Source organism: Diceros bicornis, chromosome 2 (genome assembly GCF_020826845.1).
Source record: "Diceros bicornis minor isolate mBicDic1 chromosome 2, mDicBic1.mat.cur, whole genome shotgun sequence".
NCBI lineage: Eukaryota > Metazoa > Chordata > Mammalia > Perissodactyla > Rhinocerotidae > Diceros > Diceros bicornis.
In genome coordinates, this window is record NC_080741.1 from 168126 (window position 1) to 233368 (window position 65243).

Genomic DNA, 65243 nt, shown 5'->3' on the forward strand with positions numbered 1-65243 from the left:
TGCTTATTTGGGCTTTTTCTTGTTTGTTAAGGTGGGCCTGTATTGCTATGAGTTTCCCTCTCAGGACCGCTTTTGCTGCATCCCATATGAGTTGGTATGGTGTATTTTCATTTTTATTTGTCTCCAGATGTGCTTTGATTTCTCCTTTAATTTCATCAATGATCCATTGGTTGTTTAGTAGCATGTTGTTGAGTCTCCACAGCTTTGTCACTTTCCCGGTTTTTTCCTTGTAGTTGATTTCTAACTTCATGGCATTATGGTCTGAAAAGATGCTTGTTATGATTTTAATCTTCTTAAATTTATATAAGCATGCCTTGTTTCTCAACATATGGTCTATTCTTGAGAATGTTCCATGCGCGCTTGAGAAGAATGTGTAATCTGCTGTGTTTGGATGGAGTGCTCTGAATATATCTATTAAGTCCATCTCATCTAGTTTTTCATTTAGGTCCATTATTTCCTTATTTATTTTCTGTCTGGATGATCTGTCCATTGATGAGAGTGGGGTGTTAAGATCCCCTACTACTACTGTGTTGTTGTTAATATCTCCTTTTAGGTTTGTTAATGGTTGCGTTATGTACCTTGGTGCTCTTGTATTGGGTGCATATATATTTAAAAGTGATATGTGTTCTTGGCGGAGTGTCCCTTTTATCATTATATATTTCCCTTCTTTGTCTCTCATTACCTGTTTTATCTTGAAGTCAACTTAGTCAGATATAAGTATGGCAACACCTGCTTTCTTTTGTTTGCCATTAGCTTGGAGTATTGTTTTCCATCCTTTCACTCTGAGCCTGTGTTTGTCTTTAGAGCTGAGATGTGTTTCCTAGAGGCAGCATCTTGTTGGGTCTGGGTCTTGTTTTTTAATCCATCCCACCACTCTGTGTCTTTTGATTGGAGAATTCAGTCTATTTACATTTAGGGTAATTATTGATATATGGGGGCTTGTTGTTGTTTTATTTTATCACTCTTTTTCTGGTTCTTTTGCATTTCTTTTGTTTCTGGTCCCATGTGTTTTGGACTACCAATTTAGTTTGGTAGTTCTGTATGGGGGTTCTCTTAGTTTTCTCTTTCTTTATTGTGTGTAATTCTGTTCTGATTATTTGGTTAGTGGTTACCATGAGGTTTGTATAAAAAATCTCACGGATGTGATAGTCCATTTTTTTATGGCCTCTTATTCCCTTAGACTAAGTTGATTCGATCCCTTTCCTCTTCCCCTTCTAAGTTACTGTTGTCACATCTTATTCCTTCTTGTGTTGTGAGTTCGTGTTTAACGTGATGAGGTTATATTTGTGCTTGGTGCTTACCTTCCCTTGGTCTTTGGTTTTATAATTAAGTATTTGCTAATCTATTTTGATAGAGGACTGCAATTTTTCTGGTTTTGTTGACCTATTTTCCTCCTTGTTCAAAACTTTGAATCCCCTTTCTCTTTTTGTCCTCAGGGATGAGGGCCCTCTTGAGCACTTCTTGTAGTCAATGAACTCCCTTAGCTTTTGTTTATCTGGGATAGTTATTATTTCTCCATCATATCTGAAGGATATTTTTGCTGGATAGAGTATTCTTGGTTGAAAGTTTTTGTCCTTTAGAATTTTGAATATATCGTCCACTCTCTCCTAGCCTATAAAGTTTCTGTCGAGAAATTGGCTGAGAGCCTGATAGGAAATCCTTTATATCTTATTTTTTTTTGTCTAGCTGCCCTTCATATTTTTTCTTTGTCATTAACTTTTGCCAGCTTTACTACTATATGCCTTGGAGAGGGTCTTTTCATGTTGATATATTTAGGAGATCTATTTATTTCCTTCACTGGTATTTCCAGCTCCTTCCCCAGGTTTGGGAAGTACTCAGATATTATTTCTTTGAACAAGTTCTCTGCTCCTTTTTCCCCTCTCTTCTCCTGCTGGAATACCTATAATCCTTATGTTGGATTTCCTAATTGAGTTGGATATTTCTCGGAGAATTTCTTCATTTCTTTTTAGTCTTAGTTCTCTTTCCTTCTCCATCTGGAGCATTTCTGCATTGCTGTCATCACTATTGCTAATTTTTTCCTCCATATTGCCAGCTCTGATCCTTAAGGCTTCCAGCTTTGTCTTTATCTCCTCTATTGTGTTTTTCATCTCTAAGATTTCTGATTTTTTTTTTAACAATTTCAATCTCTTTTGTGAAGAAACTTCTGATTTCATTGAATTGTCTGTCTGTGTTTTCTTGTATTTCATTAAGCTTTTTTATGATGGCTATTTGAAATTCTCTGTCATTAAGGTTATACATTTCTCTGCTTTCCAGGTTGACTTCTGGGTGCTTGTCATTTTCCTTTTGGTCTGGAGATTTAATATATTTTTGCATGGTGCCTGTTGGTGTTGGCTTACTTTTCCTCATAGTGAAAATATATGGTCGAAGTTTCCTCTTGCTGCTGCTGGGTGGAGGTCAAGGGCTGTGTATTCTGGCCCGCCTCAATCCGCAGGCACTCTCGTCGGCCCCTGGCTGATATGAGGCATGGCTGCGTGGAGACTGCTGTGGGGAAAGTGTGGGACAGCTGGAGCTGGAGCGTGGGAACAGCTGAGACTAGAGCACAGCTAGGCTGAAGCAGCTGGGGCTCGGGTGTGGGTGTGTTGAAGCAGCTGCAGCTGAAGTGCCACTGGGCCAAAGAAGCAGGGGCTGGAGTGCCACTGGGCCAAAGAAGCTGGAACTGGAGTGCTCTGGGCCAAAGAAGGAAGAGCTGGAGTGCTGCTGGGCCAAAGAAGCTGGAACTGGAGTGCAGTGGGCAGAAGCCGCTGGCGCCAAGTCAGCTGGAGCCTCCTTCCACTTCCTCTGGGGATTCCAGCACCTCCGTCCTCAGGTGTACGGCTGCCTGGGTGCCTCAGATGGCCCCTGTGTTGTGTCAATAGTTTCTGTTGGAATATGAATGTCCTTTTTGTTGTGTCTTAGACAGAGAGAGTTCAATGGGAGAAGCTCACTCCACCATGATGCTCTGCCTCACTTCTTCTGGATACTGTTTTTTGCTTGCCTAATTGGTCTGGCCAAAACCTCCAGTACTATGTTCAATAAGAGTGGTGAGAGTAGGCACCCTTGTCTTGTTCCTGTTCTCAAAGGGATGGCTTTCCGTTTTTCCCCGTTGAGTATGATGTTGGCTGTGGGTTTGTCATATATGGCCTTTATTATGCTGAGTTAGTTTCCTTCTGTACCCATTTTATTGAGAGTTTTTATCATAAATGGATGTTGGATCTTGTGAAATGCTTTCTCTGCGTCTTGAGATGACCATGTGGTTTTTATTCCTCATTTTGCTAATGTGGTATTTCACATTGATTGGTTTGTGGATGTTGAACCATTCCTGTGTCCCTGATATAAATCCCACTTGTCATGGTGTATGATCCTTTTAATGTATTGCCATATTCAGTTTGCCAATATTTTGTTGAGGATTTTTGCACCTATGTTCATCTGTGATATTGGCCTGTAATTTTCCTTCTTTGTATTGTCCTTGTCTGGCTTTGGGATCAGGGTGATGTTGGTCTCATAAAATGTGTTAGGAAGTGTTATGTCTTCTTCAGTTTTTTGGAATAGTTGGAGAAGGATAGGTATTAAATCTTCTTTGAATGTTTGGTAGAATTCTCCAGAGAAGCCATCTAGTCCTGGACTTTTCTTTTTTGAGAGGTTTTTGATTACTGTTTCAATCTCTTTACTTGTGATTAATCTATTCAGATCCTCTATTTCTTCTTGATTCAGTTTTGGGAGGTTGTATGAGTCTAAGAATTTATCCATTTCTTCTAGATTGTCCAATTTGTTGGCATATAGTTTTCCACAGTATTCTCTTAAAATCCTTTGTATTTCTGGGGTATCTGTTGTAATTTCTCCTCTTTCATTTCCAATTTTATTTATTTGAGCCTTCTCTTTTTTTTCTTAGTGACTCTGGCTAAGGGTTTGTCAATTTTGTTTATCTTCTTGAAGAACCAGCTCTTAGTTTCATTGATCTTTTCTACTTTTTTTGGTTTCAATTTCATTTATTTCTGCTCTAATTTTTATTATTTCCCTCCTGCTGCTGACTTTGAGCTTTCTTTGTTTTTCTTTTTCCAGTTCTGTTAGGTGTAGTTTAAGATTGCTTATTTGAGATTTTTCTTGTTTATTAAGGTGGGCCTCTATCACTATGAATTTCACTCTTAGGATTGCTTTTGTTGCATACCACGAGTTTGGATGGTGTATTTTCATTTTCATTTGTCTCCAGATATTTTTTGATTCCTCCTTCAATTTCTTCAATGATCCATTGGTTGTTCGGTAGCATGTTGTTTAGCCTCTACATATTTGTGACTCTCCTACCTTTTTTATTGGAGATGATTTCTAGTTTCATAGCATTATGGTCGGAAAAGATGCTTGATATGATTTCAACCTTCTTAAATTTATTGAGGCTTGCCTTGTTTCCCAACATATGGTCTATCTTTGAGAATGTTCCATGTGCACTTGAGAAGAATATATATTCTGCTGTTTTGGGATGGAGTGTTCTATATATATCTATTAAGTCCATCTGGTCTAGTTTTTCATTTAATTCCACTATTTCCTTGTTGACTTTCTGTCTGGATGATCTATCCATTGATGTAAGTGGGGTGTTAAAGTCTCCTACTGTTATTGTGTTGCTATTAATATCTCATTTTAGGTCTGTTAATAGTTGCTTTACGTACTTTGGTGCTCCTGTGTTAGGTGCATATATATTTATAAATGCTATGTCCTCTTGGTGGAGTCCCTTTTATTATTATATACGACCCCTCTTTGTCTCACATTGCCATTTTTATCTTGAAGTCTACTCTTTCTGATAGAAGTGTGGCAACACCTGCTTTCTTCTGTTTGCCACTAGCTTAGAGTATTGTCTTCCATCCCTTCACTCCGAGCCTGTGTTTTTCTTTAGAGCTGAGATGTGTTTCCTGGAGGCAGAATATTGTTGGGTCTTGTTTTTTAATCCATCCAGCCACTCTGTGTCTTTTGATTGGAGAACTCGATCCATTTACATTTAGAGTGATTGTTGATATATGAGGGCTTAATGCTGTCATTTTATCACTTGTTTTCCAGTTCTGTATTTCCCTTGTTTCTCATCCCGTGTATTTCGGACTGCCAATTCAGTTTAGTGGCTCTCTGTGATGGTTTTCTCTTTATTTATCATTTGTGTCTCTGTTCTGATATTTTGTTTGGTGGTTACTGTGAGGTTTGTGTAAAATGTCTCGTAGATGAGATAGTCTATTTTCTGATAGCCTCTTATTTCCTTAGTCTAAGCAGTTTATATCCATTTCCTCTTTCTCGTCTAAGTTAATGTTGACATAACTTCTTTCATTTTGTGTTGTGAGTTTGTGGTTAAAATGAAGTGATTATAGTTATTTTTGATGTTTTCTTTCCCTTTATCTTTAGTGTTATAATTAAGTGTTTGCTAACCTGTTCTGATAGAGAGCTGCAATTTTCTGATTTTGTCTCCTTGTTTATCTCCTTGTTCAAGGCTTTATGAACCCTTTCTTTTTTTTTTTTTTTTTTCCTGGTGTGAGGACTATCTTGATCATTTCTTGTAGGGGGGCTCTTGTGGTGATGAACTCTCTCAGCTTTTGTTTATCTGGGAAAGTATTTATTTCTCACTCATATCTGAAGGATATTTTTGCTGGATAGAGTATTCTTGGTTGAAAGATTTTATCTTTCATAATTTTGAATATATCATTCCACTCTCTCCTAGCCTGTGAGGTTTCTGCTGAGAAATCCACTGAAAGCCTTACAGGCATCCACATGTAGGTTATTTTCTTCTGCCTTGCTGCCCTTAATATTTTTTCTTTGCCATTGACTTTTGCCAGTTTTACTAATATATGCCTTGGAGGTCTTTTTACATTGATGTAATTAGGAGTTCTATTAGCTTCTTTTACTTGTAATTCCAGTTCCTTCCCCAGTTTTGGGAAGTTCTCAGCTATTATTTCTTTGAACAAGCTCTCTGCTCCTTTCTCCCTCTGAAATACCTATAATCCTTATGTTGCATTTCCTAATTGAGTTGGATATCTCTCAGAGAATTTCTTCATTTCTTTTTAGTCTTAGTTCTCTCTCCTCCTCCATCTGAAGCATTTCTGTATTTCTGTCCCCTAAATTGCTAATTCTGTCCTCCATAATATCAGCTCTGTTATTTAGAGACTCCAGATTTTTTTTATCTCATTCATTGTGTTTTTCATCTCCAACATTTCTGATTGGTTTTTCTTTATAGTTTCAATCTCTTTAATGAAGAATTCCCTCTGTTCATTAATTTTATTCCTGATTTCATTGAACTGTCTTTCTGAGTTTTCTTGTAACTCATTGAGTTTTTTATGATTGCTATTTTGAATTCTCTGTCATTTAGATGGCAGATTTCTGTGCCTTCAGGACTGATTTCTGGGTGCTTGTCATTTTCCTTCTGGTCTGGAGTATTAATATACCTCTTCATACTATTTGATGGGGTGGAATTGTGCCATTGCACAGTGGCAGTATCTGGTCACAGATTCCATCTGCCACCACTGGGAGGGGCAGGGGCAGGAACTGTGTATTCTGAGCCCACTGAGATCCCTGGCAGCTGTGCCTGTCCTTTGGAAGCTGTGCTGACAGAGCCCATCTGCATTTGCCTGATGGCCGCCACTGCTTTACCAACATATGCACATGCACTCTGGAGGGGGTCCCTTGCTCTGGCTGACCAGCTGAGCTGGAGTGCCAGGCGGGGAGAGGGGCTTTTATTCATGCATACAATCCCAGGGGCGCTCCCACTCTGCCCTCACTGTCCACCCTCCTGGGCTGCTTGGCTTGGTGAATATGCCCCTGCGATTGCTTAGCCTCCTCAGTGTGGAGCTTTCCCGTGGGCTGTGAGGCAACTCAGAGAGCAAAGGTGTTCCCGCAGACAACTTCTCCCTCCCTCAGAGCTGCACACGGTCCCACACCCTAGGTCACTGCCATTGGGGGAGGGAGAGGAGATCCCCTTACCTCCTTCCACTGCCTCCTGGAGGGTCCAGCACCTCCACCTTCAGACATATGGCAGCGTGGGTCTCTCAGACGTCTATCGTTTTGCATGAATGTCCTCTGTTGGTTTATGAGTGTCATTTTTTATTGTGTCTTACAGGGGAGAGTCTAAGGGAAGAGTTGACTCCACCATGATGTTGATGTCACTCCTGTAATAAGGTTTTTAACTATAAATTCCATTTTAAAAAATAAATATAGGCATCTTCAGGTTATTTTTTCTTGAGTGAGTTTTGGCAATTTGTGTCTTTCAAGGAATTTGTCAGTTTCATCTAAGTTGTTAATACCATAGGCATAATGTTACTTATCATAGTCTCTTAATATCCTTTTAATATCTTTAATGATGTCAACTTTCTCATTCCCAATACTAGTAATTTGTGTTTTCTCTCTACTTTTCCTCATAAGTCTGGCTAGAAGTTTACCAATTTTATTGATCCTGTCAAAGAACAGCTCTTAGCTTCATTTATTTTCTCTATTGTTTTTCTCCTTTCTATTTTATTGATTTACACTTTGATCTTTATTATTTCCTGTCTTCTTCTTACTTTGTGTTTAATTTGCTCTTTTTCTACTTTGTTAAGTTGGAATCTGAGATCATTGATTTGACCTTTCTTCCTTTCTAGTATAGGTACTTACCTCTATAAATTTCCGCCTAAGTACTACTTTAGTGATATCCCACAAATCCTGATATATCACATTTTCATTTTCATTCATTTCTAAATAGTGTCTAATTTCCCTTTTGATTTCTTCTTTGATCCATGGCTTATCTAGAAGCATGTTATTCAGGTTCCAAATATTTGAGAATTTTCTAGAGATCTTTCTGTTATTGGTTTCTAACTTAATTCCATTGTGGGCAGAGAATATATTTTGTATGATGCGAATCCTTTTAAATTTATCGAGATTTGTTTCATGGCTCAGAATATAGTCTATCCTGGTGACTGTTCTGCATGTACTTAAAAAGAATGTGTATTCTGCTGTTATTGTGTGGAGTGCTCTATAAATGGCAAATAGGTCAAGTTGGTTGATAGTATTGTTCAAGACTATTATATTCTTGCTGATTTTCTGTTCTTCTTTTTTATGTGTGTGAGGAAGATCAGCCGAGCTAACATCCATGCCAATCCTCCTCTTTTTGCTGAGGAAAACTGGCCCTGGGCTAACATCTGTGCGCATCTTCCTCCACTTTATATGGGACGCCGCCACAGCATGGCTTGACAAGCAGTGCATTGGTGGGCGCCTGGGATCCGAACCTAGGCCACCAGCAGCGGAGTGTGTGCACTTAACCACTACGCCATGGGGCCAGCCCCCGTTCATTTGTTTTATCAGTCATTGAAAGAAGAGTACAAATATCTCCAACCATAATTGTGATTTTATCAATTTCTCCTTGTAGTTCTATCAGTTTTTGCTTTATGTATTTTGAAGCTCTGTTATTAGGGTCATAAATGTTTAGATTTGTTATTGATCACTTTATCCTTATGAAATTATATATTTTTTAAAGCTTCAGTGCATAGTTGTGTATCCTAGTTGTTAGTTTAGTTCTCTACGTGAGCCTCCACCACAGTATGACAGCTGACAAACAGGCAGTGTGGTTCCATGACTGGGAAACGAACCCCAGCCGCAGCGGTAGGAGTGCTGAATCTTAACCACTAGACAACCAGGGCTGGCTCTGAAATGTCATCCTTTATCCCTCGTAATATTCTTTACTCTGACATTTACTTTATCCAATATTAAAAATGCATGCCTGCTTTCTTGACTGGTTCTTGGCATGATACATATCTTTCGCCACCCTTTAATCTGTTTGTGTCTTTATGTTTAAAGTGTTTCTTACAGGCAGCAAATAATTGGGTCTTGCTTTTACGTCTGATCTGCCAGTTTCTGTCTTTTAATTTGAGTGTTTAGACCATTTACATGTGACGTGATTATTGGTATGGTTAGGTTCATGTCTGTAATCTGGAGATTCTCAAGGCAATGAGCTTGGGCAGTTGAAAGGCTTGTCTCTCTTGCTGCCTGTCTCTCAGTGGGCGCTGTCCTTTGATGCTTGATGTCAGTATTTTGAAGCCATTGATTCATTTTTTTGGCCAAGTTTTTTTGGTTGTTTCAGGCAGGAGGGTCAATTCAGTTCCTGTTACTCCATCTTTGGCAGGAGTGGAAGTCTGGAAACATCATTTTTTTTTTTTAGGAGATCAGCCCTGTGCTAACATCTGCCAATCCTCCTCTTTTTTTTTTGCTGAGGAAGACTGGCCCTGGGCTAACATCTGTGCCCATCTTCCTCTACTTTATATGGGACACTGCCACAGCATGGCTTGCCAAGCAGTGCATCGGTGCGCGCCTGGGATCCAAACTGGCGAACCCTGGGCCGCCGCAGCACAGCACGCACTTAACTGTTTGCGCTACCGGGCCGGCCCCTGGAAACATCTTTTAATGATTAGTTGAAGCACCTTTAACCTACAGGTCTTCCTTCCTTTACCTGTTTTATACATATTTTTGTTAAGGATAAAGATTGCCCTGAATTCAGAACAATTTAGGCAACATAGAATAGTGATGCTGAGTCTTATGAATATAATTGTGTGGTTTCTAGGACCAATACATTTTTCAAGAAACATTTGATAAAATCCACAGATAGAAATTTTACGTGACGTTTCAGATTTGGTGAGTATCATATCACAAAATATTTCAAGTATAATCCAAGGTCATCCTATTTCATCTTTCAAAATGTTTAATATTTTAAGTCTCCTGTTAACAAAAAAAATTAACTTTTAAACTTACTTACAAAAAATCTTAGATGTCAACTTAAAATGCGTAAGGAAGTACACAGTTTTTCAAAATCCTTTAAGGATGGTATGTGAGTTTTAAAAAAAAATTGAGGACAACCATTCTAAAGTAATTTTTGATCATCTACCACTTGCTCAGAATCTTCTTAATGGCTCCTATTGCTCTCAGGATAAACCCTAAACTTCTAACATTGCCTGTTTGGTACTTGGAGATTTGGCCGGCCCTTGTTGCCTGCTCTCATATCACTGCTCCCCTCACTCTGTTCTCTAGTCATATGAAACTGCTTTAGTTCCTTCAACATGACGTGTTATCTCTTGACATTTTCATGCAAATATCTTCCATCTAGAATATTTCCGTTCCCCTCTCACCACTCTCAAGTCTTGGGTTAGATGCCTGTTCCTCTTTTGTGCACCCATAACCCTTCCCTTCATTAGTACTACCAACCTCTACTGGATTTACCTGTTCACTTGTCTTTGTCCATGGAAAGGCCCTGGAAACAGTATCATCCCAGCAGCAATGAGCAAACCTAGCACCCAGATACTGGTTTCTAAATACTATTCTCCAGCAAGAGGAACCAGAACTTTTTGGAGAAATGGCTGATTTCAGGACTGAGGCAGGGACAAGGTGACCAGGAACATCTTTTTGTGCCAGGAAGTAAGAAGGTGCTGAGAGAGTGATGGAGACATATCAGAGGAACACAGAAATCAGTTTGAAAGGATTTTACTAGCCAAATCTGGGACAATATATCAAGATAAATAATGCTGGTAAACAGAGTGTATCCACCAATTAAATTAGGAATCCATCAGTCTATGATGATATATATAAACCAGTGATTAAATGGAGAGAAACCCTGGGGCCGGCCCGGTGGTGCAAGCAGTTAAGTGCGCGTGCTCTGCTGCGGCGGCCCAGGGTTTGCCAGTTTGGATACCAGGCATGCACCGACGCACCGCTTGGCAAGCCATGCTGTGGCGGCCTCCCATATAAAGTGGAGGAAGATGGGCACAGATGTTAGCCCAGGGCCAGTCTTCCTCAGCAAAAAGAGGAGGATTGGCAGATGGTAGCTCAGGGCCGATCTTCCTCACAAAAAAAAAAAAAAAGGAGAGAAACCCTTCTTTATAATAGAATGTCAACTAATAAAAGTCAAAGGAATAATTGAATTAGAAAATCAATTATTTTTTGCAACCATCATAGAAATAATTCAAGCAAGAAACATCACTCGTGGATGAAAGTTGGATCAAGAACAGGTTTTATTTACAGTCTCAAAGTATCTCCCTACAAAAAAATTATTAATTATACAAGGACAAAGAGTAACTTTACCTGAAGACGCCTCCTTACTCACATGATCGAAGTTAACATCACCAGTAATGGAACAAATCAACATCACGTGTCACTGATGGGTGCAGTGACTGAGCACAGTATTACTTTTGTGGTGTCTTGCTTAAAATGCATAACCTAATTGTGAGTAAACATCAGACAAACCCAAATGAGGCACATTCCACAAAATAATGGGCCTGTAATTGTTCCAGTTATCTATTGCTTTGTAATTTATACTCTAAAACCTAATGGCTTAAAAAACACTATTTATTTTGCTACAATTTAGATAAGGTTCAGCAGGAGCAGCTCTTCTCTGCCCTGATGTGTCAGCAGGTGCAGCCCAGAGCCCAGCTCCCCTAGGCCTCAGCTAGAGTGGCCCAAAGGCTGGGAGCTGGAGTCATCTGAAAGCTTCCCCACTCACATCTCTGACACCTGAGCTGGGAGACTCAACTAGCTGAGGGCTGGAAGCTCAGCCCTTCTGGCACCTCTACCTCCATGTGGTCTCTCCATCACCTTGGCTTCAGGGTAACTGGATTTCCTATATGTCAGCTCAGCACTCCCAGGGAGAGAGGAAGAGAAAGAGACAGAGAGTGTGTGTGTGAGACAGAGAGGGAGGGAGAGAGAGAGAGGAAGAGAGAGGCAGTGTGGGCTCTTCTAACCTAGCCTTAGAAGTCACACAGGTTTACTTCTCTGCATTCTATTCATGGACTGAGTCAGAAGGCTTGTCCAGATTCAAGGAGAGGATTCTGGAAGAGCATGTGGAACTGGAAATGTGGTGCAATGCTTGGAAAGTACAATTAGCCACAGTAATCTTAAAAAATGAAGGTCAAGGGAGGCCTGAAGAGTGTTTCTAGATTAAAGGAGAATAAAGAGATGTGACAGCTGAGTGAGATACATGCTCCTGGACTGAAACCTTTTGCCATAAAGACTATTATTGGGATAGGTGGCAGAGCCTGAATGCCCTCTATAAGTGAATGGTATGTGGGAGCTCTTTGTACTGTTATTGCAACTTTGCTGTAAGTTTGAAATCACTTCAAAATTTAAAAAAATAAAATGTACCATAAAAGCTCATTGTTTAAAAATCTTATGGTTAATCCTTTCATAAAGCAATATGTGACTGTGTAATAAAAATAACCACCAAGTTCCATATATGATATATTTATATTTTTTAATATTATGTTTTATTAAAGCAGAAGACCAATGAATGTTATTATCATTATTATATTTTCATTGATTACTCTCAAATTTTGGTCACTTTCTTTTAGAGCCAAACTGACATCCACCTGGTGAGAACTGATGCAGCTAACTGTCCTTTCTCCATCTCTGGGAAAAAGAGGGATACAATTTTTGGTGTCTTGCCTTTAAAAGTCTCTAAAACCACTGATGAAAAAATCCTGTAATAATAATAGTAGTAGTAGTAGTAGTTGTTGTGGTAGTGGTGGTGTAAAACTTAATAATATAGTAGTAATAATATAGTAGTAGTAATATAGTAACAATATAGTAGTAGCAGACCTTAGAGAGCACTTTATGTGCCAAGGTACTATTCTAAACTCCTTACATATATTAACTCGCTTAATCCTCACAACAGTCCTGTGAGATGGGTACTATTGTTATCCCCTTGTCACCCTTTTATGATTGAGAAAACTGAGAGCGAAATTAACTAGCATAACGTTATACAGCCAGTAAACCACAGAACTGAGAGTCAAACCAGGCCTCTTGCTCTAGCCTTCTTTTTGTTTATTAGACATACACTTTGCCAAACAATCTTTAAAGCCACAAGTATCACCCGGCACATTTTAAAGCAGAGCAAGGGCCCTGTTACCATTGACTGTTTCTTCCATCTGTTTGCAGTGCTATGATGTTGATAGGTTTTTGAATTGGTTATCCTTGACAAAATCTATGGCACAAATTCACTGGGAGTTTATATAATATACTTAATTGTGGTAAAAAACACATAAAATATACCATCTTAACCGTTTTTAAGTGTGCAGTTCAGTAGTGCTAAGTACATTCACATTGTTGTGCAACAGATCTCCATAATTTTTTCACTTTGCAACTAAACTATGTCCCTTGAACAACTCCCCATTTCCCTGTCCTCTCAGCCCCTGACAACCACCATTCCATTTTCTGTTTCTATGGATGTGACTACTTCACATACCTCATAGAAGTGAAATCATACAGTGTTTGTCTTTCTGTGACTGGCTTATTTCACTGAGCGTAGGTCCTCAAGGTTCATCCATGTTGTAGCATGTGACAGGATTTCCTTTCTTTTTAAGGCTATATTCACGTCTTGTCTATCCATTCATCTGTCAATGGACATTTGAGTTGCTTCTACCTCTTGGCTGTTGGAGTGTTCACATATATTAAAAACAGAAAATATAAGAATGAAACATGGTAATTCATAAAATAGCTTACAGTGAGGGTGAAGAAAATGAAATTCCCCAGGTTTTGAAATGTAGTATGCTTTCTGTTCTTGTATAAGTAATGCTAACACTTTACATGGAATTTTTAAACTTAGGGCTTTAAGCTATTTTCATATATGTATTTAAGAAGCAAATATATTTTTATATTTATATTTTTATTTATATATTATTTTTATTATTATATATTTATATATTATTTATTTTATAGATTTATATTAAATATATCATATATATTTAAGCAGCAAAAAATGTTACTGATAGTACAAAATGGTACAACCACTTTAGAAAACATTTTGGCAGTTTCTTAAAAAGTTAAATATACACATACTATACAACTCAGCAATCCTATCCTAGATAATTGCCCAAGAGAAATGAAAACTTCTGTTTACACAAAAACCTGTATGCAAGTATTTATAGTGAGTTTATTCATAATAGCCAAAAACTGGAAATAATCCAAATGTTCTTGAACTGGTGAATGGATAAACACACACTGGTACCTCCATCTGATGAAATACTACTCTGCAAAAACAAAAAAGGAGGGTGGGGCAGAGCGGAGATTGCATCTCAATGCATAGTGCTGACTGGAAGAAGCCAGATTCCATCTATATGACATTTTGGAAAAGGCAAAGCTGTAGGGAGAGAAAACAGATCAGTGCTTGCCAGGGGCTGGGGGATGGGTAGAGAGATTGCCTTCAAAGGAGCACAAGGGAATTTTTTGGAGTGATGAAACTGGTCTATATCTTGATTGAGGTGGTGGTTACACAAGTATTTGTCAAAATCGTTTGTATTTGTCAAAATTCATAGAACTATACATTAAATTTTTACTATATGTAAGTTATTCCTCAGTAAATCTAACTCTCCCCCATAAAAGCAATTAAAATTCTGAGGATGATAGTTAACTGGAAAACCAGGCAAGAAATCTGCAACCACACTTGGTATAGGAAGGAGCCACTAGGTGGTGGTATTGATTTTTGTCATAGAGCCCAGGAAAAACTTAAGGCTCAGAGATCACAGGCCTGGGAGTGGAGCTGTTTTTTTGGAAAATTTCCTGTAAATCCATAGCTGTAACTCCTGCTGTCTAGCCTTGAGCCAAATTGGTTTCTGCGTTCTTGCTAAGGCAGGTCTCCCAGCCTTTCACTGATTCTGGGAGGCCATCAATATCCTTCCAGTAAAATTCTGTCTCTCTGCTTTTTTTTGTTTTCTGAAACAGACTGAATAGCAGAACTAATAACGGCTGTTACCCAATTTATTTTTTTGTTTGTTTTTCTTCTTTTCATTATGGAGAATTTTGAACATGTACAAAATAAACAGAATGGTATAATGAACCCCCAGTACACCATCACCAAGCTTCAATAGTCATGAATAATCTGCCATTCTTAATTCATCAAACCCCCACCACCCCAACCCCCATGCAAATAGTTTTTTACAATCATTTTTTAAAGATTTTATTTATTTATTTTTTCCCCCCAAAGCCCCAGTAGATAGTTGTGTGTCATAGCTGCACATCCTTCTAGTTGCTGTATGTGGGACGCGGCCTCAGCATGGCCAGAGAAGCAGCGCATCGGTGCGAGCTGGGGATCCGAACCCGGGTCGCCAGCAGTGGAGCGCGCTCACTTAACCACTAAGCCACGGGGCCGGCCCAATAATCATTTTTTAAATGAGATAAAATTTACATATTTTGAAATGCACAGATTTTTTAAAAATAGATTTACTTGTGTGTGTGTGTGTGTGTGTGTGTGAGAGAGGAAGATTAGCCCTGAGCTAACATCCATTGCCAATCCTCCTCTTTTTGCTGAGGAAGATTGGTCCTGGGCTAACATCCATGCCCATCTTCCTCTACTTTATATGGGACGCCATCATAGCATGGCTTGACAAACGGTGCTTTGGTCTGCCCCCTTGATCGGAACCTGCGAACCCTGGGTCGCTGAAGCGGAGTGCATGAACTTAACCGCTACACCACCAGGCCGGCCCCTACATTTACTTTTTTAAAGCAGTTTTAGGTTCATAGCAAAATTGAGCAGAATATACAAACAGAGATTTCCCATATACCCCATGTCCCCACTCATACACAGCCTCCCCCATTATCAATATCCCCTACCAGAGTGGTACATTTGTTACAACTGATGAACCTACATTGACTCATTATCACCCAAAGTCAATAGTTTATATTAGGGTTCACTCGTACATTCTATGGGTTTGGACAAATATATAATGACATGTAACTACCATTATAGTACCATACAAAGTAGTTTGATTCCTCTAAACATTGCACGCGCTCCACCTATTCATCCCTCCCTCCCCCTAACCTCTGGCGAAATGCACAAATTTTAACTGTACAATTCCAATTTGTTTTTGAAAAACTTTTTAGAAGTTTCCAATAATATAGAGCAAAAGAAAAAAGAAAGTTATGAGAGAAAATTTCAAAGATAAATCCAGTAAACAAACTAAAAGTTTACTAGGAATTCCAGGAGGAATTAACGAAGAGGAAAAAAATGTCAACTTAAAAAGCAAATTCACCTGTTATTTTATCCTGGAAACAAGTTTATTCAGGAATAGCCCAAAGAATTGCCATTGCGGGTGTACATGCTATGGTGAACAATAGGCAAATCCAGAGAACAAAGGAGGGAGCTGCTTTTATAGAGAAAAGGGGGGAGTAGGGAGGGGCTCTAAAGAAAAGTCCATTGGGGGAGAGTAACAGTCCAGGGCAGCAACAGCTTCTCATTGGCTGAGCTGCAGTGTTTCTCATTGGCGGAGCTGCAGTGTTTCTCATTGGCTGAGCTGCAGCACTTCTCACTGGCTGAGCTGCAGCATTTCTCATTGGCTGAGCTGCAGGGTTTCTCATTGGCTGAGCTGCAGCATTTCTCATTGGCTGAGCTGTGGGCTTTCTCATTGGCTGAGCTGCAGCATTTCTCATTGGCTGAGCTGCAGGGTTCTCATTGCCTGAGCTGTGGGGGTTCTCATTGGCTGGCCATTGTTTGATGGGGAGAGAAATCTTTCAGCAGTAAGTAGTTTTACTTTCTTTCCAAGATGTAAGCTCTCTTTCTGTTTGGTGTAACTGACGTGTGATAGGTGTGATAGCTCCCCCTACAGGCCTTCCCGACTGCAGTTTAGTCACGGTTTCTTCTATTAATTCCCAGAGCCACCACCAGGAGGGTTTTGTGTTTGGCAGTTTCACCAGGTTCACCAGAGCACATCAATCAGGGAAGACCAGTTTCCCAGAGAGGGAGTGAGGGCACTGAGTGTGCAGGAACAGCTGTTCCTGACTGTACTGGCTGAAGGTCCCACCTGGCATCGGTCTTGTTCCACGGTGGCGGTGACTGCTCCTCCACATTTGCTGAGGGACACTGAGGGCCTGGTGGGGGGTGCCCTCGGGTTTGCAGGAATGTCTCAGGCTGTCCCACAGACAACCATGAGGTCTCCTGAGGAGGAAATAGCAGTTTGGGTGTGGCTTGGTGGTGAAGGCTTGTCTCTGCTCCACTGGCATCAGCAAGGGCAGATCATCTTGGGGGTGGAGGATTCACTTCCAAGACACACACACACACACACACACACACACCCGGCTGTTGACTGGGAGCTCAGCCAGTGCCGAGAGCCACAGGCCTTAGTTCCCTTCCAGGTCGTCCCTTAGTGCATGGGACTGGTCCAAGAGTGACCATCTCAAGAGACAGGAAGTGGAAGCTGCCAGTTTCATAAGACCTGGGCTGGAATTATTCCAGCATCACCCAGCTGTGTTCCATCAGTCGGTCGTTGAGCCAGAGTCAAGCGAAGGGACACAGACTCCACCTCTCAAAGGACAAAGTGACAAAGAATTTGGAAGCTAAGCTTTAAAACTGCCACATTAGTTTCAGGGAAAACAATTTCAGTTACTTGTAGATCCTCTAAAAGGCCTTGAGAGTTTAGATGTGGAGTCTGTGTGATGTATGACCGGCTGGCTTCACATTACATGGTCACCTACACCTTGCTGTAGTTAAACCAAGAATGCACCATATTCTCATCAGAATTTCCTGACCCACCCCTCACCCCCAACCTGCTTTTGGTTAAAATTCAGCTCCTTAAGGAGAGGACTTGACCAAGAAGGAGTTGGTCTCTTTTCGATGCAGTATCATCAATTGAACGTCAGCTCTGGAGAGCCATGTAGAAACATTTACACCTCTGGCAGATGGCGGAGAAAGGCATAATGAGGACAATCATAAACATGAAAGAGACATTTGGAAACTATTTTGTATTTAATTTTTCAGTCAGCCTACACTTAACCAGGAGAATAAATATCAAGGATCAGTTTGATTAACCTTAGTTGACCAAACAGCCTTTAAAAAAATTGACTGTTTCATCTTTTTTTGGTGGGAATAAGATGTATTAGCTATTGCATGGACTCTCTTGGCTGGCCTGTAAAAGTCGAGGGCCAATTGCATTATTTTGGATGATTTTAGACAACAAATTTATGTTGGTCCGTTGAATTTCTTGTTTTGTTTTTTGTGCCATAGTCAGTATGATCACATTTTAGTTTAGAAACTTCTAGCTAGTGTAGGCTCCTGTGTCCTGGATTCCTCCTGGTAAATTAACTGGGCTTTTAAAAACAATTAAGTACTGAGAGGTTTGTTTCAAATACTTGGAAAGGCAGGATGACCTGTCCAAAGTACAGGTCATGGTTGATGTGGAAAGTACACGAAGGCCATCTGAATACACAGGAGTAGCCCCGAGGGTTCACACTAAGGAGATCCAAATGTTTTGTTTATAGTAATCCATAGGTACCAATTACTATATGAATTTAGTTGGTCTGGGTGGACTTAAATAGTGTTATAGTTTCTGAGTATCTTTCTAAGAAAATAATTTGACTATATAGTTTATTTCATTAATCCATGTTTCTTTTTATCCTTGATGTCCCTAGGGTTTCTTTGAGGCTCTAAGAAACATCACTCACAGTAACCATACCATTTATCAGAGTCCAGAGATACAGAGGAGGTGTGTCAGGGTTAGTAACATTAACTATAATTATATAACTATATAATACATACAAATATAACTATAGTTAATATTAACTATAATAGTAACCTACAGGATTTAGATGGCAAATACAACAGATTTGGTAATTCAAAAGATTTATAATATACCAGTATCCTTCCATTGGCACCTCTACCTAAGTTAAGCCAGAATTGCACCATTTCCTTCATGAAAATTTTTCAATTTAAAAAAACCCTTGAAAATCTGCAGATAAACTATTACATATAATTTTTAAAATACAAGAAAACTTCCCTGAAGTTTTTTTTTTTTTTGCTGAGAAAGATTCATCCTGAGCTAACTTATGTTGCCAATCTTCCTCTTTTTTCGCTTAGGAAGATTAGCCCTAACATCTGTGCCAATCTTCCTCCATTTTGTATGTGGGTCACTGCCACAGCATGGCTGACGAGTGACGTAGGTCCATGCCCGAGGTTCCGAACCTGCAAACCCAGGCTGCCAAAGTGGAGCACGCCAAACCTAACCACTACAGCACAGGGCCCACCCAAAATTTTTATCTTCGGATTGAAATGATTCACTAATTCCCAGTGTGGTTTTAAAATATGCCTACAGTCCTTTGATCTCCTCTCAAGAGGTGGAGCTTTATTCTCCTTCCCTTGAGTGTAGGCTGGACTTAGTGACTTGCTTCTGACAAACAGAATATGGTGAAAGTGACAGTGGGTGACTTTTGAGACTGTGTCATGAAAGCACTGTAACTTCCTCTTTGCTCCTTCTCTTAGATCACTTGCTCTGGGTGTAGTTGGCTGCCATGGCAGAAAGACACCTAAGCAGCTCTACAGAGAGACTCACATGGCAAGGAACTGAGGCCTCCTGCTAACAGCCATGTGAGTGTGCCGTCTAGAAAGGGACCCCTGCAGCCCCAGCTGACATCTTCTCTGCAACCTCCTGAGAGATACTGAGCCAGAACCATCCAGCTAAGCCATTTCTGAATTCCTAACCAACAGCAACGGTGAGATAAAACATTTATTGTCTTGAGGTGCTAAGTTTCGGAGTGACATGTAACCCAGCAACAGATAATGAATATATCCAGGAAGGATCAAGATTTTTTTTTTTTTTTAAAAGGCACATCTAGAAATTAAGAAAAAATCTTACAAGCATCAGACAGAAAGAACAAGCTACTTACAAAAGAAACAAAATCAGATGAATATTCCTTTCTTATCAGTAATAATGGAAGCTGGAAGTGAACAACTACAATTTTTGGACAAGCAAAGATTCAGTTTACCTATACACCATATTTTCAAAAATAATGGAAGAGATTCTCCAACCATTTTAGAATGGAATAGAATTTAACCATGACTATACCAAGATCTTAGGGGTAAGACAAAGAGTACAAAAAAAAAGCTATTTTGCAATATTTAAGTTAAATCTAAATGAACAGAGACAATAGTTTAATAGCTAAATAGTTAAATCTAAATAATTTCCACTTACATAGCTTAGTATTAAACTTTCTAATACATAATTCATCATTCAACAAGTATTCAGTTGTAACTTACTGTGCATATATAGTAAGTACTTATAAAAAAAAACATCTTAGCAAGTTCATTGAACTTTTATGCACACAAATGGAACTTCTAAGGTTACCATTCTTTAAAGAGTTGCAAAAAATTTCCTGAAACACTGCATAAAATTAGTTTTCAGAAATGTGGTATTTCTATAGTCTGGCTTCCTATCTAAACTCTAGGTTAAATTAACAAATGTGTAACTTTTTGTATTCAAATTTTAATGTCCATCTTCATGAAACCAACCTTTTATTCTCAACAATTCTGAGATGGAGAACATTATTTCAACATTTGTGTGAGAGCCCAGCAATAAAGTTTCATCTCTTAAACGGTGTGAGGTGTGGTACCTTTAACTTTTAAGTATAGCTTTTTTTGTTTTCAGTATTTAGTTAGCCAATGGAAATATATATTATACGTAAACTTTTATGAAACGTTCGATAGGTAACGTATTTTGTGCACATCACGCAGAACGCTTTGGTTCTCTATTTCAATAACGCGCACGTATTGAGTCAACATGAAACAACATTTTAGTCTCTAGCTCCCACAAGAGCCCCTCCAGTAGCTCAGAAAGACGCAGCGGGTCACAGTTCAGGCGACCCGCGGACCCCAACCAGCGCCCGCCTCCGACGCCCAAGCCCTGCTCCCTGCAGCGAACCGCAGGGAGACCGCCCTCCCGAGCGCGTCCATCCCTCACCACGCAGGCGCTGCCGCTCAGCCCCGCCCGCGGACAAGGAACGTTCGGGAACGCCAGGCCTGGTCTTCCTGTGTCTGCGCGGCCCGCGACAGCCCGGCGTCACAGAGCCGCCGCCGCGCAGGCCCCGCCCCCTGCCCTCTCGTGGCCTCGCCGGCCCAATAAGCGAGGCCCACGCCAGACAGCCGGGCGCATGCGCTCACAGAGTTTGGGTCGCGCGGTGCGCCCGCGTCAATCCTCCGGGGAGGTCCCGACCGCCAGGCCTGCGGGTACCTATCGCGCGTCGTTTCCGAACTCGGCCACGGGAGCGTGTGCTGATTGGCTCTCTCTGGAAGCGGGGCGAGGACTCATTTGAGCGTGGGACACTTCCTGCAGCGCGAGGCAGGAAGTGATCCGGTGGCTCTGGAGTCCTGTGGAGAAAGTGTTGTTCGCCGCGTCTGTGGCGGCGGGAGCCGGGGTGCCTGGGGAGGCTGGCTGTCCGGCCTCGCCGCAGCGGGGTGCCGTTGCCAGCGCAGCGCCACGGCCCGTCCTCCAGCCCCGAGCCCGGGGCGGGGTCGCCGCTCCTTCGGGCTCCTTAGCGGCGCTCCACGGGGCGCCCACCCGGGCATCTCCCGGGCCTCCGGCCAGGGCCCCGCGCTCCGGGCCCCCGCGCCCTGCCCCCCTCCCCGAGCCGGCGAGACCCTGGTCCCGAGCGGCAGCCTCGGACCCGGGACTGGACGCCTCCAAGACGCTGAGCCCCGGCCCGCCGCAGACGGGGCTCTGCATCATCCCCGACATGTCCCCCACCGTCTCCCACAAGGACAGCAGTCGGCAGCGACGGCCGGGCGCCTTCGCCCACTCTCTGGACGGGAAGAGCGGGCCTCTGCCGCCGGGCGCCTGGGATGACAGCCACCCGGACATGGGGGGCGGGGAGGGCGACAGGGAAGCGCTTCTGCCGGACGCCGGCGCCGCCGACGCGAGGCCCAGCCGGAGCTGCCGCGCCGAGCTGAGCAGCATTTTGCTGTTGCTTTTCTTTTACGTGCTTCAGGGCATTCCGCTGGGCCTGGCGGGAAGCATCCCGCTCATTTTGCAGAGCAAAAATGTCAGCTATACGGATCAAGCCTTCTTCAGCTTTGTCTTTTGGCCCTTCAGCCTCAAGTTGCTCTGGGCGCCCTTGGTTGATGCGGTCTACTTCAGGAACTTCGGTCGTCGCAAGTCGTGGCTTGTCCCTACACAGTACATACTGGGCCTCTTCATGATCTATCTGTCCACGCAGGTGGACCGTCTGCTCGGGGATGCTGACGGCAGAACCCCCGATGTGGTTGCGCTCACTGTGGCCTTCTTTCTGTTTGAATTCCTGGCCGCCACTCAGGACATCGCTGTGGATGGTTGGGCGTTAACTATGTTATCCCGGGAAAACGTGGGTTATGCTTCCACTTGCAATTCAGTGGGCCAAACAGCTGGCTACTTTTTGGGCAATGTTTTATTTTTGGCCCTGGAATCTGCCGACTTTTGTAACAAATACTTGCGGTTTCAGCCTCAACCCAGGGGAATCGTTACTCTTTCAGGTAGTGTATTTAAGCTGTTACACGGTTAGAATTCTTTTACGTCTATGAATCCCTTCCACAGAGTGTGTGACGTTGGAAGGGAGCTCGTTATCTGATAGAAATAATTGTATGGGAGGTGACCCGAGGTGAGTTTTCTCTTCTGCTGAAATGAGCTTCAGCCAGAGTGATACACTGGAGCAGTCGTAATTGGTCAGGACTCTGCAGTGAGCAGGGAGAGCGGCCCATCCAGTAACGTCGCCTAGTGGCGGACAAGACTCAGGGATCACTTGGCACTTGCCTAATATTTAGATGCACATTTTTTACAAGACTGGTTCACGTTTTCTTTTTGTCTTTTGTTGGATTGGGATTTCTAGCTCCATGCGTTCTGGTCCGTTTCTGCCTCTACTCTCATACCAAGAGTCCTCATCTAGCCTTCTGGTGAATGGAACAGGGTTAATTCATTCAAACGTTAATGAGTTGGCTGAGTGACAGAGTTCTGAGGGCCTGCTATGTATGAGGCAGAGTCTGGCCCACAGGAAGGGGAGAGATGAAAATTTCAAGGGAGCTCAGAGTTGCCAGTCATTAGCTGCTTGTGCAAGTCAGGCTTCACGTTGCAGGAAACATTTGACCTTGTTGAATTATGAGTCCTTAAAGTGGATAAGTGGCATTCCAGATGGCAAAACACCAGGTGCATGGAAGCAGCAAAGTACAGAAAGATACAGGACAGTGCCCAGACGTTCAAAGTGCCTGAAGCCGTGATCGTGGGCACTGGGTTTGGGAAATGGTCTGAAAGAACGATTGTGGCCAAATGAGTAAGATTTTCTTTAATTGCTATGAGAAAGAGTTTGAAGTTTATCCAGTGGGAAATTGAGTGTAAGTTCTACAAAATTTACTGTTTTTCTGCATGAGTAAAATACATGCACGTGTAAGGTTTTCTGAGGTTTTTGTTTTTTTGTGAGGAAGATCAGCCCTGAGCTAACATCTGATGCTAATCCTCCTCTTTTTTGGTGAGGAAGATTAGCCTTGAGCTAACCTCTGTCACCAATCCTCCTCTTTTTGCTGGAGATTGGCCCTGGGCTAACATCCGTGCCCATCTTCCTCTACTTTATATGGGACGCCACCACAGCATGGCTTGACAAGCGGTGTGACGGTGCATGCCCGGGATCCAAACCCGTGAACCCTGGGCCACCGAAGCGGAGCACGCGCTTAACTGCTGCGCCACCGGACTGGCCCTGAGGTGTTTTTTTTAACTTTGCTAACAACTAGGACACAAGTAAAATCACCAGTAACAGGAATAACCAACGTCAGGAATATAGTAGAATTCTTCATTCTGATAGTGATGATGAATTTAGGTGATTCTCCTTTGAAATTTAAACAGCTAAAGTTTCTCTCATCTTCCCAGTACTAGGGGATTCTCAACAGGGTAAATGTGAGGGGTAGGTGTGTGGTGAGGGAAGTGTAAGGGTTATATCATAATATTCAGGAAGTGGGGGTGAGGGGATTCACAACTGTGCCGCTCATCTCATGAAATCTTACATACCCCCTCCACACCCCTGTAGCCTGTAAGGGACCCTCCTTCTACTTCTTCACACTGCTAGGGAGCCACTGCTACTGATGAAATGAGAATTATACTTTTCCTCAGTTGGTTTGAGGCCAAAAATGGTTGAGAGATAGACAGGTTTGTCTCTGAGTGTTCTGGGGTCCCACTCCTGCTATGTGGATAATTCTCTGCCTGAAATGCTTTGTGTGTGTCTCATGTCAGCACCTTGTTGCTTATGTATCTTGCTTTTCATTTTGTACTGGGACTGTTCATTTCAAGTAAGGACTAAGGAGTTGATGTCTTTCCTAACGTGGGAAAATCTCAGTAGATAAGTCAAGATTTAAGAGGCTATGGAAATTAAATTACAAAGTAAATTAGAGCTTTTTCTTAAGTATGATATAAGAGTGATTGAAAAAATATCATTGTAGAGAATGCCATTATGCATTCAGGAACCGTTATAATCATATCCTCCCATAGCCACAGCTGTTCCCCATTGGGAAGATAAAAATTGTGCTGTTGGAGTTTGATTTACACTGATTTATTTTGAATAGCTGTTTGTTGTGTGGAATTTGAACTTTGTTCTCCAGGAAACTTAAAAATAACTTTTTAATTCAACTTTTTATATCTGTAGTGGACTGTCTATGATATAATTGAAACATTTTAGTAAGTTAAGAGTTGAAGAGTTCCTATGTTTTCATTCACCTTTTTATGACTGCACATATCACATTTATAGCCTTGTACTTTCTGGAACTTAGTAAGAGTATAACTAAGAAAAATCAGCAGTTTCGAGGAATTGAGAAAGAATCATGAAATGCAATTGCTTAGGTAATATAAGAAGAGTCAATCACTGAGACAGATGTTTAGAAAATCAGAAAATTAAAAAGAGGCATAATTATTTTTTCAAATTCTAAAATATGTTGTGATTAACACTGTTTTTAGTGTTACAGATACATGGAGATGGAGTATATTGAGAAAGAACAATTTTTACCATCCAGAAAGCAGTATTATAAGTAATAAATTTAGAACAGGAAGAATAGGATGAGAAATAAATTCCTTAGAAACAAAACCTTGATTATGCCGAGGTTGGCTTTCTGGTGCCTTCAGAGATCCAGGACAGTCCTGAACTCAGAAGTGGGCTTTTTCTGTCCTGCCTCCTTTGGTTTTCAAGGCCCTTTAGTAGCAGAAAGAGATGACCTTTTAAGCTACAAGAAATGATGAAAGTAACCCAGAAGAACATAGAGATTAGAAGTTAAAGAACATAAACTTGAAAACATCATATATTTCAGTTCCTTCATTCTTACAAATGAGGAAACTGAGGTCAAGTGGCTAGTTAGAGGTAGAGATATACCTATATCTTAGGTTTCCTGACTCCTTATCTGGTGTTTTTCCTGAAGTTGGCAGGAAACACCTCAAGGAAAACCTTAAAACCTAAGTATAATATGTGCTGATTGGACTTTTCTCCCAGAGAAAAGTAGCGCTCAGACTGCTGACGTCTAAAAACGTCAGCCCACCCCTGGAATGCCCGATGCCCAGAAGTGACAGACTCCAGTTTGGTTTGCTTAAGGGGCTCCTGTCTGTCGTTCATGTACTCAGCGCTGAGTGCCTGTTTGGTGCCAGCTATGTGATAGGTGTTAAAATGATGAATGAGACCTGGGAATTCTCTGCTCCCAAGGAATTTAGAGTCTATAATGAAAGTTTGCGGAACAAAATTGTGGAGGGATGGATAATGTAAATGAGTCAAGTGAGTTGGTGCAAGACTGTGGGGATTGGAAGAGATATTGATGACCTGTGCCCATCTAAAGGTGGGGAGCTTCAATTCCAGGAAATTGTTGTCTTGTGGCAATAGGATCCCAGGATTGCTAGATCTTATGAGTATTCAAGAGAAGCTGGAAATTCCTTTTTTTTTGTTTATTTCCTAATGTTGAAAACATTTGTTAGACTCAGTTAAAATGTATCTTTAGGCCAGATCCAGCCTGTGAACTGGTAGTTGAGGCCCACTTGTCTAGAAGCAGTAGTAACAGTAATGAATAGAAGTGATTGGGATGGGATGCAGGATATTTGGGTTTGGGAAGCAGAATAGCCTGATTGCAGAGAGGAGAACTAAACATATGAGGGGTCGTGAATCAGTTTGTTTATAGGTAAGCATGCATTTACAGGAGTCACTTGGAGAAAAGGGGAGTGTTGCTTTGAAAAAAACTCATGCCCTAAGTATGAACTAATCAAACTTTGAGGGTAATTTAAAAAGCAGTATTTGTAAGACATTCATGCTTTGAACTAGGAAGAGAGCAGGACCATTAATTCTGACTTATTGACAAATTTCTCTGTCTTGATTTCTGAAGCAGTACTCATTAATACATTTTATGTAACTACTGGAAATGCTACTCAGAATTTGGGCAGGACTAACTGACCAATTTCTAGATAGACCAGTCATTCTTGTATAGGTAGTAATACATTCTTTAGCATCTATATTTAGGCTTAAAACAGTCCCTTACATTCTCGAAAGATAAGACTGTAGAGAGGGAGAAGAGATCAGCAGTCATTAGGGGCTGTGGGTGAGGAGAAGGTGACTGTAAGTGGGTAGCATGAGGGAGTTTTGGGGGGTGATGGAGCTCTTCTGTATCTTGATTATGGTGGTGGTGATTTGAAACTTATACATGTGTTAAAATTCCTAGAGCTCTACACCAAAGAAATTTAGTTTTACTGAATAATAATTTTAAAAGTAAGATTTATAAAAATAAAAAAAAAGTAATGTTACCTTAAAAGCTAATCTCTGGGTGAATATCATACAAAGTATATGATATAAAGTCCTTGAGTTTAGCTCCCTTTTTGCATTGAATGGAACAAGTTCATAAATCTGGTGGGTCTTGCATCTCAATATAGACAAATGGAGCAAATTTGAACATCTTTTCAAATGTTGGGTCCTAGCGGTAAAGTGAGACCAGTGGAGGACAAGTGGGGCTGGTAGGTTCGGGAGGAGTTAGATATCGAAATCTGGAGCGCACACACCCCAGATGGAAGGTCATAAAGCCTTTTCTCTTTCTTCAAAGCAAGCAAAGGAGAAATGAAACTATGTGCTTTCTTTGTCCAGTAAAGAACTGTGGAATTGCATTTGTGTACAAAAGTCAATTTACAGAAAACATTGTAAACCAAAAAATTATTTGATTTTATTTGGCATATTTCTTACTCTGAATTTTACTTCTAATTTTATTGCAATTTATTTAGAGGCCAATTGAATTAGCCTTTACTATATAAATTTATCAATGAAAGAATCATAGAGCCTTACTAATTACAAGCAGTCTCCTACTTTCATTTATAGTGTTCCTGAAAACTATATTTAATTTAAGAAAGCAAAATAGACTTAACTCGTATAAGGAGATGTTGTGTTCCTAGAAAATTAAAAATGAAAAATATAAAACCTCTGGTTTCAGCTGTTCTTTTAAACACAATTTTGGATAAATCTTGCATTTTATACATGTTCTTTAATTTCATTCTCTTTTAAAAGCATTTCATAAATTTTAATTTGGGGTTTATATTTTACAGTGTATATATAGGTATTAGTATAGGAGGTTACAAATACGTAATTTATATGTGAGAGTGTGTGCTGAAACATTTTTAAGCATAAGACGCATATTTAAAAAGCAAGATGTTGGGGCCGGCCTGGTGGCGTAGCAGTTAAGAGCACGTGCTCCGCTGCCATGGCCCAGGGTTCGGATCCCGGGCGCGCACCGACGCACCGCTTGTCAGGCCGTGCTGTGGTGGCGTCCCATGTAAAGTGGAGGAAGATGGGCACAGATGTTAGCCCAGGGCTAGTCTTCCTCAGCAAAAAGTGGAGGATTGGCAGATGTTAGCTCAGGGCTGATCTTCCTCACAAAAAAATAAAAAGCAAGATGTTGGTTACCTTCCACCATTTCTATTCCCTGGTTTGGTGTCATCTAAGAATTTTTTTTATTTTAATTTCATTCTTTCCTTTCACTTTTGAACACTCTTCGCTGGCTGAAGTCCAATGGTCATCAATTAAAGCTATAGAATATGTGATTTCAACACACCTAAAGATTTCTATCGTTTTGGATTGTTTTATATTGTCTTATATTTGAGACCTACATTTCTGATTTCTAGCACAGTCTTAGAACTGTTACATTCTTAAATTTCCCATTAATTTTTTTTAACCTTTTATTTTAAACAAATTGTACATTCACATGGGGTTGCAAAGGAATGTTTAGGGAGACCCATGCACCCTTCCTCCAGCCTCCTCCATTGTTAACAATATCAAAACCGAGAAATGGACGCTGGTACACTCCACAGAGCTGATTCAGATTTCACCAGTCACACGTGTGCTCATTTGTGTGTACACGTGTGTAGCTCTGTGCAGTTTCATCACGTGTAGCCTTGCATAGCCAGCACCACCACAATCAGAATACTCAACTGTACCATCACCACAAGACTCCTTTGTGTTGCCGCTTTATTGGCATACCCTTTTCTCCTCTCCATCCCCAACCTAGCAGTTACTAATCTGTTTTCCATCTTTATAATTATGTTATTTCAGAAATGTTACGTAAATGAAATCATGTAGTATGTATCCTTTGGACATTGGCTCTTTTCATTCAGCATAATTTCTTTGAGGTTCATCCCAGCTGTTGCATGTATTGGTGATTTGTTCCTTCTTATTGCTGAGAAGTACTCCGTTTGTTAGACATACCACAGTTTATTTCACGACTCATCCATTGAAGGAGATTTGTGTAGTTTCCAGTTTTGGGCCATTGCTATATGAAGATAAATATGTCTCTGAGATAAATGCCTAAGAGTGCAAATGCTGGTTTATGGTAAAGTCCATTTTTAGTTTTGAAAGGAATTGCTGAACTTTTTTCTAGAGCGGCTATACCATTTTGTCGTCTTACCAGCAATATATGAGTAATCCAGTTTCTCTGCATCTTTGCTAGCATTTGATGTTATCATTATTTTTAGCTATTCTGATGTACGCTGCATCTTCATGTGATAGTTTGGAATGTTCATTGTCAGCTGTTTATGGAAGTCTGAATTCAGCTTACAAAAAGTGATTTAGGTGTGTCAGGATATAGGTTGTACAAAAGCTGAATGCAAGAACCTCCTATCATAGCATCAGAGTAGAGATATATATGTTTAATTAAAGTGGATTTTGTGCCTGACCAGCACATATTTTAAAAAAACAAAAAGAATGATTCACTTCCATCGGTTTAGTGATATAGGTTCACTTCCATCGATTTAGTGATATAGGCCCCAGAGACAGCATGAGATCGGAGCACTGAGTCTATTGGCCTCTCAGCCTCAGTCTTGTAGCCTGGACTGTGTTTGAGCCTAGTGTTTGGGGACCATCTGGCCCTTAGTAGAAAGACAGCTGCTTGATCTGGTGCTTGATTGAAGAAACAGTCTCTCCTACCCCAGAGGAAAATCTGAAATTGTTGGAGATAATGAAAAGGTATGTGATCTCAAACATGGCACCTTCCTAAGAGGTTAGAAAAACTAAGAGATTGGAAGATTTCAAAATCAGCTTTGTATTTACTCCATTTTTCCATTACATGCTGTCTTTTAAAAACCTAATCTCCAAGTAAGATATGACTGTATAATCAAAATAGCATTTTCTGAGAGTGCTTTTCAACAGCATGGATATTTTGAGGAAATGCTTGAGAGATTTGTGGAATGGAAGAAAGGTCTGTTTCTGCTAAGACTCAGCTGGTGATCCAGGGCCAGACACATACTATTTCTATTTCAGTTTCCTCTGCTCTGAGAGTGAGAGGGTTGGACGGGGTGATGGGTGTCTGAAGTCCCTTCATTCTCCAACTTGTGAAGTAGAGAGCTGTGCCAAAAGCAGGGAGGTGAAAGGAAGGCCTAACAGTTATTTAGAACAGAAACCGGAAGTTTGTTTTCCTGCCACTGACTTCTGAAGGACTAAAGTTAATTTCCATACCATGAGAGTTAGAGAGAGAGAACCTCTAACTCTGAGGTTAGGATGAGCCAAGGATGGTTATGTCAGACAATGCTTCTTAATTTTTCTCTCTTCTGATGGTGGAAGAGAGTGAACCTACAGCACAAATGGTCTGGGAGCCTGGCCCAAACCTTTGAAAGCTTGACATTTTTTTGAAATCTAATGTTTTATCTTAAAAGTTCTTGGAAATTTTGCCTTCTCCTTAATATTTGTGTGTGTGTGTGTGTGTGTGTGTGTGTGTGTGTGTGTGAGGAAGATTGGCCCTGAGCTGACATCTGCCAATCCTCCTCTTTTTTTTTTTTTTTGGCTGAGGAAGACTGGCCCTGGGCTAACATCCATGCCCATCTTCCTCCACTATATATGGGACGCCGCCACAGCATGGCCTGACAAGCAGTGTGTCGGTGCACACTGGTATCCGAACCAGCGAGCGAACCGTGGGCCGCCGCCGCCGCAGCGGGCGCATGCACTTAACCACTTGCATCACCAGGCCGGCCCCTCTCCATAATATTTTGTTCATTAAAATGCTTCCCTATAAGTTATTGAGTAAAGTGAAGTCTTTAGGAAGATGCACTGTGTTTGTTTATCCTGTGGGTTTGCATACCCTTTGACGTGCCCCACATGGGGAGACAGAAGTGAGAGGGGATACAAGTAGCTGTGTAATGAAGCACGTCCAGGTGTCTGTGCTCCAGACTCCGTGGGTAGAGCTAACATAGGGACCTTTTTTCCCAGGCGTATCTGGTTGATGGGAAAGAGAGCCTGCTTGCTACAGGTATGTCTGAGCATCTGGATAGTACAGTGGAAAACATTCTTGCTTTAGAATCAGATCTGAGTTTGACTCCTACCTCTGGTGCTTTCTGGCTTGTGATCCTGTTTCATTGTATATAACGTAGGAATAATAATGCTTGTCTTGGAGAGTGATTTTGAGATTTATTACACTGTCCTGTGTTTTGCCTTGGCATAAGAGGCACTCAGTACTAGCTATTATATCCTACTTGGTTACTGGTGAATTGTTACCTGCTCTTAATTTTTGCATTCATGGGAGCACTAGGTAAGATCTAGTAGCTACTTCAGAATACTTAGTTTGTCTTACAGGTCTTTGCTCAAAAATCATGTTTATGAAACTTCAGTATCGGCTTTGACATCTTGATCATACACATATACATCATAATGCTTTTGTAGATAAAATATATAAATCAAAATTAAGCAAAATGTTAATAATGAAATATTTAGATTATTTTTGGTGATAATATCTTTATAGTAGTTGGTATCAGACTATGGATGTTCTCTAGCATCAAAGCAATGTTAATAAACAATAGACAGTAGACTAAAGCTCAGTTTATGATAATTACATTCGTAAAACTTCTTAATACATTTTCTGGCAGTGGCTCAGCCTCTCTTTCTGAGCTCTTAGCTTCATTCTTTGTCTGTTTGAGCCAGGGACAACCTTGGAATTGGAACTCTGAATGATGCCTTGTCACGGCTTCCTTCTATCATGTGTACTCTTATGTTATCCTCAAAGCACAAAGAAACGAGAAATAATCTCATCTGCAAACAGTACTGAAAGCTGTTTAACTTGTTCTTTTTTCCTGGTATTGGTATCAAGAAGTTTAAATTCTAGATGAAGATTATGTTCATTAAGTTTGGGAGAATATACTAAGCAATTTAAAATATTTTTGCTTAGAGAACTGGAACCCTTAAAGTAGTATGTAACTGAAAAACTTTTAATTTTCATTAAACATTTATATAGAGACCATTAATTAAAAATTTCTGGTGAAAACAAAAGTAATATAGTTTTTTTTAGAGTTTTTAAAACAGCAAATTTAAACCAAATGATGAACAAAGACTTTCTCAATGAGAACAATATTGTAGATGAAAAATTTGTAAACAAGTCATTATTTGTCACATTTCACAGATGAAATTAAGAATGCAGAAAGTGAACTTTAGCCTCATCAGAATAATCTTAAATTATTGTTATAGTAACATTAACTAGAAATATATGTTATGATGTTATTTTGATGAACTTTAATCATGAGACTTGTATATATTACTGCATTTTAAAATGGATACCTTTGCATTTAAGAATGTTTTATGTTTTTCTTCTGATATCTAAAATTGATTATAAATTTCCCATGGTAGAGAAAAGAATTTACCCAGAATACGAATTTCCATTTATGTTTAAAAGCGTTTAGACTTCTTTAATTTGCATAATTTGAGTAGCAGAGCCTTGTTTTTGGTTAAGCTTGTGGAGGCTAAATAATTTGCCAGTCTAGTAGATTCTTATTTCAACATTAATTAAAAGAACTCTTTAGGTAGCCCATGAGAAATAATGGAAAGAGGATGAAACCCAAATTCAGAAGATTTGGCAGAACCCAAATTCAAGTTCTGCCTCTTAGTAATTTGACCTTTGGCAAAGATTTCAATATTCTGAGCTTCTTTTCCTCATCTCTATGTAGTAATAATGCCTGCTTTGCATGTCTCTCATGTTTGCTATGAAAATCAAATGAGATAACATACAAGAGAGGAACGTTTAAATACTAAGGTGAAATTGGTCAGTACACAAGTGAAACTGGTCTGAACGCATCTGTTGTTTGCCTCCACCATCAGTGAGGCTCGAGCCGTAGTCGTCAGCCTCAGCCAGCACAGCAGCGGAGCCAGAGCAAACACACAGAAAACCCCGACTGAAGAACGTTCTGCTTGTTTCTGACAAAAGGTGACCGGGCTCCATGAACAGTTAGTTGTGCTAGATGAGCAATAAAATAAAAAGTACTATTCTAGAGTACTATTCTAGAATGTTAGAGCTAAAAAGCATCTGGGCCTTTCTAGCCAGGTCCTCTTATTTTACAAGTGAAGAAACTGAGACAGGGTTATCCAATAAGTTTTGTAGTGGCAGACTAAAATGCGTTTCTCAGGGTGGTTAAGGATCTAGGTTTTGAAATTAGTTGTATAGAGCGTCAGATCACAGTTTTACTGGTGACTTAAAATGTAACTTCAGGCAAGGTAACCTCTCTAAGTTTGTTTCTTCTATGAATTGGGGCTAGTAATAACCTGGTCTATTGGGTTGTTGTAGTAAAGCAGATGACGGATGCAAAGTGCTTAGCACACTTATGGCGCATGTATGCACTCAATAAATGGTTCTATTATTTCTATTATTTTTAGCTATCGTGCAGAATCTTACAGAACATTATTCACTCCGCCTGCTTAATTTGTTCAAAATAATGGTTAATGGCCCAGCTATCTTTCACTGAAACAACCCAAGCAGTACTCTTAATGTTTCCCCATTGTGCACCTACGCTATGAGGACATTGCTTCTGTGTCACAGGGTTGAAAAGAGAAGGCTGTTCTTAGATTAAAAGCATTAGAAAGTTTAAAAATAAAAGTTGGAAAATCTAATGTAAATGATAATCTATTTGTTGTCTAAATTGTCATAATAAAGGACTGAAATGGCTTAGGTGCTTAAGAAGTATGACTAATGGATCTTACAGGATTCTTATGGGATATGAAAATCATCTCCCACTCCTAGCACTTTTCCTTGAATAAAATGACTCAATAGACTTTGTTTCTTTCAAGCCATTCATTCAGTTCAGTTCGTTCATACAGACTAAATGTCTGTAACCCTTTTCTTTTTCCTTGTTGGGTATCACTGTCTATTTGGGGTCTATGTAATGTAGGTACCATAGAACCAGGACTGTCTTGTGCCTCTGCTGTGCCTGGTATGATGCCTTCAACATGATAGTCACCTAAGTGTTGATTTTTTTTAACAGATTTTAGTTGAGGAAAAGTTGTATACAGAATTATTATTTAGTATCAATAAAGATATGTCATTTCAAAAGTTAATTACAGATTTAAACGTTTTTAATTTCAGATTTCCTTTTTTTCTGGGGAACTATATTTTTGATAACAACAACTTTAGTTGCCCTTCTGAAGAAAGAAAACAAAGAAGTATCAGTTGATAAAGAAGAAATGCAGGGGATCTCAGATACTTACAAGCTGCTTTTTGCAATTGTAAAAATGCCAGCAGTTCTAACATTTTGCCTTCTGATTCTAACTTCAAAGGTAAGAGATTTAAGGCCGGCCCTGTGGCATTGTGGTTAATTGGGGTGAATCTTCCTCAAGCCAAAAAAAAAAAAATTGAGAGGAGATTGGCAACAGATTTTAGCTCAGGGTGACTCTTCTTCAGGGAAAAAAAAAAAGATTTATAAAGCAAATTTACCATTCTGTTGTAATTACCAATATCACGGGATACTTTCCTTGCCTTTTCATATCATAAGTCCCTTTCTACTATTATTAGAATTTAACAATAAAAAACAATATTTTCAGTTTATTAAGTGTGTTTTAAAGGTGTGATGATATCAGATATAGTTTCAAAATAAGCTAAATGTCTTGGGATCTTGAAAAGAATTATGCCAATTTGAAGTACTTCTAATGTGAATTTTATTAATGAATGATATTAATGCTTGGTATGGAAATGAATGTTTGAAAAAATAATAGCTCTCTACTGTTACAATGAGTGTACATTTAAAGTCAGAGGTAGTAAAATTATGTACTTAAAATGTGATTTACAAAGATATGGAAATATATGAGTATTAGAAGTATATTTAAAAATCAACCGAATTATTTTTTTAAATATTGGAAGGAAATATACCATCAAATAGACGGAGATTTTGGTGACATTTAGTTTGTTTTTTATGTTTTCTGTATTAAGATGTCCTAATTTTATAGTTCTAAAACATTTTAAAAACATTATGCTAGGGCCGGCCTGGTGGCTTAGCGGTTAAGTGCGCGCGCTCCACTACTGGCGGACTGGGTTCGGATCCCGGGCGCGCACCGACGCACCGCTTCTCCGGCCATATTGAGGCCATGTCCCACGTACAGCAACTAGAAGGATGTGCAACTATGACATACAACTATCTACTGGGGCTTTGGGGAAGAAAAAAAGGAGGAGGATTGGCAATAGAAGTTAGCTCAGAGCTGGTCTTCTTCAGCAAAAAGAGGAGGATTAGTGTGGGTGTTAGCTCAGGGCTGATCTCCCTCACACACACACAAAAAAAACATTGTGCTAGAAGAAAGGTAAGTGTATTTTGGTATAGTGAGCTATTGCTAGTGTTGGAATTAATATTCCTAAAATCTAAAATCAGTTATAGGATTTTCATATTACATATTTAAACCTATCTACATAAGCATATTACAGTTATCTTTTGACAACCCTGAAGTAAAACTTGTAGCCTCGTTGTTTTGGAATAGTGAGGTTTTCCTCCTCTCTAATGACAGAGCAGGTTAAACTTTAAAGAGTCACTAGGAAGCTTTAAACTTAAGGAACTTAAGGTTCAAGTTTATGAAATGCTGAAAGTTTCAAGGAAGATAGTATCTAATTGTATCATTTAGAGATGGCCATTGGTAACATTTTTGGTATATTTCCTTCCAGCCCCCCTTCCCCATATATATATGTATATATATATATACACATATATATATGGGGGGGCCATGCTGAGGCTGCGTCCCACATGCAGCAACTAGAAGGATGTGCAGCTATGACATACAACTATCTACTGGGGCTTTGGGGGAAAAATGAATAAATAAATAAAATTAAAAAAAAAATTCACTAGTGAATATTTTTGTGCATAAGTCTTTCTTTGATGTTCTGAATATTTCCTTGCAATAAATTCTTTTTTGTCTTTCTTTTTTTTTTTTTTGAGGAAGATTGGCCCTGAGCTAACATCTGTTGCCAATCTTCCTCTTTTTTTCTTATTTTCTCCCCAAAGCCCCAGTACATAGTTGTATATCCTAGTTGTAGACCCTTCTAGTTCTTCCATGTGGGACGCCACCTCAGCGTGGCTTGATGAGCAGTGAGTAGGTCCGCACCCAGGATCTGAACTGGTGAACCCCAGGCCGCCGAAGCGGAACTCGTGAACTTAACTGCTATGCCACCAGGCCGGCCCCAATAAATTCTTAAATGGGCAGTTAGTGGGTCAGTGAATATGATTGCTAAATTGCTTTTTAAAAGATTATAATAATTTATGCTGTCCCCAGAAATGTATAAGGAGATGCTTCAATAACAGAGTCTAGAATGCCAGGTTCCCCTTTTAAACCAAACATCACCAAAAGTAACATCTCTCCTGGCTTTTAATACCATAGATTAGTTTTCCCTTCTTTTGAGTTTCATATAAATGGAATACCCAGTGTATATTCTTATGTCTGGCTCTTGTATTTTTTCACTCAACATTATATTTGTATAATTTATCCATATTGTTTTTTATAGCAATAATTTGTTCATCTCATTGATTATAATATTCCATTATATGAATATGCCACAATTTATTTATCCATTCCGTCAACAGATGTTTAGATTATTTCTACTTTGGGACTATTATGAATAGTGCTTCTATGAACATTCATGTACATTGCTTTTGGTGAACTTGGGTGCACATTTCTGATGGATAAATACCTAGGAGTAGAATTACTGGATTGTAAGAAATGCACAGTATATACTGCCAAACAGTTTTCCAAAGTGGTGATTCCAGTTTCCCCACCACCAGCAGTGTAAGCGAGTTCCAGTTGCTTTACAGCCTTGAAAACACAAGTATTGTCTTTTCAGTTTTAGTCTTTCTGGTGGGTGTGTAGTAGCATCTCATTCTGGTTATAATTTGCACTTCCCCAGTGACTAAAGAAGTTGAGCACGTTTCCATATGGTTATTGGCCATTTAAATATCCAGAGTTGCCTTTTTCTTTAAATTTGTAGAATTTTTATTTTTATATATTCTGGATATGAGTTTTTGTTAGATATGTGTGTTACAAATATCTCCTACTTTTACCACTTTTAAGACAAAGTAAATGTTGAAGTCAGTTTGTATATCTAATTTTCCAAAGAGAATGGGTGAAATATAAGTGAAATTATTTTCTGGACTTAAGTGAAATATCTTTGACCTTTAGTGTTTTTTTATGGTGAAATTTGGAGCTCTTTGGGTCCATCCCAAGAAGTTAAAGTATATAGTATTTATCATTTCTTTTAAAAAAAATTTTTTTTATTTGATATAATTTCACACTTGCTGAAAATTTACTTGTATAGTTGAAAGAATTCCCATTTATCTTTATCCAAATTCTTTAATCGTTAACGTTTATCTCCACTTTCTTTATTCTGTAAATTTGCGCTTTATTACATATTTCCTCTGAAATATTTGAGAGTGATTTGTATGTAATTATAATGTACAACCTTTATAACTTTATTTTTCCTGGTCAGAGACCCAATCCAGGATGACAAATTGCATTTAGTTGGTATGAGTCTTTCTTTGTCCTTCATGAACTGGATATGTTTATTTATTTATTTTATTATTTTTTTTGGTGAGGGAGATAGACCCTGAGCTAACGTCTGTGCCCATCTTCCTCTATTTTGTACATGGGATGCCGCCACAGCATGGCTTGATGAGCGGTGCGCAGCTCCGCGCCCGGGATCAGAACCTGCGTAGCCTGGGCTGCCAAGCGGAGCACACAAACTTAACCGCTGTGCCACCGGGCTGGCCCTGACCGGGACACGTTTAAAGAATACTGGCCGGTTTTTCTGTAGAATAGCCTTCCATTTGCATTTGTCCGATGTTTCTTCATGTTTAGGTTGAGGTTATGCGTATGTGGCAGGAATACCACGGAAGTAACATGGTAACATCTTCAGGGAATTATGTCAGGAGCCGTATTATGTCCCCCAGAAATCAAAAATATGTGTCTGTGGCAGTGATTCTTCATTTTAACCAGGGTTATTTGGAGTCAGTTACAGGCTTTTCTTTTAAACTTAAAACATACGAATCAGTAAATTTGGATTTGGACACACTTTATTATAAAAGGTTAAATTTCTTGAAATTGAAATTTAGTTATAACTAGAGCCATCTGCAGTTCCTAAGAGTGCTGAATTCTCAGTTGTTTTCACTGAATATTGTCAGTGGATGATGGGCAGAGTGTGCCTTCTGGAACTTGATTGTTGTACCAGATATAACAGTGTGACACTTACTTATAACTGGTCTGGGTCAATGATGAGATTGAGGTTCTTGAAGAACTTAACATGTGCTTGGAGGAAAATATTTCGTAAGTCACAAATTAAAATATTCTTTTGTTTTTATATTGCAGATTGGTTTTTCAGCAGCAGATGCAGTAACAGGACTGAAATTGGTAGAAGAGGGAGTACCCAAAGAGCATTTAGCCTTATTGGCAGTTCCAATGGTTCCTTTGCAGATAATATTGCCTCTGATTATCAGCAAGTACACTGCAGGTCCCCAGCCACTAAACATATTTTACAAAGCCATGCCCTACAGGTAAAAACGAAATAAAACCTTACTAAATAAGAGAAGTTAAATGAGGAACATTCATCAGTATCACTAATATATGTAGAGTATATACAGAAAAAGGCTTGAAAAGCATCTTTAACTTCAATGTCATCTATATGCATTTTTATCTCTCTTTAACCTCCTAACAGGTTTTAGATACAGGCTTCTTTCCTATGGTAGGCACACAGATTTCTGTTTTTGCTGTTGTTTTTTACCCTGAAGTGGAAGTCAGCTCCACGTTTCTTTCTTTTTCTGTAGATTATTGCTTGGATTGGAATATGCTCTGCTGGTTTGGTGGACTCCTAAAGTGGAACATCAAGGAGGATTCCCTGTGTATTACTACATTGTAGTGCTGCTGAGTTACGCGTTACATCAGGTAAGCTTGCGGTGGTTTTCTCAGGAAGGAAACTGTTCTATATAAAATAAAGAAGTAATTTTTCTACAATGGCGTTAGAATAATGATAATAAATTTTAAGACTGAAGTACCAGTCTTATACTGAAGAAATTATTTGATGGTGAACTTTAAACCTTGTGGCTTTTGATTTAATGAGTTCTTTTCGTGGAAAGAGAGTTCCTTCTTCATTCATTTCATTGTTTTGTTCATTCAGCAAGTATTTGGTACATTTCAGAATTTATTCCAAAGCTTGTAATTCTACCCTGGCTGAGTATCCCTCAGTCCATCTCTAGATTTGGGTTCTTTCTTTCTTTCTTCTATTCCTGATATTTTTTCTTTCTCAAAGTATTGAGAAATAATGATGGCTGCTGGGTTAGAAGTCCCAGCTTTTTGTTTAGATTTTGTATTGAAAGTTATGACTTACTCTTTGTGCTTTTGGAAGATATGTGTTAATCTGCTTTTTCTTTCTTTATTAAATATGTTTGTAATCCCTAAAAGAAGTGATCCCCACTTTGCCCCAGCCTCACCTACGCTGCTGTTGCAGAATGGAGTTCCATTCTGGGGGCATATGATTCAAGTAAATGGCAGGCACCCAGCAGTGACCGTTGATACTCAGTTGCAGTTGTTGCTAATGTGTGTTTCAGGGTCACTTTGGAGTTTTCTGTGGAACCTAGTTTAAACTCTTTGAAAGTTATATTTACCAACTCGTCACTTTGTTTTTAATTGAAACTTAAAAATATGGCTACCAGGTAATATCAATAATTTTCTGCATACAATTATATCATTTAGGAGAATTCCATAGTGGATCATGTCTAACTAATTGTATGTTTGTAAAATCGCTCAGGCTAGGGCATCAAATAATAATTTTTTTCTGTTTTGTACATACTTAGTTAATGCTAGGCACAAAATCAAGTTAAAAGAAGTGCTTTAGCTTAGTAAATGCTTCACCATCTGTGTAAGTGAAGGAAAACTATGATGGAGTAGTCCAAAAATCATGAGTTTGGCTTCAGATTCCATTAGAGAATTTACCAAAGTGTAGTCATTGAACCTCAGACTACCAGATGCTTTCTGAAAAAAAGGTGCAAGGCCAAGTAAATTTGAGAAGTGAAACATGACATAATCCTTCTTTATGCAGCATCTTAATCATTTCTTCAGGAAATATTAAGTGGACAGTTATTCCGTGCCAGAAACCATTCTAAGTACTAAAATACAACAGTGAATAAATCATGCCCAAATCCTGCCCTTAAGGAGTTTATATCATAAAGGCTTTCAGGAGGCCTGCAGTGAAAGGTACTTGCTTAATTTTGTGTCACTTAGTGTTTCTGAGTCTTATGACTTTGGAACTCCTCTTTCTGTGACCATCCATGGAGCAGTACTCAAAGGAATGCTATTTTGGAAATATGGCTTGTTTACATGTTCCCATGGAGGGTTAATTCTTGCCTCGTAAGCACTTTTTGCCTCTTAACTGCCTCTTCAGTTTGTCACGTAAATTTTGAAATGTTCTTTTTCTTCTATACATGTAGAAGAAAATTGTATATAAATATATAATCATATATTCACATTCCTGTGACTATTTGCTTACATGTATAACATATATACATATAAATATATACATACACATATATGATGTATTTAGGTACAGTACAAATATGGGGTTTTGCTTCTTGCTGTATGTATCCTTCAGTGCCACCTCATCTGTCATTTTCTCTCTTGAGCCTTCCTTGACTACTTGGGTAGAATTAACTCTCATTTATTTATGAGTACATATGTACATTTCTATTTACAGTACTTACTGCATTTCATCATAATTATCTATTCCCTATTTTCCCAGCCTAAGATATAAATACTTCAAGGGCCAAAGGGACTGTGTCTTATTCATCTTTGTATTGCTGTGATCTAGCTTAAAGCCTGGCCTACAGGAGGTGATAAATAAATGTTTGTTGATTAGAGTTTAATAAGGGTCATGAAAATTGATTTTCAGGTTTATGCTTTCAGTGTTCTTAATTCAGACCATAGCTTTATAAAGTTGAGTCGTACTAAAGATGTTTTCCATTTTCCCTCTAGGTTACATTGTACAGCATGTATGTTTCCATAATGGCTTTCAACGCAAAGGTTAGTGATCCACTTATTGGAGGAACCTATATGACCCTTTTAAATACCGTGTCCAATCTGGGAGGAAACTGGCCTTCTACAGTAGTTCTTTGGCTGGTCGATCCCCTCACAGTGAAGGAGTGTGTAGGAGCATCAAACCAGAATTGTGGAACACCTGATGCTGTTGAGGTAAGCGTGTTGTGATTTTAGATAATATTAAGGTATTAATTTTCTTGTTTTGCCTCTAGACGTACTATATCTTTTAAAAATCATATCTGCCCATAGTTTCTAGTGTAGAAATCTACATGTTTTTTCCTTTCCCACCAGAACTGAGGGTTATAACACACTCAGATCAGGAAGAGTGGCTCACCTGAAGGAGCTTCTGAGCTGGGGAGGAGCTGTCTCTCTGCCACCTTGAGGATCACTGTCCTACACCACAGGCACTTAATAAGTGCATAATTAATAGCTAAGTTTTATAATGATAGAAAAAGGCAGGAGGTGCAGCCTGGTGGTGTAGCGGTTAACTTCCTGCATTCCTCTTTGGAGGCCCAGAGTTCGCTGGTTCGGATCCTGGGCGTGGACCTACCCACCACTTATCAAGCTATGCTGAGGCGGCATCCCACATAGAAGAACTAGAACAACCTATGACTAGGATATACAGCTATATACTGGGGTTTTGGGGGAAAAAAAGAGGAAGATTGGCAACAGATGTTAGCTTAGGGCCTATCTTCCTCAAAAAAAAAAAAGAAAGAAAGAAAAAGTAAGAGAAAATTCAGTAGCTGTTCATGTCACAATTGTAGCTAAAACCGAATGGTTGGTAGTTTGTTGATAAATTATTTCAAAGTAACATTAGCCCATTTCTAGAGTAGACTCATTGGAAATTTCTTCACATTTCCAAATATGAAAAGCTGTATCTTGAAAATGAGTAGTGTTTACAGCAGGAGCTGAAAATTATTTTTAATCCTATTTGTAGCATTAGAGACATTAAGATACATTAACATGTTTTGCCATTTGAAGTGAATGAAATGTTGAAATGTAACAAAAATGTTTTGATTAATCCTTTAAATTACAAAGTAAAAACGTGTAAGTTGCTGAATACTTCCATTTGGAAATTGTGGAATAGTTATTATTATTTTATTTTTACAGCTTTGCAAAAAACTTGGTGGCTCATGTGTTACAGCACTGGATGGGTATTATGTGGAGTCCATTATCTGTGTTTTTATTGGATTTGGTTGGTGGTTCTTTCTTGGTCCAACATTTAAAAAGTTACAGGATGAAGGCCCGTCTTCATGGAAGTGCAAAAGGAGTAATTAATGCACTCACTACTGGGCATTCTGGAAAGGTAACCATACTCGAGCTTTGCTTCCGAGAGCCGTGACAGTCAGTGCACAAAAGTATATGTTATTTTAAACAAGGAAATTATTGATATAAAATGCCAAATGGTTAAAAAATAGAGACCTCTCTGTATATTTGATTCTATCTTTCCTTGCCTTGTCGATATATTTAAAGTTTACCTAAGGTCAGGAAATTGGTTCTAAAACAACTCATCTGGCCTTGTTATTTGATTTATATCATTTTAATTTACTGACCAAAGTGTGTTTTAAGCTGCAATGCAGTTGTCATGGGGGGTAACCATGCAGTCAGGTATTGTTATCAGTACCCACATTGAGCTGTATTTACAATTTTGGTAAAATATATTAAATGGAACAGAGCTTAATATTCAGGTACGAACTACAACTAGTCCGACCTTGTTGGCAGTTAAATCTTATTTTGAATTGCAAATTGGTAAAATTCTATGTAGGCTACTGAAATGTCATTTTAGTTGTTATTTTTCTGACCATAACCACGTTGTACTAATAAGTCTGTTAAAAAAGACTATCTTAAATGTATTCCCTGCTTTTGTAAGCATTAAAGATTTATAAGGTTATTCAGACTATTTTTTATAAAATGAAAGCTTTGATTTTTAATTTATTGATTCCCCTGCCTCCCTTTTTTTGGAAGATATTTTGATTCCTTGTTAAGTTTACATTAAGTTTATATATGTTTTTTGTTATAAGTGCTTCTTGGCACACAGACAGCACATGAGGGGATCAAATTTAGTGTGGTATGTATGTTTATGGCAAAGTTTTGAAAATAAAAATCAAATGTTTTTCTTCAAGTAGTTTCTTTTTGTTACTGAGAGAAAAAAACAGTAAAGCTTTTCGATTAAGTAAAATTTAAATGAGTAATACCGTAATTGTAGAAACTAATGCTTTAAAGAGAGGGACAGGGGCCGGCCCGGTGGCGCAAGCGGTTAAGTGCGCGCGCTCCGCTGCGGTGGCCCGGGGTTCGCTGGTTCGGATCCCGGGCGCGCACCGACGCACTGCTTGGCAAGCCGTGCTGTGGCGGTGTCCCATATAAAGTGGAGGAAGATGGGCACAGATGTTAGCCCAGGGCTGTCTTCCTCAGCAAAAAAAGAGGAGGATTGGCAGATGTTAGCACAGGGCTGATCTCCTCACAAAAAAAAAAAAAGAGAGAGGGACAAAGACATTTTGTGCCTTTGACAAATTAAATCATGTGGTGGAAGGATGTTTCTTAATGAAGCACTTTACTAGTGAGAAAGATCTCACAATTACTTTATACCAAATCAGGTACTGTATTTCCACTTATGAAAACGCAGCCTTCTGTTTGTAAACTATAGTTTCCAGTGGAGAATTGATATCCTGGGAGAATTAAGTTTTTGAGTACCTTAGCAACTTCCAACATATTATGTATTCCCAGTAATAAGGTTCTTTGCGTGTTTTGTGTTGTGTATTTCTCTGACTCTTTGGAAATTATAAAAATCCTTCAAAAGTTAGAGAAAAAGATTAAGTTGAATCTTAGTAATTTTGTCTTTGTGGGAAAATGTATACTAACTCCTGATTTTGTTAATTTTATAACATCGGTTGAATTTTAGAGTGGGGTTTTTATAAGTAATGGAGGATAAAATGGGTGGGAGAAAATGCACTCAGCCTCTGGAGGAAGATGAGGCAGTTGCCTCTGGAACCTGTGCACTGCCACTGGAGAGCCTGTGTGGGCACCGAGGTCAAGTCCAGAAGAATCACCTCGAGTCGTCCTAGAGACGAGGAGGCCCCGCCGAACCACAGACTACAGAAATGTGTCACGTGGGCCGTTCATTATCTTGTATTATAATCAGAATGTTTCCTTGAATAAAGAAAAAAACCCACTTAATTCTCACATGTGAAATGTATTTTGACTTTTAATTTTTGGATTAAGAAGCTCATATTGCCATAATTACCTTTTATTTCTTCCCCATTCATATTATTACAAATTATACATACTTTCAAACATACTTTGAAGTCTGTAAATCTTTAATCACTTGAAGTTTTAAGATATATTTTAAGCCTTTAACTATAAGGTGAAAGCCACTAGCTGTGTTTGCTCTAGAAATGAGCAGTTCTTTTGAATGTGGTCATTTGGTTATTTGGGCACATCGTTGTCATGCATGCCAAAAATGACATGTTAACAGCTGCTTGCAGCTACGATGCGTGTACTCACCACTGGCGGCACCTTATGGACAGTCTGCCTGAATCTGAGAGTCTGTTCCTCATACATCAGTAGCACCAGAAAACACTGCCTATGTGTGTGTGTGTTTTCTTCACTGGTAGATCCTCATAAACTCTATCCTCCAGTATGAGCACTCACTCCCCCAGTTAAGGTATTGTGTACTTACTGGCTAATGCTGGGTGTGAGCATGTGTCTCGTTATCATCAGTGTCTCCATTTGCACATTGGTTGCAGCCTGCATACATCACATATGAGTTTGAAAAGTTCTTTCAAGATTAGCTAAGACTAAGACTAAAACCTCCTTCCTTTGTAACTATTTTAATTTTGCCTGATCAATCATAAAAAATGTGTTCAACCTCTAAAATAGATTTCTCTATATTTTTTTATATTAAACCTTTGAAATCTAAACCTACAATCTAAACTACTGTTTGATTTCATCCCTTTATTATAAGAGTTTTTATTCTAAAAAGATGTCAGTGAGGCCTTGAAACCCCTGAATTGCTTGCAAAACTCTGGATATGTAATTTTTTGTTTTTTCTTGTTAAAATCTTAAATGGACTGTGATCCAAAAAAGTGTGAAAGCCATGGCCTGATTGAATGTGGGCTGTACTGTGAATTGTAAATACATTTGAAATAATAGTTGTGAAGCTAATTATTTAAAGCATCCTGAAAACAATGTTAAAAGAAAAATCTATGACGCAAACTGGAAAATCTCTGCATTTGTAATACTGCACTTGAACCTTGAAGGGGTTGGAGCAGATGAGACATCTCTGATAGAAGAGGGACACAAGCGTGGATTATATCCCACGAAAGGCATAGCTCAGTCATTTTGTCTTTTTTCTATGAATAACTTCTATTTTGCTTTGTTAACAGAAACCCAAAAAAGTATGTGGTTTTATATTAAGTGGTTGTGATCATCTTTTAATATAACAGAAGACCAGATTTGCTCTTGTATTTTGGGGGATCGTGTTTTTTCATGTAGTTGAAAGAAGGAGTAAAAACACAGGACCCTGCTCAAAAAAAGAACAAACATGTTGGGAACATTCCATGCAGATTTCCAAAATATATTTTACCTTCGCATTAGAAACAAAATAAACTTTAAAAAATAATTCCATTATAACTAGGATTAACATACTTAATAGCCATTTTAGTCACAGAAGGGAAGGGGATTTGGTGTATTATAACTACTGAGACTTTTTGTTTTTCCCCCTTTTCCTTTATTTATTTATTTATTTTTGTGAGGAGGACCAGCCCTGAGCTAACATCTGTTGCCAATCCCCCCCTTTTTGCTGAGAAAGACTTGCTCTGGGCTAACATCCGTGCCCATCTTCCTCTACTTTATAAAGGACACCACCACAGCATGGCTTGACAAGCAGTGTATCGGTGCATGCCCAGGATCTGAACCCCGGGCTGCCAGCAGCGGAGACCGTGCACTTAACTGCTACGCCACCAGCCCAGCCCCCTGAGACTCTTTTTAACCAATGTCTTTGGTAGATAGCAAGGCATAAATATTTGATTTTCTCTTAGAAGATTTAAAGAACCTATTATAGACCGTGTTCTTTTCCAGTTCAGCTTAATCTCTGCCCGATCTGACTGTGCCAGATTTCTAATGTAATCACTATCTAGTTTGGGCCTGAGAGCCTTTCCGTTTCCTCCCTGTCAGAACTGCTATTGGAGTCTTCATTTCTGAATTGTTAGCAAGGCAGAATGGATGTGGAGAGGTTACTCTCCTTCCTGGAATTCTGTTTCAGTAGAGGCAGGCCTGTATCAGGGCAGAATGGTTAATGTACAGGACCATGCCCTCTCCCTTATGTGAACAGAAACTTTTTTTTTGACTCTTGGATTATAAAGATTGCTTTTAAGGAGTTTTGTTATTTTTATTGTGGAGGCAGTAGACATTTTGTAGGAGAAAATAGTTTTATGTAGCAGGATGAAAATTTCATGATTAATCATAGTTCTTTTAAAAATTTTTGCCAAGTGTATAACGTAGAAGATCATATTAAAATATTAGCAATATTAATTTGCATAGTTTATATGAAGTCTTGAAGCATTGAGAAGGTTGCTACATTTTAGTAGTTTTTTATTGTCAATATAGATGTGACTTTTTATAACAATTTTGTGTGAAGAATAAGGGTTAAATAGCACGACTGAAATGAACAAGGTACTGGTATAATTCTTAGGAAATTATCATAAGTCTCTAAAATTTAGTACCTTAGTTACAATTAATCAGTCACTATTATAAAATGTAAATATTAAAGCTTCTTCTTATTTTCATCAAAATGACCTTAAATGTTGGGAAAAGTTCACTTTTTATAGCCTTACAGTTAATGAAATTGAATTTTTTTAATCAAATTCATCTATAAAATGTAGGAAAATATAAAATTGGGACAATTTTGATATTTTAAAAAGTGAGTTTGGCGTATTTGATAAATTGATAGATTACCACTGTTAAGTTATATTGGAGAGTCTATGCCTATTGTTGTCCTTAGGTATTGCCTTTGCAAGAATTAGTCTAGAATTGAAAAAAATACTCAGTGTTGAAAGCTGTTGTTGTTGAGGTCTTTATGAAATTATTGCACCCATGTACAGTTGTGAATTAAAAATGCATAGCACAAAATCTATTATCATTTTTGGAAGATCTAGCATTACCTTTGATAGTTTATCATTATTTAATTGTCTTAGTATATGTGAAATGTTTGGTTAATTTATTAAAAGATGTGCATTAAAGCTTGATATTTATGCAATGTTTAAATATTTGGAGTATATTTGAAATAAATTCTTCAGATTTTTATATAAAGGATTATTTAAATCCTCAAAATGATTGCTTTACAATCAACCTCTAAAAAATAAAACATTAATGAAATATTCTTGTCTTCATTTTTAAGTAATAGCCAAATTTACCTTCAAATCATTCATGTTAAAATTATACTAGATTGGCATTATATAATTAAAAGCAAATACAGTAATTCAAGTGATGTACACTTACCACCAAACCTTTTTTCTCCTTTTATAGAAGCCAGCCTGAATTGTTGGTTGTGTTGTATCTTCTGTTAGTAACATGGGTGAAAGGAGACTGGCCAGAGGCCCACCGCTTGTTCTTCAAGAGGAGACAATCTGGGGATAGTTGGGGGTTATAAAAAATTTAACTGGGAAACTTGACTGCAAAATCTCTCATTTTTGAAGCATTTGTATTTGGATATTGGCTTCTTCAGTAGTTGCAATTTTGAAGAATTTCTTTAAAGGATAGTTTGGGACTATAGAGAAAATATTTTGTTTCTGCACAGTTAGAGCTTTCTGAGCAAATTTTAGTGTAACTTGGGACCTGTGCTGAAAGAGAAGCCTTTGAAGTTGAATTGACTGAATAGATGGTGAGAACCCATCCAGAGTGTGTGAGTTTGCTAGGACTGCTGTAACAAAACATTACAGACTGGGTCGCTTAAACAACAGACATTTATTTCGTAGTTCTGGAGGCTGGAAGTCTGAGATCACGGTGGTGGCAGGTTTGGTTTCTCCTGAGGTTTGGAAACTGCCACCTTCTTGCTGTGTCTGCACATGACCTTTCCTCTGTGGACACACATCCCTGGTGTCTCTTCCTCTTATAAGGACACCAGTCCTATTGGATTAGAGCCTACCCTTATAAACTCACTTAGCCTTAATTACCTCCGTAAAGGCTCTTTCTCCAGATACAGTCATATTGGAGGTTAGGGCTTCAACATATGAATTTTGGTGGGACACGGTTCAGTCTGTGACAGAGGTAGTTACTTCTCCAGTAGGCACATTTCAAGAGAGGGTGAGACCTGGGACCATGGAGACATCTCTGGGTTGTAAATCTGGAGACACAAGTCTTGTCTTCCCCTCTAAAGACATATCCCAAAGGGTAAGAACCCAGGATCCTTCCCAAGGAGAATTTGTTCACATTAAGGAGATAAGATTACTCTGGAAGAGCAGAGGAGTTCTGTACATCTGTCCTACGTAGCCACACAGGTTCATATTTTGGGGTTCCTCACCTGCAGTACAAACCCCAGGATATGTAGGCTTTTGTCAGTCTAATAAGCTGTTACAGGCCTGGCTCTCTTCGATCACACACAGGTGAGAATTGGAGTGTTGGGAAACCAGTGTGCTTATTATCAGTGAGCAATAATCAAATCCATCCCTGCCCTATGGGCATTCTTCTAAAATGAGCAGTGGGCTTTTATTCCCTCCTTTGTCCGCAGGACCACAGGCAGTTTCTGTAGAAGAAAACAAAGAAAGGCTCTGCCTTGGACAGTTACTGAGACCATGATAGACAGTGCTGAGATCATAGTGGGTTCCTAGAATAGTAATAATGATAACAGCCAACATTTATGTAGTGCTTTCTTCATTCTGTGTACTGTTCTGAACTCTTCACGTAAATTAGCTCATTTAGTCTTCATGAGGACCCATAATCTTAAAATATAGGTGATCGTTGTGATTCCTGTTTTACACACGAGCAAATAGAGACATGGAGAAAGTAAGGGATTTGTCCAAGGTCAGACTCCTAGGAAGTAGCAGAGTCGGATTCCAACCAAGGTAATCTAGCTCCAGGGTCCACACTCAGATCACTTAACTGCCAAAACTGTGGTCCCAGCACCAACTCACCTACTCCACCTCACAGCTCATCATTATTCTATCCTGAACCCTTTGCACCATTTCTCTTAACCCTCAAATGATGATGCAATTTCTCATGGAAAAATTGGTGCTCCTCATTATTGAACCAACATTCCAGTTTCCTTGGTTCATGCCGTCTCCTATACTTCAAATCCTTTTCCTCTTAAAAGTGACCTTTTATTGAAGATAATTATTTGGCAGAGAGAAGAGTTTTAGCCAGAAGAGACATATCATCCTCTGAAACTGAAGAACATGAGAGAAAATTAAGAATTTGTTGATGGAGAGGGGAGAGAAGTTGAAATTAATTTTTTCCAGGTATTTTGATAGAAGTAAATAAAGGGTCAAAAAGAAACAGAAGAGTGAGAAGATTCAACTGAAAGGACAGAAAATGTTTGAGATAGGGACAAGTGGTGAGGAATCAATTGGAAATTAATCAAGGCCAAGTTTAGAGTTTAGATAGTAGAATTTTAAAGTGGGACTAGTCAGTTTTCTGACTTTCCCAGAAGTTCTTGGAATCTCAAGAGATTCTTAGCAGTCTTAGGAGTGGTGGCAGGAGTTAGCCATGGTTACTTGGCCCTATAGATAACAGCACAAGGGTATGGGACCAAGAGATTCTAGGGCAGCAGATCTCAAAGATATTTCTAGACTGATGGCACATTCATTCTTAAGCACATATCTGTTATTTCTAATTCCTGAAGGACTAGCTATTTAACTTCTTTTTTTTACTCAAGAAAACACACTAGGGTGTAAGAGTAATAACTTACTTTAATCTGGAACAGTTTCCCAGTCGTTCTTTGTATTAGATGCCCTTCACACATGTATGTGCATACACATGTGCACACACACACACATTACTTGGGCACGTGTAATTTTGAAGAACAAAAGTAAACTTCCCAAATGAGTTGGATACAACAATCTCATTCATATCAGTAAGAAAACCACTGATCTACAATATTATGTATTTGAATTGACCTCTGTAAGATAAGGGACATTTAAGAAAATTATTTTTAATATTTTATTTTGGAAATATTTAAACATATATAAGTAGATAGGGTAATATACACCCTCGCAGAGTTAAATGGAGCAATCCACAAGACTGTCCTTCGGACACCAATTGCAGAGTTTGAGGGTTCTCAAGACCACCTTCAGGTGCAATAATTCATGAGAACTCACAGAACTTACTGAAAGCTGTTATATTTGTGGTTATGATTTATTATGGGGAAAGGATACAGATTAAAATCTGCCAAGGGAAGACATGTATGAGGCAGAGTCCAGGCGAGTTCTAAAAGTAGAGATTCCAGTTGTCCCATCCCAGTGGAGTCATGGACGGCATTAGCCCCTCCCAGCAATGATGTGTATGATGGGCATGGAGTATTGTCAACAGGAAAGCTAATCAGAGCCTTGGTGTCCAGCGTTTCTATTGGGACTGCATGGTTGACTGTACACTTAGCTGAACTCAGTCTCCAGTCCCTCTGGAGGTCAATTTGATGCCATGAGACTCAAAGCCCCTTTAGGAACTGTTTCTCAATTCGCTATAGCCTCGTGGGTCTCATGGATGCGAGCCCTGTTGGCTTTCAAAGCTAGATGTTTTGGGGGCTCTTCTCTCAGGTGTGGGTCTTAAAAGTTGGTGTGCCTGATGTGGGGTTCAAATCTTTCACTCCTCAGGCAGAAGCTCCAGGTGTTGAGTTCCCTCCCAATTGTGGGTTGCTGTGCAGGGGTGGGGTTTATGGTGAGATTGTGTCAGCCTCTCCTACCTGCTTTGATGTGGGTTTTTTTCATTTGCCTGATGAGTAGGAGTCGCTCAGCTAGGTTTTTTTTCAGAGGAAATTGTTCCATATGTAGCTGTAGATCCAATGTGTCCATGGGAGGAGGTGAATTCAGGATCTTCCTATGTCACCATCTTGAACCAAAACTTTTGTGGGTTTTTGTTTTAGTTTTTTTTTTAGTAAGATTAGCCCTGGGCAAACATCTGTTGCCAATCCTCCTCTTTTTGCTAAGGAAGATTGGCCCTGGGCTAACATTCGTGCCCATCTTCCTCTACTTTATATGTGGGACGCCGCCACAGCATGCCTTGATATGCTGTGCATAGGTCTGCGCCTGGGATCTGAACCTGCAAACCCTGGGCCACCAAAGCGGAGCACACAAACTTAACCACTATGCCACTGGGCCGGCCTCTCGGAACTCTCATGGTTTTAATTTGCATTTCCCTAATGGCTAGTGATGTTGAACATCTATTCTTCCTCCAATACCACATTCCTATTGTTTTAGTGAAGGTAGTATCCTGTGGGCCCTCCTGGAAAACATATTCAGATAGTGGATTCTCTGGTTTTCTTAGTGACTCCATTCTAACATGCCAATCTTTCTTTTGATTCATTCCTTAGTATTCTGCCAAGGCAGTTCTAGCATCTCCACCTCATTTACTGTAGCTACCATTGTGTCACTATAAGGAAGCATCCCACTCGTGTAGCAGAATTGGCTCTAGGTGTCCTTCCAAGAATACCCATTAGCCATATATTCTGCTTCCCTGGTCCAACATCTATAAGATTCACTCCCACAACGGTTTTCCCAGTCCCTGCTGATACGTTAAAGCCTGGCCCTCTAATTTTCTCCATGAACAAGATATCTCTTCCTTTCACAGGTTTGTGTATCTCCACTCAGGTTACACTGAGACTGACCTTGTTTTTGGCCTAGAAGCAATGAGTGGAGGCTGAACAGATCCCAGAGGCTTTTGCTGCAGGAGTAAGCTGAAGTTACAAGGAAGCCGAAATCGTGATAGGCATAAACGATGAGGCAGATAACAGAGTTACTGAATTTCCTGTGTTTCTACCGCAATAGAAGTTTATGTTAGTGATCCCAGCAAAATTATCACTAGCATATTTTTACACTGAAAAATCTCCTGGTTTTGATCTTAAATCGTATGGTCATCTTAGTGACAGAGAAGAGGGTAAGGAAGCCAATCTCATAGGGGGAAGGAAAGAAAGGAGGAAAATGTAGATGGAGGAAGAGAAAAGAGCGAGGTCGTGTGGTGGAGCCTTAGCACTAAGACTCACCCATCCCTGAAGACTGACTCCTAAAGCTCACGGAGACCATTTCCATGTCTGAGTCCCGGGAGGCTCCCTCCCCTCCCGCTTCTGCTCCAGACGTCAACACTGTTGCACAGCTTCTCTGATGGGAAGAGACAAAGCAAAGCTCTGCTCTTGGCCCACAGAAGAGCTCAACAAAATAACGATTGTCTGACCATAAAGGCTAAAACAAGGGATATATGTTAATATATTTCAGCTTTTATCTGTATAGAATTTGCAATGATCTGCCAGAAATTCCTTACATAGACTCAATTTCCAGATTAATGTCCTGAAGTGAAAATAAACTGCGCATGTAAATTTAATATGCGCTGAGCACTTAGTGATGACCCCCAGAGGCAACATTACCGAATTTCACCATCCAGTTTTCTGAATTAGGCTTATGACATGATAGAATGGAATGGCAGAGCAACGGACTACAAAAAGGACAATACTGTAAAAATATTTAATCCTTAAATTAATGATATGAAGATTACAAGCTACATGACAGGAAAGTATCAATTTGTCCTTACTATGTTGGTGAATCTCTTTTAGTCTTTGACTCTTACTTCAATTCAACAAATTGACTGATTATCTTTTCTGCAAAATGTTCACTGTGGAAAGAATAAAAATTTCTTGACATATCTTTCTCCTTTAGAGATTCATAATTTGCTGAGCAAAGAAAGGGCAATGAAAGAGCTGAGGAGACAAAAATTAATTCTGTTTAATGGAGAGGAGGTTGCATCTTTGATGTGCTTTCCATATCCCCTTCTGAAGGCAAATGTCATGCTCAGGGCCCCAGGCTTAGCAAAGTAACACTAGCTTTTTTTCTTAATCTTAAATGGCCATGTTTTTGGCCACTTAACCTTGTCACACTGACTCCAGCTGATTGTGCTAGCGAGGTGAGCTCCTGACTGAAAGACAGGCAATCTATAGATCAGCTGTCAGTCCAGTAGGTGGCTTGGCATGAAAAATTTGCTTGATAAGGATGATAATGCCTGAACCAATCATAGTTTTTGAGGAGGTTGTGTAGGAGAGACACAAAGCATGTGTTGGCAGTGAAAGGAGAATAAGAGATACACACGGAGGGAGGCAGACTTCAAGTTGCTGCAGCTAGGTTAACAGTAATGTTTGTAGGGATCAATGCACTTCTGCTCCTGAGGAAGGGGGCAGTGTTGGTGGCTAACTCAGTAGAGCTATATTAGTTCCTGAACAACTTTTTGTTTCCCAAACTGCATTCCAGACATTAGACCTAACTATATTGCGATTTCTGGTCATTGCCTGATAAGTGACTTGAGGTTCCAGGGTTCCTAATTTCTACAAGTGTCCATATACTATTCAAACTCCTCCCTCCACCCCATTTCAAAAATATCCAGGTATAAGGTACACATAGTAAAGTGCACAAATCAATTTCAATATTCAAATATAGTTCTGCTCGCTTTCCTCCTCCTCTGTGCTATTATTGTCATACAAATTATATCTTTATATATTACAAGCCCATCAACATACTTTTGTGATTATTGCCTAGTTGTCTTTTATATCATACAGGAGAAGGAAAGAATTATAAACAAAAATGCATTTATACAGCTTTTTATATTTACCGATATAGCTGCCTTTATTCTGGTACTCTTTAATTCTTCCTGTGAACTCAGGGTGTGTTCTACTCCCTAATGGCTGTAGGACGAAATTGGTCTGGAAGAAAATGGAAAGGAAGAGGACAAAATAGAGGAGGCGGGAAGAGGTAGAGAACTGAAAAGGCTATGTCTCCTTCAGCTAGAACTTAACGAGATTCTGCTACGTACCAGGAACTACGCTCAGCTCTGGCTATTCAGTCACACACACAGACAGTAAAGAGACACAGTCCCTGACCTACTGGTAGTGGGGAAGGAAGGAAATAAAAAGAAACTCCATAAAATTACAAGTTAAATTTAATGTTGTGTATGGTGAGGACCTACTTGAGATAGAGTGTTTATAAAGGACCTCTTTATGGATATGAGTTGAAACTGAGACCTGAAGGATGAGGAGCCAGCTTGGTGGTTGGGGTGGGGTGCGCAGAGAGGAGAAAATGGAAGAGGGATTAGGGTTGTAGGCAGCTGTCGCAAGCATTTCACATGGAGTATAGAAAAAAAGAGTTTAGGATGGACAGTAGGGAGAATGTACTGAGCTGTCTTCACCTAGGACTGAGAGTGGGGGCAGAAAGGAGGTAAGAGATACAGAACATTGCAAAGGCAAAAGCACTGGAATTAGGCACATAATTGCCCATGACGAAATCTTTTTTTCCATTTATTAACTGAAGCTATTCAAAATCTATTAATATACAGAACTTTTGTTTTTATTTGAAATTTTGGTTGTAGTGTATATTTTTAGGTGGATTTTCCCCAGTATCATTTGGGTTGCACCCTCACTGGACATTCATAGGGGTTTATGTGATTTAGTGATTGCTCGTACCGGAGTCAGTGTCGTGGGTAAGTGCAGACTGAGCCGACTGGCTGAGTGGAACCCAGGACGACATTCTGGCTCACCACTTCTTGGCTGGTGACCTTGGCTACTGGCTTAATCACTCTGTGCGTTTTCCTCTTTGAAATTGGGATTAATAATAGTGTCTACCTCATAAAGTTGCTGTGAGGATCAAGGGAGTTAACATATGAAAAGTATTTAGAACAGTAAACAACGTGGCACATAGTAAGCAAGATCAAAGTGTTAGCTATCGTTACTTACTTTCCATTGGCTACAGTACCGAGACAACGCGTTCCTTGAAGGCACTATTCATGGTTGTTAGGAATACAACACACTCTATTTTTGCTTTTAAAGGTAATATATGCACAAGGTAAAAAAAAAAAAAAATTCCAACAGTATACCGGCACAGTCCAATACGGTAGCCACCAGCCACGTATGACTATTTAAATTGATTAAAATTAATAAAAGTAAAAATTCAGTTCCGCAGTGGCACTAGCTACATTTCAAACACATAATAGCCACATGTGGCTAGGAAATTGGACAGTGCCGTTTTAGAACATTTCCATCACTGCAAAATGTTCTATTAGACAGAGCTGGCCGGTAGTGACTCTCCCTCCCATCCCGCCCCCAATCCCTCTCCCAGGGGTAATCACTGTCACAGGTTTCTTGCATAGCTTTTCATGGTTCAGACACACATTTTTTTGTACACAAATGTTACTGTATCATTTGCACGGTCCTGTACTTTATTTCTTTATTTTTATTTATTTTAAAACACACTAATGGACAGATCCGACCCGCCTACGGAGACCGCGCCGCGGGAAAACCCAGCGCAGATGCTCAGGGGTCCCCTAGTCTGGACTTATCAATGCCTTGAGGCCCGGCCCGAGAGACCCCAAGAGCGACAGGGTGCGTCGGTCCCCGCTCAGGCCGCGGAGAGGTGCCGCCGTCCCGTCCGCGACGAGCGCGCGCCCACCACGGGGGGAAGCCCCTGTCGTCTGTCCCCCAGAGGAACCCGCCTCCCCGCCCGCCGCCGACGCCCCCAGCAGGGCCCCTGCCGTCGTCCGTCCGAGGAGCCCCCCCGACAGTTGCGCCCCCTGGCGTCGGCCGTCCGAGGAGACCCTCCCCCCCACAGTTGCGCCCCCTGCCGTCGTCTGTCCGAGCAGCCCCTCACCCTAGCAGCGCCCCCTGCCGTCGTCCGCCGGGAGCAGCAGGCGGGCAGCGCGGCGCCGGCGCGCGCAGGAGGCCGGGAAGATGGCGGCGCGGCCCGCGGCCTCCTCCTCAGCGCCCGGCAGGGCCGGAGCGGCGCCCAACGCGGTGGCACGCGTCTCGCAGTGGGCGGACGACCACCTGCGCCTGGTCCGGGTACGGCCGCCCGCCGGCCGGGCACTGGGGAGAGCTGGGCGCCGGGAGCGAGCGGGCGGGGGGCGGGCCGGGAGGGCGCAGGTGTCCCTGGGGGGAGAGTGAGGCTCGGACCCGGTGGTGGACGGTCCGGGGGGAGGGGACAGGCTGAGGCGGGCGGTCTTGGGGGGGCAGGCGGTCCTGGGGGAGCGGACAGGCTGAGGCGGGCGGTCTTGGGGGGGCAGGCGGTCCTGGGGGAGCGGACAGGCTGAGGCGGGCGGTCTTGGGGGGGCAGGCGGTCCTGGGGGAGCGGACAGGCTGAGGTGGGCGGTCTTGGGGGGGCGGGCGGTCCTGGGGGAGGGGACAGGCTGAGGTGGGCGGTCTCTGGGGGGGGCGGACGGTCCGGGGTGGGGGACGGTCTGAGGCGGGCGGTCCGGGGTGGGGGACAGTCTGTGGCGAGCGGTCCCGGGGGGGGGGGGGGCGGTCCGGGGTGTGGGACGGTCTGAGGCGGGCGGGCTCGGGGGGGGGGGGGGACGGTCTGAGGCGGGCTGCAGCCACGGCTGCGAGAAGGAGTCGCGGCGCTGGGCCGGGGTGGGCGCGGCGGGCGCAGACGAGGAGCGGGGTGACCGACTGTCCGGAGACTCGGAGACCGGGACGCGGGTGTAGACGTGGCCCTGGGCCGCGCCCGGGTCTGCTGCGCGGGAGCGGAGCGCACGGGCTGCGGGCCCACGTGGAGAAGTCGGGGCGCGGCCTGGGGCGGCGGGCCGGGGAGAGCGGGGCTGGGCGGGCCGGTGCGCTCGCCGCCTGCCGCGCCGGGTCGTGTCTGCGAGGGAGGCGCGGGAGCCTGGCGCTCGCGCGGGCGCCGCTGTCTGTAAAGCGAACGTCTCTGGGTCCACTTCCGTGGCAGACGTCGCCGAGCCCCCGACGGCTCGCCACGCCCGCCCCGCGCGCTTCTGAGGGCTCTGGTGACGGCGTGTCCTGCGGAGCGCTGGCGTTCCCGCCGTGGGTTCCGGTGCGCGGGCGCGTCTGGTAAAGGGGGAGCGGGGTGGGCGGCGAGGGGAGTCGTTGGGAGGAAACGGGCCTTCAGGTGAAGGGCTTATTTGGACCGTCGGAAACCGGGGACTGCGTCCTTCTTCCCTGTAACGAGTTCTTTCTCTGTTGTGAACGATGTTACTGAGCGTTAACCGTTACCTCTTTTTCTGAAGAGCGTCGGCACCGTGATGGCCGTGGCCGGGGTGGTGGTACTTCTCAGAAGCGTGCGCCTGGTAAGAGACGCGGGAGACGCGTCAGGTGTAAACATCGCGTCGCGCGGTGTTCACCCTACGCGGTGTCTCGTTTGGTTGTTTACGCTGGAAACTCGTAAGCGGTGTGTTAGCACAGCAGCCTGTTGTAAGATCTGGGTTCGAAAGGAACACGTCCACAGGGTTTAAGGGAGGTGATAGTACAGTCTGCGTTTCCAGTCGCTTTTCTTCATGCTCAAAAAGGAATCTGAAAAGGGTTGAGTTTGCCAGAATGGTATGATCACAAGTTTGTGTTTCAGACGTTGTGGAATAGCTCAAAACTGTTTTCGGTAGTCGTTTTAGATGTAGATCACGGTTGAATTATGTTCCTTAGCACTGAACACTTTATGCTGTCCCTGATTTCCAACCATCTGTAAGATCTGTTGTTTGATGAATGAAGCAAGATGTACAATGTGAAAAAAGAATAGTGAGGGGCCGGCCTGGTGGCGTAGGCGTTAAGTGCGGGTGCTCCCCTTAGGTGGCTGGGGTTCTAGGCCGGGTTCGCAGGTGTGGATCCGAGCGCGGAATGAGGATGCACTGCTTATCAAGCCATGCTGTGAGGGTGCCCCATACAAAGTAGAGGAAGGTGGGCACGCATGTTAGCCCAGGGCCAGTCTTCCTCAGCAAAAAAAAAAAAAAAAAAAAAGGCCTGGCAGATGTTAGCACAGGGCTGATCTTCCTCACACATAGAAAAAAATAATAGTAATTTGTTTTCAGTTGGCATGGGTTTTTTCCCCCCTTTGAATAATTTTTTTTTCTTCTCCCCCACTAAAGCCCCAGTACATAGTTGTGTATTCTAGTTGTAACTCCTTCTAGTTCTTCCGTGTGAGCCCTGCCACAGCATGGCAACTGACAGGTGGTGGGGCAACCAGGCACGGAACCCCAGCGGCCACGTCAGTGAGAGCACCAAACTTGAATCACTAGGCCATCAGGGTTGGCTCTCAATAATGTTTTACTAATAGACGTTGTGGAAATCCATTTGATAATTCATGGTTTACAGGTATTTTTTCAGGTAACTGATTCTTGCCGTAGGATGTAATTTTAGAGTCATGTTACAATCTGGCATGGCTTTATTGCTTCTGTGTATATTCATTTCCTACATTTATTATCTGTCTGTTGTTTCATGTTATCGTTGGCTACGTAGCCTCACTCTGCTATTCTACATCTTTCCAACTGTTGCCTTTTTCCCCCGACTCCGAAGTCAGAACATTTATCCTCTTTTTTTTTCTAAATGCCTTGAACTCGTTTTAATCTTATATCTAATAGGCTGTTTCTTGTAACACCTGCATGATTTTGTAAGTTCATTTTTAGCTCGTGTGTGTATATATATATATATTTAGAATGAAACTTTTGAAAATTTAGTTTTCATTCTACTTTTTTTCTTTATCTTATAATCTATATGTTCCAGGGCAGTTGTATTTTGAAGGTTTCAAAATTGCCAAAATATTAAATGATTTGATTAAGAGTTTAGGTAAAAATAATGCTGAGGGATCATTTCTCTTGTTAGCCCTTAAAAAATTCATGAATTAATTATGGATCAATTTAAGCTCTTTGTTGTTTTCATATATAGTTCAATACTTCACTTTGGTAATATTAAAACCAGAGTGAGTTACTGTTTATTATTTTCACTTTTATTCTCATTGGCTTTCATATCCCAATCCTGCTTACACAGTATTAGGTATATTATTGATTTATGCAAATTGGTTATTGATCTATACAAGTTGATATTAGTATGTTATGAAGTTATTAATTTTAGACTTTAGTTCTGGTGCCTTTTTTTGTTAGATTTTATGGTTTTTGATAATAGTGACTAACCAGTGTTGAGAAGAGCAAGCTAAGGAGGTAAGAAAAAGAACATTGGAACAGTACGGGATAAGTAACTGTTGGAGGAGATTGGCTACAAGTGAGAGAAACCCCAACCAGTGGCGGCTTAACCTAGTAAACAGCTTATTTTTTAGTAAGAGGCTGCTGGCGTTGCTTCCCTGGCTCAGTGACATAGTTCAGATCAGTATCGTTCTCTTGGCCTTTCTTCATGGCATGGAATGGCTGCTGTAGCTCCGAACAGCATATCCATGTTCAAGGCAGGAGGAGAGGGAAAAGGAAGATGCCAGCCACATTTTTCCTTTTAGCAAGAAAGCAAAAATTTTCCTAGAAGCCTCAGTAGACTTTTGCTTACATCCTATTGTCACATGGCCATCTCTAGCTGGAAAGAAGGCTGGGAAAGCAGCCTTTTAGCTTTTCCCTCCCTTATCGTGCATGCTGGCAAGGGAGAAGGGGCTTGGGAATGGGTGTTGCATTAACCAACCAAGGGCCTGCCTTAATCGCTCCTCCTCAGCTTTCTTTTTGTATTGCTGTTTTTCTCCCCTTCTTCCTCCCTCTGAGAGTTTATTAAGCTCTTATATTCTTTCAATTACTGGTAGACAATTCCAAATTTCATATTTAGAAAATAAAAAAGATTATTGAGTTTGGTGCTCTGCCAAACACTTTAAATACATAATTTCATTGAATACTTATAATAATCCTGTGATATAGGTATTCTTATACCTAATTTTTATAGATGAAGAGATGGATGCTCAAAGAAGTGAAATAATTTTCATAAGATCAGCTAGTACGTGGCAGAACAGGATTTCAAATTACATCTTCCTGAATTTAAAGCCTTTATTATTTTCTCTTCACCACGATGCTTCCAGCCTTTGTCTGTTTGTCTTTAGGACATGTCCTTCATGTCCTAAAGACATGAAGCTTAGGGGCAGCATTCTTGTTAGTGGCGTTATCTTTCTGCCTCTTCTAGAGAGCAGGCTGTTGATCACAAGCTCAGGATTCACTTCCTTTAAAGATGTCTGTCCTTTCCACTTTTGACCCCTTAGCACTTACACTTTATCTTAAACCTATTCCTGTGTTTACAGGAATACAGTCTATAGCTGTATTCTGGTTTTATGTGCATTGTTCATCTTCCAGACAGTGCCTGCCGTGTCAGAAAAGCAGCACTGAGCTTTGTGCTGTGGAGGGATTACTGATCTGGAGAGGAAGATGCAGTGGGATCTGCCTTTCTAGGTTCTTCACACAGACTGTGAGCTCCTTGAGAGTAGGAACATTGGGTTCTATTTCAGTTTCCTCCCCTAGCTCCTTAATAATTTCTGAAAATTGAAACATCAGGGCAGTGCTGTGTCTTTTTATGTATACCCTTTGATAAAAACACCTCAGAATTAAAAGGGATAGACTTTTAGGAATTGAAGACATCTTTAATGGCCCTCTTTACTCCTTCTAGGACTTGCCTTCCCTATGCAAAATACTTTTCTCATGTGATGTGGTTTCCAGGCTCTTTACCATCTTTTTTCTTCTCTTCTGGCTTTGTTCCAGTTTGTTGAAGTCTTTTTTGAAATGTGATACCCAGAACAGCACAATCTATTCCACTTAGGGCCTGATGTAGAGCAGTCTCTCCCTCACCTCTCTTGTTCTGTATCCTGCTCCTAATAATGTTGCCTTGTGGGGTAGTGGGGGAGCAGGGGAGCGGAGGGGAGAGGGAGTTTGCACTTTTTTTTTGGTAGGCTTGTCACTCTTTCACTCATCTTGAGTTCACAATTAACTAAAACCTCTAAATCTTTTTATATATGCTATTATTAGTTTATTGTCTTCTATCCTTCATTAGTTTTGGGGAGTACAGGGGCAGACTTTTACATTTTAGCCTGTCGTTCTAGTTGTCAAGATCTTTTTAAATAATAACTCTGACTTTCATTATTCATACTCTCCCAAGCATCAGACCGTGCTGTGTTTGAGCCTTACACTGTCCTTCAGGTCATTTGTTTTGTTTTGTTTTGTTTTTAAGATTTTATTTATTTATTTATTTCCCCCCAAAGCCCCAGTAGACAGTTGTATGTCATAGCTGCACATCCTTCTAGTTGCTGTATGTGGGACGCGGCCTCAGCATGGCCAGAGAAGCAGTGTGTCGGTGCGCGCCTGGGATCCGAACCCGGGCCGCCAGCAGCAGAGCGCGCGCACTTAACCACTAAGCCACGGGGCCGGCCCCTTCAGGTCATTTGTGATCATATTAAACTGGAGAGGATCCAGGTCAGAGCCCCATGGCTTCCTCCTAGAGTGCCCCTCCATTGACACTGATAAATTCATCAGCGCCACCTTAGTGATGACACAAAACCATAATGGGAGCCATCTATGTGGACATTTAGCCCACATTTCTCTGTTTTTCCTACAAACTGCTCATAAACAACTTTTGTCAGGTGACTCAGTCTTCATGGTTTGATTTAGAATTTCTCCTTTTTGTTTACATTCTGCATATTTCGCATTCTTGAATGAATGCTGACAACAGATCCAGAATCTCCGTGCCCCCCCCCCCAACGTTTTCTTCAAAAAAATCTTGTAACACTCACTTACTTTTCATCTAGATCAGTTGTTTTGGCACGTTTTGTGCTTCCTCCCTCTCTCTATGAAACCGTTTGAAAGCCAGTTGCAGACATCATGAAACTCGTCCTATAAATACTTCATAGTCTACTTCCTAAGAATAGGGATATTTTCCTACATAACCACATTAATATCATCACAGCTAAGAAATTTAACATTTTTGTAGTAATATCTAAAATACAGTTCATGTTCAGATTTATTTTCTCAAAATATCCTTTGTAGCTGTTTTTTTTCCAATCTAAGATTCAGTCAAGCATCACACATTGGTTTAGTTGTCACGTGTCTTTAGTCTTCTTTAATCTAGCATATTACCCTCACCTCATCTTTAATTTTAATTTTTGTCTTTCATGACACTGTCATTTTGAAGAGTCCTATTGTCTTATCCCACGATCTGGATTTGTGTGTTTCCTGGTTAGATGTAGTGTAAACAAGTAGGTAATGCTGTAAACTTCCTCTTGTATTGCATCAAGAGGCTTATAATGTCAGTTTGTCCTATAATGTTATCACACCTGATAATGTTATCACACCTGATATAATTAGTAATCTCCAAGTATCATCTAATACCCAGTATATATTAAAATATAATATATTTTGTATTTTATTGTCTCAATGATGTCTCTTTTTAATAGAAGATCTGTTCAAATCAGGATTGAAATGGTACATATATTGATTTGTTTGTTCTATCTCTTAAGTCTCATTTATTTTATAATCTCTTAAGTCTCATTTATTTTATAACAATCCATTCCTTCTCCCCTCCCCTGCCCCTCCTTTTTTTCCCTCAAGCCACTGATTTGTTAGAGCAACCAAGTCGTTTATCCCATTGAACGTTTCACCTTCAGGATTTGTCTGCTACAATATTTTTCTTGTGTGGAAAATTTTTTTTTAAAGTTTGTGTTTAGTTCAACTTTACTGTCTTAGGAAGTTGGGTGCTAATTTATCTTTCTGTGTATGTGCAGCTCTTACCTAGCCATGATTATGAATGAAGCTTGTCCTATAGTATTGTTAATATGGAAGACATAGGTATAAAATGTTGACTAACCCCAGGGCATTACCTAAGTGGTAGGTATTTAAGTAAATTCCTAATGTTGACCTTTTTCTCCTGTGGGATACAAAATAGGAAAGAAAATCTTGTTGATTAAGATTTCTAATTTAATTTGACTCAGTTGTTTAGGTTTCCTAGCAGCACCTGCATGAATGGACTGTCTGTCTATAGAACAGGATAGTGACTGTTTAACCAGATTTGTGTGGTGCCGGGCACGGATAGATACTCCCTGCTTTTTGATGAATTGTGTCATATTTTGAGAATGTGAGGTTTTTAGAAGTTAGGAATCTGTTTGATGTTCTATATGTAGTAGCTTGAAATAGTAAAATAGTGACTAAAGATTTCTAAATAAGGTTGCTAAAAACACTTTTGATTAAATCATATTAAAATATTAATAAGAACCAAATTAAAATTTTTCAGTGATTATGTTTTCTTGTTAAATGTTTAGATAACAATTTGACATACTTAATTTTAATAGGAAAATATAATAAAATGTCATGTTTTTCTCCTTGTAAATCAACAGACGTCAAAATTTACAAGTTCTTCAGAAATTCCAGTGGAATTTATAAGAAGGAATGTTAAACTACGTGGACGATTACGCCGAATAACTGAGAATGGTTTAGAAATCGAACATATTCCCATTACTTTACCTATTATATCGTCATGGAGAAGTAAGTAACGTGCAAGAATAATAAAATTAAATAGCTATTTTAGTGTTCCTTTATTAGAAGTTATTTATGGGGCTGGTCCTGTGGCCTAGTGGTTAAGTTCGGCACACTCCGCTTTAGCAGCCTGGGTTCGGTTCCCAGGCATAGACCTATGCCACTCCTTGGCAGCCATGCTGTGGCAGTGACCCACATGCAAAATAGAGGAAGACTGGCAACAGATGTTATCCCAGGGCAAATCTTCCTCAGCAAAAAAAAAAAAGAAATTATTTATAAAATAGCAAAAAAAATGTCATTTTGATTTTTAATTACTCTTCACTGTCTGTGAGAGAAGGTCTGAACTCTTGGCCTTATGTACAAGGAACCTATTTAATTGGCTCTGGATTTCCTTTACTTCCTTTCCTGCTTTTTTTTTTTTTGTGAGGAAGACCAGCCCTGAGCTAATGTCCGATGCCAATCCTCCTCTTTTTTGCTGAGGAAGACTGGCCCTGGGCTAACATCTGTGCTCATCTTCCTCTACTTTATATGGGATGCCACCACAGCATGGCTTAACAAGCGGTGCCTCGGTGCGCACCCGGGATCTGAACCGGTGAACCCTGGGCCGCCGCAGCAGAGCGAGCGCACTTAACCGCTTGCGCCACCGGGCCAGCCCCTTCCCTGCTTTTTTTATTCAGCCACTTGATATTTCATTCAGGCATGCCAGCATTCATTCAGCAAACATGGAGCACCTATGCCCTTGTCCTGTACCAGCCGTATGGTGCAGAGTGAAACAAGCAAGACCACTTTCTCCTGGAGCTTATAGTCTAGGGGAAGATGGGCAGTAAACAAAACAAAAATTATCCTAAGAGCTATGAAGACAAAGAGCGGAGTGCTGGGGTGAGAATTATGGAGGTCGTATGAAGGGGGACCTGCATGTCTATAGTGGTCAGAGAAGGTCACTGAGAAGTTGCTGCTTAGTGAGGGGGGCAGCTTGGAAGAACATGTGTGAGATCGAGCTTGGCTCTTCTGATAAGGCTAGGGCACACAGAAGAAAGGGGCAAGAGGCACATAGGAGATTGGCCAGCTGGGCAGAGGCCAGCTCTTTCCTGCTACGATTCCTGTTTCTCCCTGCTTCCTGTCCTACCCGGCTGCACAGACCTTCCTGCTGCTCACACGTCTTCTCCTGCCCCGCGGCACCTGCCCCTCGGCGCCATTCGTGCCCAGAGGCCTTGGCTTCTGTTGAACTCTGGTTGATTCTCTAGTATCCAGCTCAAATGTCAGCTCTTCTGTAAAGCTTTCCCTAACTCCCAAGCAGAATTAGCCCCTCTCTACTATGCCCCACAGCAGTTTATACACACGGCAATTATAGTACTTATACATATTTTCCTATAATTATGTATTTAGGTTTCTATCCTCCCACTAAACTGTGAGCCCTGGTGGGCAGGGACCTTTTCCTATCTATCTCATTATTCACAGTTCCTAGAAAAATAATTGTTAGCCAATAGAGACTTAGTAAAATTCGTTGAATGAATGAATTTAGTTATATTTAAAGATTTTCTTAATAGTATTTTAATTTTGTAAAGAAAAGAGTTCTTATTTTTTTACCCTCAGATGAATGAATATCACTCTGTTCAGTGAGATATGACTGTAAAGGAGTAAGAATGATATTTTTTTCCCCCAAACATACCTGACATGATTCAGTGTTTAACATGTCAAACAGAACATACACAGTTTGAATGACTGCTGTTCCCTGAAGAGAGGTTCCTTAGGATGTTTATTTGTTGGCCATTTCAGCTCTAACCAGGGTTTTCACTTCACCAGTCCTCTAGCGTCTCAGTTGTCGTAATTAAACTCTCCTATCTAAACAGTAGAGTACACTGCACAGCTCTGAGGGTGAGACTCAATGCAGATCTGCCCCCAGAAGTCGACCAGCACACAGCACTGTAATTGCCATATATGCGTGTTGTTATTAATGGGTTTCACATCCAATAAAAATGTGTTTATCTACTTGGTACATAGAATCAAAATGTTAGAGCTGAGAGGAGCCTCAGGAAGCCTTAATTCCTACCTGACTTTTCTCCCCTACTTATTTTAATCTTTTCTATAGAGGTGAAATGGCATGTGTGTAGCCATGTACCTAATAACTCATGAGATCAAGGCTAGAAAACAGATTTCTGCTACCAGAAATTCCATGTTTAGAAATGCAAAAGTTAAATGGATGCATGTGTTACATTTCTTAACAGATGTTAACCACTACAAATGTGATGATAGTATTAATACTTTTTTTGTGACTGACATAAATTGCTCCTGCGAAAGAGATCATTTTGCACTTA

At 40.4% G+C, this 65243-nt stretch overlaps 2 protein-coding genes across 5 annotated transcripts in view; both read left to right on the top strand.

Moving 5' to 3' along the window:
• Window positions 1-21070: 21070 nt before the first annotated feature.
• Window positions 21071-42664, top strand: SLC33A1 (solute carrier family 33 member 1). Of its 2 annotated transcripts, XM_058550459.1 has the most exons (6): window positions 21071-22234; window positions 33575-33765; window positions 37822-38006; window positions 38277-38394; window positions 40477-40692; window positions 41650-42664. In XM_058550459.1, exons 1-6 carry the CDS (start codon window positions 21463-21465, stop codon window positions 41815-41817), a joined length of 1650 nt encoding a protein of 549 aa, XP_058406442.1. In that variant the 5' UTR covers window positions 21071-21462; the 3' UTR covers window positions 41818-42664. The 2 variants fall into 2 exon arrangements, with proteins under 2 accessions (XP_058406442.1, XP_058406450.1); XM_058550467.1 differs by lacking the exons at window positions 33575-33765; window positions 38277-38394 and having other exon boundaries at window positions 21384-22234.
• Window positions 42665-55441: 12777 nt separating this feature from the next.
• Window positions 55442-65243, top strand: part of C2H3orf33 (chromosome 2 C3orf33 homolog) — a 17116-nt gene continuing 7314 nt past the window's right edge. For 2 of the 3 annotated variants that reach the window (XM_058550480.1, XM_058550500.1), the window contains exons 1-3: window positions 55442-55552; window positions 56734-56793; window positions 62790-62937. In XM_058550480.1, the coding sequence (XP_058406463.1) occupies window positions 55442-55552; window positions 56734-56793; window positions 62790-62937 (319 nt within the window). Of the gene's footprint in view, window positions 55553-56126; window positions 56541-56733; window positions 56794-62789; window positions 62938-65243 lie in introns of those variants that run through there. The other variant, XM_058550490.1, reaches the window with a different exon arrangement.

Coding starts and splice junctions, on each gene's coding strand:
- SLC33A1 (XM_058550459.1), top strand. CDS start 21,463: ATGTCCCCCACCGTCTCCCACAAGGACAGCAGTCGGCAGCGACGGCCG. Junction 38,007..38,276: donor TACAAAGCCATGCCCTACAG/GTAAAAACGAAA, acceptor CTTTTTCTGTAG/ATTATTGCTTGGATTGGAAT. Junction 40,693..41,649: donor GAACACCTGATGCTGTTGAG/GTAAGCGTGTTG, acceptor TTATTTTTACAG/CTTTGCAAAAAACTTGGTGG.